General features: G+C 47.8%; 5 protein-coding genes across 5 annotated transcripts in view; all 5 read left to right on the forward strand.

Annotated features, from left to right (window-relative positions):
- The first annotated feature begins 671 nt into the window (after positions 1–671).
- On the forward strand, positions 672–3,501 carry LOC137474039 (inositol 1,4,5-trisphosphate receptor-interacting protein-like). Its single transcript, XM_068190288.1, has 2 exons — positions 672–778; positions 1,413–3,501. Exons 1-2 carry the CDS (start codon positions 672–674, stop codon positions 3,484–3,486), a joined length of 2,181 nt encoding a protein of 726 aa, XP_068046389.1. The 3' UTR covers positions 3,487–3,501.
- Positions 3,502–9,898: 6,397 nt separating this feature from the next.
- Positions 9,899–12,257, forward strand: LOC137473787 (inositol 1,4,5-trisphosphate receptor-interacting protein-like). Its single transcript, XM_068189760.1, has one exon. It carries the CDS (start codon positions 9,993–9,995, stop codon positions 12,240–12,242), a length of 2,250 nt encoding a protein of 749 aa, XP_068045861.1. The 5' UTR covers positions 9,899–9,992; the 3' UTR covers positions 12,243–12,257.
- Positions 12,258–18,654: 6,397 nt separating this feature from the next.
- LOC137473788 (uncharacterized) lies at positions 18,655–38,536 on the forward strand. The gene is made up of 3 exons (XM_068189761.1): positions 18,655–19,351; positions 27,919–28,101; positions 36,682–38,536. The coding sequence occupies exons 1-3, from the start codon at positions 18,749–18,751 to the stop codon at positions 38,509–38,511; spliced, it is 2,616 nt and encodes an 871-aa protein (XP_068045862.1). The 5' UTR covers positions 18,655–18,748; the 3' UTR covers positions 38,512–38,536.
- A 5,932-nt stretch (positions 38,537–44,468) lies between these two features.
- LOC137474040 (uncharacterized) lies at positions 44,469–56,072 on the forward strand. Its single transcript, XM_068190289.1, has 3 exons — positions 44,469–44,575; positions 45,210–45,636; positions 54,218–56,072. Exons 1-3 carry the CDS (start codon positions 44,469–44,471, stop codon positions 56,045–56,047), a joined length of 2,364 nt encoding a protein of 787 aa, XP_068046390.1. The 3' UTR covers positions 56,048–56,072.
- Positions 56,073–62,278: 6,206 nt separating this feature from the next.
- The window catches only part of LOC137474048 (uncharacterized), an 11,330-nt gene continuing 4,015 nt past the window's right edge, over positions 62,279–69,593 (forward strand). Inside the window, exon 1 of the mRNA XM_068190304.1 lies at positions 62,279–63,172. Within this exon, the coding sequence (XP_068046405.1) occupies positions 62,474–63,172 (699 nt within the window). The 5' untranslated portion in view covers positions 62,279–62,473. The remainder of the gene's footprint in view (positions 63,173–69,593) is intronic.

Below are 69,593 nucleotides of genomic sequence, written 5' to 3' on the forward strand. Positions count from 1 at the left end.
AGCCAGACTATTGATCAGCCATCTCTGGTGTAAGAAGTCGTTTGTGTGGGCCTGAGGATTTTTACATTGCTGTGCAAACCATAAGTTGGTCGTGTGTGATCTTTTGTCAGTCAATAAACAGATCTTTGGAAGTGTTCCTAATTCAGAAGAGAAACCCTAACACATCTTCTTTTTCACAAAAGATCTGTGAGGCAGGACAGTGCTGGTGTAAAGTAAGTGTAGGCCTTAAGACTGGATGACATTACAACTTTCTGTGCATCATTCAAGAAGTGTGCATTTCTTTATTTCTCACTAAATCAGTAAATAAATGTTAGCTGATATGACATGTTGCCCCCAAAGTAATTGTCACAAATGGGTGTGCTTGAGATCACCCAAAAAAAAGAAAGAGCTGATCCCAGGTGGTGTGTCAAAGCCAAGGCCTAACAAGTATTTCTCAGACCACACTGCAGCCTGGAAAGGAGCAAGGGAGGGGAGATGCACCACCACAGTAATAAATATCAATATTGATAGCAAAAAAGTTCCGCCTTGCATAATAAATAAAAGCTTACACCTGTGTAGTGAAAACATCCATGGGTCATGCCACCCAAATTTATATTTGACAAGGGTTGTGTGCGAGGGTGCTTGTGCCTGCTTTGTCAAGGGAAGCTCTGGTGTTGCCAGGTTCCCGAGTGATGGATCTGCACTTGGTGTCTGTTGGGGCGCTGGGTGCCCAGGGCCACGATGACTTCACTGACCGGGCTGGGGACGGCGGGCGGGGCTGGCCTGTGACGCGCTCTGGGTTCTGTGACATCACAGGCGCCGTGTCACCATGGGGGCAGCTATAAAAGGCCTCAGCAAGTTCCGCTGCCCCAGTAGAGCCTGGGCAAGCGGTGAGTACACAGCAGCGAGGAGACGGGGCTGGGGGGCTGGGGGAGGGCTGGGGGAGAAGCGCGGGTACCTGGGGCTGCCCCCGCATCCAGGGCCCAGCCCCGGCGGGAACGCCTCGCTGAGGGCGCGCTGCTTGCTGGGGCAGCGGTGCAGGCCTTGCCAGCTGCCGGGGGCCCTCTCCTTCCTGCCGCCACATCCTTGCCGCTCCTGCCCCTCATTGTCTGTCTCCATTCCGGCCCCACTGAAACCCTTCTGTGTGTCCTCCTGCAGACCATGGCTTTACTTTCATTACTCTTCGTGCTCGTGCAAAGCCTGATCCAGTACCCCCGGCCAGCTGGGGATGGGCTGGATGAGGCCACGCACCGGCAAATGAAGGAGCGTCAGGAGCTGCTGGACCGTGAGATGGCTCGGCTGCTGCAGGAGCTGGAGCGGGGGCCCCTGGAGCAGCAGGACGAGGGCTGGGGAGCCGTGCTCTTTGGTGCCCTGCAGCAGTGGCCATTCTGTCTTCTTGCTGGCGTTCTGCTCCTCTTGGGCCTGTGGTTTAGCTGCAGAAGAAGGAGCTGTGCGGCCAGCAGCAGCAGCAAGGACCAGAGCTCCTGGAAGACCTTGGGAGATGGGAGAGGAAAAGAACAGGAGGAAGACAGCCCTGATTCAGAGAAAGGCAAAGAAAACACTGATGTGACTGTGGAGGCAGACGACAGCGAGACTGAAAATGACAGAGAAGGCAGTCCTGTGGCTGCAGATGTAGGAGACAACGATGATGTCATTGAAGGCCATGATAATGTGAAGTCGAAGGAAGACAGCTATGTTAACAGTGGCAATGGCCAAGTCTTAAAGAAAGATGAAGGACGGAGTGATGGGGATGTGCCAGGGGACAGTACTGCTGAAGGAAATGAAGAAGAACCTGGCAATGTTGCTGGAAATAAAGAACACCTCGATGAAGCAAATGAAGGAGAAAACAAGGATGTGCAGGTGGAGCAAGACAAGGACACTGGAAAGGAAGGAAAAGGAGATGGAAATGAAGAAAAAGGCAACAGTGCGAATGTGAAGGCGGGCAACAACGATGATGTAAATGAAGGTGAAGACAACATAGATGGACAGGAAGAATACATGCATGTGAAGGTGCAGGAAAGCAGTGATGCCAGTGAACAGAGAGGCAGAGACTGGACTGGGCAGGAAGACAGCAGTGATCATGGGAATGAAGTAGACCATAGTGGTTTTGCTGCACCTGAGAAAGAAAATAAGGACGTTATCGAAGAAGATGGCAATGATAGAATCAAGGATGAAGAACAGGGTGATTTGAATGTGGAGGGAAACAGGAATAAGGATAGGAAAGAAGAAGAACAAGGTAACGTGGCTGCCAGTGAAAAAGGTGTCAGCGATGGTGGCAAGGAAGAGAGCAGCAATGGTGGAACTGAAGACAGTGAAGACACTCAGGACGCTGGGAGTGAGCAAGGCATCCTTTTACTGGATAGCATATGGTGGCCTGTGGAGGACCAGGAGAGAGGTTGCTCAGTGATAGCTGAGCTGATGGAGAACTTCACGTGTGTCTTTGTGGACAGCGTGAGCAATAGCTTCTACCCGGTGCCTCAAGAAGCCATCGGGGTGGGCAGTGCCTTTGAGGGCTGGAGTCCCCGTGAGTGGGATGGGGTGTACCAGGTGCTGGTCCCACTGAATCCCCCGCCAGGGCACACCTTCCACCTAGAGCTTAACAGTGCAGGGCAGATGGCAGCAAGGACCTTCAGCGTCCGTGTGGAGCTGGCGTGCACGTGCGAGAGGGAGCGGCTGGGCGAGAAGCTGTTGTGCTTCCTGCACCACTCGCAGGAGGAGCTGTGGCGGGAGCAGAAGCGCAGCCTCCTCGAGACGCTCTGCACTGGCTCCTACCTGGATGTGGAGAAAACCTCCCACTGGTTCTACCAGCTGGTGAGATGCTCGTGGCTGCATGTGCCTCAGTCATACTCATGGCACTTGGTGTTTCAGCCCTGCAGCCGGTCCTGCCAATTCCAGCTGAGCAAAGGCAAGAGGAGCCTGACAGTGGAAATGCTCTTTGGGGTGCGCCAAGGGGACTCTGACATCTTTGTGGTCAGCCAGCCCACAGAGGCCCAGAAAGGCAACTCCTGCAACTTTGTGAGCAGTCAGCCCACCGAGGCCAACATCATGGCAAGCACAGCGTGGCCTGAGACATACGCTGTGGCAGAGGCAAAATTCTTCCAGCACATCGCCAGGCAGGTGCCGTGTGAGAGCTTGCACCTGAAATGCCTGCAGGTCTTCACCTGCATCCTGAGGGGCACAGGTTTTTCCAGCTCTACCTGGAAGACTGTGGTCATGCACGTGCTGACCACCGTACCGCTGTCCCGGTGGCGCAGGAGGGAATTTGCACAGCGGCTGTGGGACGTCATGGCGTACCTGCGCCGCTGCCTGCACTTGAAATGCCTGGAGCACTTTGTGCTAGGCAACGAGAGGCTTCCTGCAGAGATCAGCTTGCCATCGGCAATGCGAAGGCTTGAGCCACTCAACCTCTTTGAGCACCTGGCCCGAGATCCTGCTGCCCACATGGAGGCACTGAAAGCTTATGGTCGGCTGCGATTTCGCCTCCGGATGCTGCTCTCCAGCCACTGAGAGGAGTTCCCTGCACAGAGCCGTGCTGGGGCTGGGGGGGGGGGTCACACCCGATGGCAGCCACGTGAACTCTGCATAATTGTTGCATTTGTCATTGGCAATCCTGAAGCTGCTTTCCCTTTCCTGCAGAAGGAAGATGCTGCAGCACATGGATTCGTTGTGCAGACACACCTCTGAGTGGCCTTGCCCTTCACCTTCCAGTTACGACAGTGCTGTTGCCTAAGTCTGTGAGGCAGAAACTGGCTCCACCTGCACATCCTCACAGAAGAACAGTGAAGCTGATGGAGGTTGCTTGGAATACCTCGAAGACAGCAACCTAGCCTGTTACGGACTTAATGCAGTTCTAATGTAGCGACCTGTAGCTTTAATTAGACTTAGTACTTAGCATTCCTCCCAGATGCCCTTTAGTGTTGTCAGCGTAGAACTATTTTGCAGAGCTACCCTTAGTGTCATTCTTTGTATTTATCCCTCTGTATCTTAGAGAATGCCCTTCCTATACATCTATCTGAAATAAAGACTCTTTGCAAACAGAGACGTTGGATATTTTAAGTATGCAGTCTCTTGAGCATTCCCATAGAAATGCTTAAAGCTTTGTTGTAGTTTGGGTTGGTTTAGTTAGGGATTTTAATAAATGCTAGTTAGGTTGGTTCTCTGTACCCCTATTTTCCCCTCACAATGGTCCGTTCCAAGCTGTGTGCCACGGGAGCTCTTACATGTCAATCTTGTAACCACTCCCTGCTTCTTCACAGAAAGTTCTGTGCCAGTCACCCCACCTCTGCAGTGCTACTTGTCCCAGAACACTGTACCCACCTCTGATATGTTCCCATAGGTTGTTATGTTCTGTGTCACTCCCCTGTTGTCTGTCCCCATTGGGTGAGGGGGTTTTCCACCCCTCTCTGCCAGCCCCCTATTTAACCCAATGCTTTCTCTGTCCCGTCGCCATTTTGGCCTGCACCAGCGCCGGGAACAGTCGCTCCGACCACCACCGTGACCACGCGGGAAATAAAAGTTCTCTGCCTCGCCGGAAAAGTGTGCCTCTCTCGTCCCTTCGTTTCCTCTCAGCGTGAAGCTATCAAAGCTGCGAACCCACGCCAGAGCGCTCAGCACTAGCAGGGAGGCAAACGCCATAGCCCTGGAGCACCCGTCCACGTGGCAGCCACAGTCTCTGCAAGGGCAGCTCTAGCCGGGCGTTCCTGCTGCCAGAGGCTGTGGAGGTGAAAAGCCGCGAAGCCTGAAGTGCCTGAAATTTTGCAGCAGAGTACTCCTGAATTTTGTAGGAATATTTGGAAAAGGTTTCTTTACACAATCACTTTTATACGCTCCTAGGGAACAATTCAGTCCTAAAAGACTGAGCTACCCTTCAGTAATAGTTGCCCTTCAGTAATATCTACATATATATGTGTGAAGAAATAATAAAAGGAGAAAAGTTTCTCAGATTGCCTGAAATGCATCCTTCTTTTTATTTAACCCACCATTTCTTAAAAAATGTCCACCCAGTGCAACTACCTGAAAAAATGACATAAGTGGCTCAAACGGTGATTTTGTCCAGCAGTCACTTCCCGGTATTCTGCTTCCATAGCACTTTGAAGCAGGGCTATTAATTTTGCCTCGTGAATTCAACCGTGCAATTTTTTCATTGGTAAATTAAACCTTTTCTGATCACTTTACCCTTCCTGGCAACTGTTTACATGCAGCACACATCATCACTGATAGAAGAAAGGAACAGGTCCTGGAACAAAAATTTTCAGTGCATTCTCTCCTGAACACCCCAAAGTATTTATTGCCCTTACATTCAGCAGGGAGGAATCAAGCTGCAAGAGAATGAGCTCTTCATGTAATGCTTCTCCTTAATGTTTTATTGGCTGGAATGGAATTGCCCATTTTTCCTTGTCCCTTCCTCGTCACTCAACACAGCTTCTTAGGAGCCAAGTCACTTAATCCAGCAAACTCATACCATCCCTAACACCTCCTCCTTTCTCTTCACACGTTTGAACCTTCACCTTCATAGTACCTCATGAGAACAATATTAAAAATTTTACTACAGGTTTTGAGAGTGATGAAACAAAGTTGCCATCAGGTTTTGTTCCTAAGGACGGTTAAACCTTTCAGGTCTTTCCTTTTCATATGCTGATTTTATATTGTGGATTTACAAGCATTTTATTTTAGCTCTCCTGTTACCATCATCTATTACAATGCATAGACTCAAGGAGACCTTCACTGGCTCCACTGCAGCTCTGTAGCTGTTTGTATTTACCCTTAATGAAGTCAGTTTTCAGGATCAGAGACTTCAAAACCTGTTGGTCAAGGAAGCTCCATAGTGGTTTCCATGGAGGATCTTTCTACCATCAACTTGCTTCTCTAGAAGCAAAAGATGTATGTACAACTACAATAGAAATTCACTGCATTTCAGGAAAGCCCTGAAAGTGCAATTTGTGCTTTCCTGACTAATTAGGAGATAATAATACATTAATAATAATGTACTATCTGCTGAACAACTGATGGCTATCAGAATAGTTAAAACAATTTTTATCTTTGTTTCCAGGATTACTGAACTAAATAAAATGTTTCAGTTGTGCTGAGGAAGAGAGAAAGGGGGGAAATAGAGAATAGTAAGGTGAGTAACATTTTTCACTGACAATTTGTTTTCTGCTCACAACTTACAAGACATGAATGAAGATGAAAGGTGTTGTCATTAAGAATCAGAATGAGTGGGTTTCTTGGCAGAACCAAAGAAAAAAAATATTAATATGCTGACCGATGAAATCTATAGGTGATAGTCAAACTACAATAAAACTCATTTGGCAAAATAGTAATATAGGTGGATAGTAAAAACCATCTATGCTTTTTGATTTTTGACATCACTCTCTTCAGCCAAGACCATGCTGCTCTTCATCTTTTCAATGGTTAAGGAATCTAATTTGCAAGTAACAATGGTGACAAAGTAACCACACATTCATGAGAAACTTAAATAGGAAACTATTATTTACATTTTCCTAGAAGGAAAAATTCACAATAAATTTCACAAAAGAAAGCAAGTAAGGAGCTGGTTTTAAATTGTGTGTGATTACAATGAAAGAAAACCCTCCTTAATTGGGCTGTTATCAGTGCCTTCAACACAGTGGTGCCTGTTATCATTCTTATAAAGCAGAGTCTGGAATCCTTCCCTTTACAAACCAGTTTTTCAAGTATATGCAACTCCGCTCTAAAACGGAATGAGAGCCCACAATAGATTTAATTCATTTTCATTTGGCAAAAATACATTCCCTGATTTTTTTTTTTTTTTTTCATTTTATCTCAAGGACTGTGACTCTGGCCACAGAGATCTGGACTATAAGATGTAACAAAGGTATCTGTCTTGCCTCAGCATGCCGTGTTCATGTCCAGAGAACGGCCTGTTGTCAGAACCCTTTCTGAAGATGCAGTTAGTTGAAAATTGCAGGTGCAGGTGCTTGCAACTACTGCAACTATTTGTGCATCCTTCTGAGGGAAGCAAAGTCTGAAACGTAGGAGCGGCAGTATTTTGAAGGCAAGTGCAATATAATGAGGGTAATTGGTTTGGGAAGGTAGGGATAGCACTACCTATAATTTCACAAAGCATACTTTGAGAAAGGAAGAGCTGCATGCCTTAAGGTGCTAAATATGCTCAGCATGTTCCATTCTGAACACCTGGACATGCTTGCAAAATGCAGGGCATGTCTCCATCCAGGCTGGAAAGAAGGAGCCCACTGCTGCAGGGTGGAGTGGGTTCCTTTGTGCAAGTCAGCACAAGTCCCAAACCCCTGAGGTGGTTTTGAAGGTACACAGCTTCTAGACACAAGCTATTGCCAGGCTGTTTTTTAGTGTTGCCTGTTCCTCAGAGTGTGGACTAATCTCCACACTACATTCCCCATGTCTGTTTCTTTCATAAGACTCATGCCTTTCTGACTGCAGGTCATGGGTTAACGCAGCTGAAGGTAGCTGGCAGGTTGCTGAGCTGAGCTGAGCTGAGCTGAGCTGAGCTGAGGTGGTAGGCTAAGCGGAGCAGTAAAAGTGATTCACAGTCAGTGACCTGACCTCAGGTCCTTCAAATAATGCAGTCCACGAGGATTTTGCCAGTATTTCCACTGGGAGCTTACCATGGGTAGCTTGCTTTGTCTGTGTTTGACTGGCTGGTGCATTGGGAGGAGGGACAAGAGACTGAGAAATGTTTGACCAGGGCACGAATGGAATTACTTTTTTCTTTAGTTGGTCCTAAGCATCTCAACCTGAAGTTCTAAGGAGAGACAGCAGGAGTAGCAGAGCTCATTTAAAGCTGCCTTTTTCCCAGGATCAGTAAATTCATAGCTCTTTATCACTCTGGGTCTAATAATGTGGGTTTTCAGAATAGCTTTAGCTGTAGGTGAGTATAAACAACCTCTCTTAGAGCAGGACAGAGGTTTTCTCTTGTCTGCTTGATGCTTAAGTGACTGGAGGTCAGAAGACATTTTCCCTCCTATTCTTCATCTTGTTTACTCATGTGCCTCAGGTGAGCACTGTGATGAGACTGGAAGCTTGTCATCAGAAGAGATTTAAAAGGAGCAGGGTGATATGGGTTGCTGAAACACAGTAGCCTGTGAAATTCATGGCTCTCTCCTGTTTCTTCCTGGTGATGCCTGTGAATGACTGATCAGCGGCTGCTGTGATCCTGTCTTCCTCTGCTTCCCTCCCTGCTAGGTAACACTTGGGACGTGAAGCTGTCCAATAGTGACCTCATTTAGATGGCAGAATATAGAAGGCATTGTTTGTTACTATATAGGATGGTTCAGAAAACTGTGTTTTCTGAATGCAGGCAACTCTTGTGTCATGGGTGGAGCAGAGAAAGGCAATCATTCAGACATTCTGTGTTCCGTCAGCCCTCAGCTGATAAAGAGATCATCTAAAAAGAATTTGAGAAGCCCAAGGGAGCAAAAACCTCCCGCTGTGCTGTGATCAGCATCAGAGAAACTCTTCCCAATAAACTGCTCCATCATATGCAGCAGCAAGGATGTCCAACCAGAAAAAAAGAAAGGGAGGAGGTTTGCACCAAGGATGGCGTCCAAATGCAGACATATCCACATCCCGTACTAAAAAGAGTTTCCCTCAGAATGGTTGTCATGCTAGGGTAGCCAGTTGCAGCAAGTGTCAGGAGGGGCACATCTTTATCTGTTGTTGGGGGAGAGCACATTAGAGTGGAATGAGCCATGCTCCAGAAGTTCTGTGTTTTGAGGACTAAAAACTTGTATTTCTTGATTGCAGTGGCTGGCCCAGTCTTCAGCCAGACTATTGATCAGCCATCTCTGGTGTAAGAAGTAGTTTGTGTGGGCCTGAGGATTTTTACGTTGCTGTGCAAACCATAAGTTGGTCGTGTGTGATCTTTTGTCAGTCAATAAACAGATCTTTGGAAGTGTTCCTAATTCAGAAGAGAAACCCTAACACATCTTCTTTTTCACAAAAGATCTGTGAGGCAGGACAGTGCTGGTGTAAAGTAAGTGTAGGCCTTAAGACTGGATGACATTACAACTTTCTGTGCATCATTCAAGAAGTGTGCATTTCTTTATTTCTCACTAAATCAGTAAATAAATGTTAGCTGATATGACATGTTGCCCCCAAAGTAATTGTCACAAATGGGTGTGCTTGAGATCACCCAAAAAAAAGAAAGAGCTGATCCCAGGTGGTGTGTCAAAGCCAAGGCCTAACAAGTATTTCTCAGACCACACTGCAGCCTGGAAAGGAGCAAGGGAGGGGAGATGCACCACCACAGTAATAAATATCAATATTGATAGCAAAAAAGTTCCGCCTTGCATAATAAATAAAAGCTTACACCTGTGTAGTGAAAACATCCATGGGTCATGCCACCCAAATTTATATTTGACAAGGGTTGTGTGCGAGGGTGCTTGTGCCTGCTTTGTCAAGGGAAGCTCTGGTGTTGCCAGGTTCCCGAGTGATGGATCTGCACTTGGTGTCTGTTGGGGCGCTGGGTGCCCAGGGCCACGATGACTTCACTGACCGGGCTGGGGACGGCGGGCGGGGCTGGCCTGTGACGCGCTCTGGGTTCTGTGACATCACAGGCGCCGTGTCACCATGGGGGCAGCTATAAAAGGCCTCAGCGAGTTCCGCTGCCCCAGTAGAGCCTGGGCAAGCGGTGAGTACACAGCAGCGAGGAGACGGGGCTGGGGGGCTGGGGGAGGGCTGGGGGAGAAGCGCGGGTACCTGGGGCTGCCCCCGCATCCAGGGCCCAGCCCCGGCGGGAACGCCTCGCTGAGGGCGCGCTGCTTGCTGGGGCAGCGGTGCAGGCCTTGCCAGCTGCCGGGGGCCCTCTCCTTCCTGCCGCCACATCCTTGCCGCTCCTGCCCCTCATTGTCTGTCTCCATTCCGGCCCCACTGAAACCCTTCTGTGTGTCCTCCTGCAGACCATGGCTTTACTTTCATTACTCTTCGTGCTCGTGCAAAGCCTGATCCAGTACCCCCGGCCAGCTGGGGATGGGCTGGATGAGGCCACGCACCGGCAAATGAAGGAGCGTCAGGAGCTGCTGGACCGTGAGATGGCTCGGCTGCTGCAGGAGCTGGAGCGGGGGCCCCTGGAGCAGCAGGACGAGGGCTGGGGAGCCGTGCTCTTTGGTGCCCTGCAGCAGTGGCCATTCTGTCTTCTTGCTGGCGTTCTGCTCCTCTTGGGCCTGTGGTTTAGCTGCAGAAGAAGGAGCTGTGCGGCCAGCAGCAGCAGCAAGGACCAGAGCTCCTGGAAGACCTTGGGAGATGGGAGAGGAAAAGAACAGGAGGAAGACAGCCCTGATTCAGAGAAAGGCAAAGAAAACACTGATGTGACTGTGGAGGCAGACGACAGCGAGACTGAAAATGACAGAGAAGGCAGTCCTGTGGCTGCAGATGAAGGAGACAACGATGATGTCATTGAAGGCCATGATAATGTGAAGTCGAAGGAAGACAGCTATGTTAACAGTGGCAATGGCCAAGTCTTAAAGAAAGATGAAGGACGGAGTGATGGGGATGTGCCAGGGGACAGTACTGCTGAAGGAAATGAAGAAGAACCTGGCAATGTTGCTGGAAATAAAGAACACCTCGATGAAGCAAATGAAGGAGAAAACAAGGATGTGCAGGTGGAGCAAGACAAGGACACTGGAAAGGAAGGAAAAGGAGATGGAAATGAAGAAAAAGGCAACAGTGCGAATGTGAAGGCGGGCAACAACGATGATGTAAATGAAGGTGAAGACAACATAGATGGACAGGAAGAATACATGCATGTGAAGGTGCAGGAAAGCAGTGATGCCAGTGAACAGAGAGGCAGAGACTGGACTGGGCAGGAAGACAGCAGTGATCATGGGAATGAAGTAGACCATAGTGGTTTTGCTGCACCTGAGAAAGAAAATAAGGACGTTATCGAAGAAGATGGCAATGATAGAATCAAGGATGAAGAACAGGGTGATTTGAATGTGGAGGGAAACAGGAATAAGGATAGGAAAGAAGAAGAACAAGGTAACGTGGCTGCCAGTGAAAAAGGTGTCAGCGATGGTGGCAAGGAAGAGAGCGGCAATGGTGGAACTGAAGACAGTGAAGACACTCAGGACGCTGGGAGTGAGCAAGGCATCCTTTTACTGGATAGCATATGGTGGCCTGTGGAGGACCAGGAGAGAGGTTGCTCAGTGATAGCTGAGCTGATGGAGAACTTCACGTGTGTCTTTGTGGACAGCGTGAGCAATAGCTTCTACCCGGTGCCTCAAGAAGCCATCGGGGTGGGCAGTGCCTTTGAGGGCTGGAGTCCCCGTGAGTGGGATGGGGTGTACCAGGTGCTGGTCCCACTGAATCCCCCGCCAGGGCACACCTTCCACCTAGAGCTTAACAGTGCAGGGCAGATGGCAGCAAGGACCTTCAGCGTCCGTGTGGAGCTGGCGTGCACGTGCGAGAGGGAGCGGCTGGGCGAGAAGCTGTTGTGCTTCCTGCACCACTCGCAGGAGGAGCTGTGGCGGGAGCAGAAGCGCAGCCTCCTCGAGACGCTCTGCACTGGCTCCTACCTGGATGTGGAGAAAACCTCCCACTGGTTCTACCAGCTGGTGAGATGCTCGTGGCTGCATGTGCCTCAGTCATACTCATGGCACTTGGTGTTTCAGCCCTGCAGCCGGTCCTGCCAATTCCAGCTGAGCAAAGGCAAGAGGAGCCTGACAGTGGAAATGCTCTTTGGGGTGCGCCAAGGGGACTCTGACATCTTTGTGGTCAGCCAGCCCACAGAGGCCCAGAAAGGCAACTCCTGCAACTTTGTGAGCAGTCAGCCCACCGAGGCCAACATCATGGCAAGCACAGCGTGGCCTGAGACATACGCTGTGGCAGAGGCAAAATTCTTCCAGCACATCGCCAGGCAGGTGCCGTGTGAGAGCTTGCACCTGAAATGCCTGCAGGTCTTCACCTGCATCCTGAGGGGCACAGGTTTTTCCAGCTCTACCTGGAAGACTGTGGTCATGCACGTGCTGACCACCGTACCGCTGTCCCGGTGGCGCAGGAGGGAATTTGCACAGCGGCTGTGGGACGTCATGGCGTACCTGCGCCGCTGCCTGCACTTGAAATGCCTGGAGCACTTTGTGCTAGGCAACGAGAGGCTTCCTGCAGAGATCAGCTTGCCATCGGCAATGCGAAGGCTTGAGCCACTCAACCTCTTTGAGCACCTGGCCCGAGATCCTGCTGCCCACATGGAGGCACTGAAAGCTTATGGTCGGCTGCGATTTCGCCTCCGGATGCTGCTCTCCAGCCACTGAGAGGAGTTCCCTGCACAGAGCCGTGCTGGGGCCGGGGGGGGGGGTCACACCCGATGGCAGCCACGTGAACTCTGCATAATTGTTGCATTTGTCATTGGCAATCCTGAAGCTGCTTTCCCTTTCCTGCAGAAGGAAGATGCTGCAGCACATGGATTCGTTGTGCAGACACACCTCTGAGTGGCCTTGCCCTTCACCTTCCAGTTACGACAGTGCTGTTGCCTAAGTCTGTGAGGCAGAAACTGGCTCCACCTGCACATCCTCACAGAAGAACAGTGAAGCTGATGGAGGTTGCTTGGAATACCTCGAAGACAGCAACCTAGCCTGTTACGGACTTAATGCAGTTCTAATGTAGCGACCTGTAGCTTTAATTAGACTTAGTACTTAGCATTCCTCCCAGATGCCCTTTAGTGTTGTCAGCGTAGAACTATTTTGCAGAGCTACCCTTAGTGTCATTCTTTGTATTTATCCCTCTGTATCTTAGAGAATGCCCTTCCTATACATCTATCTGAAATAAAGACTCTTTGCAAACAGAGACGTTGGATATTTTAAGTATGCAGTCTCTTGAGCATTCCCATAGAAATGCTTAAAGCTTTGTTGTAGTTTGGGTTGGTTTAGTTAGGGATTTTAATAAATGCTAGTTAGGTTGGTTCTCTGTACCCCTATTTTCCCCTCACAATGGTCCGTTCCAAGCTGTGTGCCACGGGAGCTCTTACATGTCAATCTTGTAACCACTCCCTGCTTCTTCACAGAAAGTTCTGTGCCAGTCACCCCACCTCTGCAGTGCTACTTGTCCCAGAACACTGTACCCACCTCTGATATGTTCCCATAGGTTGTTATGTTCTGTGTCACTCCCCTGTTGTCTGTCCCCATTGGGTGAGGGGGTTTTCCACCCCTCTCTGCCAGCCCCCTATTTAACCCAATGCTTTCTCTGTCCCGTCGCCATTTTGGCCTGCACCAGCGCCGGGAACAGTCGCTCCGACCACCACCGTGACCACGCGGGAAATAAAAGTTCTCTGCCTCGCCGGAAAAGTGTGCCTCTCTCGTCCCTTCGTTTCCTCTCAGCGTGAAGCTATCAAAGCTGCGAACCCACGCCAGAGCGCTCAGCACTAGCAGGGAGGCAAACGCCATAGCCCTGGAGCACCCGTCCACGTGGCAGCCACAGTCTCTGCAAGGGCAGCTCTAGCCGGGCGTTCCTGCTGCCAGAGGCTGTGGAGGTGAAAAGCCGCGAAGCCTGAAGTGCCTGAAATTTTGCAGCAGAGTACTCCTGAATTTTGTAGGAATATTTGGAAAAGGTTTCTTTACACAATCACTTTTATACGCTCCTAGGGAACAATTCAGTCCTAAAAGACTGAGCTACCCTTCAGTAATAGTTGCCCTTCAGTAATATCTACATATATATGTGTGAAGAAATAATAAAAGGAGAAAAGTTTCTCAGATTGCCTGAAATGCATCCTTCTTTTTATTTAACCCACCATTTCTTAAAAAATGTCCACCCAGTGCAACTACCTGAAAAAATGACATAAGTGGCTCAAACGGTGATTTTGTCCAGCAGTCACTTCCCGGTATTCTGCTTCCATAGCACTTTGAAGCAGGGCTATTAATTTTGCCTCGTGAATTCAACCGTGCAATTTTTTCATTGGTAAATTAAACCTTTTCTGATCACTTTACCCTTCCTGGCAACTGTTTACATGCAGCACACATCATCACTGATAGAAGAAAGGAACAGGTCCTGGAACAAAAATTTTCAGTGCATTCTCTCCTGAACACCCCAAAGTATTTATTGCCCTTACATTCAGCAGGGAGGAATCAAGCTGCAAGAGAATGAGCTCTTCATGTAATGCTTCTCCTTAATGTTTTATTGGCTGGAATGGAATTGCCCATTTTTCCTTGTCCCTTCCTCGTCACTCAACACAGCTTCTTAGGAGCCAAGTCACTTAATCCAGCAAACTCATACCATCCCTAACACCTCCTCCTTTCTCTTCACACGTTTGAACCTTCACCTTCATAGTACCTCATGAGAACAATATTAAAAATTTTACTACAGGTTTTGAGAGTGATGAAACAAAGTTGCCATCAGGTTTTGTTCCTAAGGACGGTTAAACCTTTCAGGTCTTTCCTTTTCATATGCTGATTTTATATTGTGGATTTACAAGCATTTTATTTTAGCTCTCCTGTTACCATCATCTATTACAATGCATAGACTCAAGGAGACCTTCACTGGCTCCACTGCAGCTCTGTAGCTGTTTGTATTTACCCTTAATGAAGTCAGTTTTCAGGATCAGAGACTTCAAAACCTGTTGGTCAAGGAAGCTCCATAGTGGTTTCCATGGAGGATCTTTCTACCATCAACTTGCTTCTCTAGAAGCAAAAGATGTATGTACAACTACAATAGAAATTCACTGCATTTCAGGAAAGCCCTGAAAGTGCAATTTGTGCTTTCCTGACTAATTAGGAGATAATAATACATTAATAATAATGTACTATCTGCTGAACAACTGATGGCTATCAGAATAGTTAAAACAATTTTTATCTTTGTTTCCAGGATTACTGAACTAAATAAAATGTTTCAGTTGTGCTGAGGAAGAGAGAAAGGGGGGAAATAGAGAATAGTAAGGTGAGTAACATTTTTCACTGACAATTTGTTTTCTGCTCACAACTTACAAGACATGAATGAAGATGAAAGGTGTTGTCATTAAGAATCAGAATGAGTGGGTTTCTTGGCAGAACCAAAGAAAAAAAATATTAATATGCTGACCGATGAAATCTATAGGTGATAGTCAAACTACAATAAAACTCATTTGGCAAAATAGTAATATAGGTGGATAGTAAAAACCATCTATGCTTTTTGATTTTTGACATCACTCTCTTCAGCCAAGACCATGCTGCTCTTCATCTTTTCAATGGTTAAGGAATCTAATTTGCAAGTAACAATGGTGACAAAGTAACCACACATTCATGAGAAACTTAAATAGAAAACTATTATTTACATTTTCCTAGAAGGAAAAATTCACAATGAATTTCACAAAAGAAAGCAAGTAAGGAGCTGGTTTTAAATTGTGTGTGATTACAACGAAAGAAAACCCTCCTTAATTGGGCTGTTATCAGTGCCTTCAACACAGTGGTGCCTGTTATCATTCTTATAAAGCAGAGTCTGGAATCCTTCCCTTTACAAACCAGTTTTTCAAGTATATGCAACTCCGCTCTAAAACGGAATGAGAGCCCACAATAGATTTAATTCATTTTCATTTGGCAAAAATACATTCCCTGATTTTTTTTTTTTTTTTTCATTTTATCTCAAGGACTGTGACTCTGGCCACAGAGATCTGGACTATAAGATGTAACAAAGGTATCTGTCTTGCCTCAGCATGCCGTGTTCATGTCCAGAGAACGGCCTGTTGTCAGAACCCTTTCTGAAGATGCAGTTAGTTGAAAATTGCAGGTGCAGGTGCTTGCAACTACTGCAACTATTTGTGCATCCTTCTGAGGGAAGCAAAGTCTGAAACGTAGGAGCGGCAGTATTTTGAAGGCAAGTGCAATATAATGAGGGTAATTGGTTTGGGAAGGTAGGGATAGCACTACCTATAATTTCACAAAGCATACTTTGAGAAAGGAAGAGCTGCATGCCTTAAGGTGCTAAATATGCTCAGCATGTTCCATTCTGAACACCTGGACATGCTTGCAAAATGCAGGGCATGTCTCCATCCAGGCTGGAAAGAAGGAGCCCACTGCTGCAGGGTGGAGTGGGTTCCTTTGTGCAAGTCAGCACAAGTCCCAAACCCCTGAGGTGGTTTTGAAGGTACACAGCTTCTAGACACAAGCTATTGCCAGGCTGTTTTTTAGTGTTGCCTGTTCCTCAGAGTGTGGACTAATCTCCACACTACATTCCCCATGTCTGTTTCTTTCATAAGACTCATGCCTTTCTGACTGCAGGTCATGGGTTAACGCAGCTGAAGGTAGCTGGCAGGTTGCTGAGCTGAGCTGAGCTGAGCTGAGCTGAGCTGAGGTGGTAGGCTAAGCGGAGCAGTAAAAGTGATTCACAGTCAGTGACCTGACCTCAGGTCCTTCAAATAATGCAGTCCACGAGGATTTTGCCAGTATTTCCACTGGGAGCTTACCATGGGTAGCTTGCTTTGTCTGTGTTTGACTGGCTGGTGCATTGGGAGGAGGGACAAGAGACTGAGAAATGTTTGACCAGGGCACGAATGGAATTACTTTTTTCTTTAGTTGGTCCTAAGCATCTCAACCTGAAGTTCTAAGGAGAGACAGCAGGAGTAGCAGAGCTCATTTAAAGCTGCCTTTTTCCCAGGATCAGTAAATTCATAGCTCTTTATCACTCTGGGTCTAATAATGTGGGTTTTCAGAATAGCTTTAGCTGTAGGTGAGTATAAACAACCTCTCTTAGAGCAGGACAGAGGTTTTCTCTTGTCTGCTTGATGCTTAAGTGACTGGAGGTCAGAAGACATTTTCCCTCCTATTCTTCATCTTGTTTACTCATGTGCCTCAGGTGAGCACTGTGATGAGACTGGAAGCTTGTCATCAGAAGAGATTTAAAAGGAGCAGGGTGATATGGGTTGCTGAAACACAGTAGCCTGTGAAATTCATGGCTCTCTCCTGTTTCTTCCTGGTGATGCCTGTGAATGACTGATCAGCGGCTGCTGTGATCCTGTCTTCCTCTGCTTCCCTCCCTGCTAGGTAACACTTGGGACGTGAAGCTGTCCAATAGTGACCTCATTTAGATGGCAGAATATAGAAGGCATTGTTTGTTACTATATAGGATGGTTCAGAAAACTGTGTTTTCTGAATGCAGGCAACTCTTGTGTCATGGGTGGAGCAGAGAAAGGCAATCATTCAGACATTCTGTGTTCCGTCAGCCCTCAGCTGATAAAGAGATCATCTAAAAAGAATTTGAGAAGCCCAAGGGAGCAAAAACCTCCCGCTGTGCTGTGATCAGCATCAGAGAAACTCTTCCCAATAAACTGCTCCATCATATGCAGCAGCAAGGATGTCCAACCAGAAAAAAAGAAAGGGAGGAGGTTTGCACCAAGGATGGCGTCCAAATGCAGACATATCCACATCCCGTACTAAAAAGAGTTTCCCTCAGAATGGTTGTCATGCTAGGGTAGCCAGTTGCAGCAAGTGTCAGGAGGGGCACATCTTTATCTGTTGTTGGGGGAGAGCACATTAGAGTGGAATGAGCCATGCTCCAGAAGTTCTGTGTTTTGAGGACTAAAAACTTGTATTTCTTGATTGCAGTGGCTGGCCCAGTCTTCAGCCAGACTATTGATCAGCCATCTCTGGTGTAAGAAGTAGTTTGTGTGGGCCTGAGGATTTTTACGTTGCTGTGCAAACCATAAGTTGGTCGTGTGTGATCTTTTGTCAGTCAATAAACAGATCTTTGGAAGTGTTCCTAATTCAGAAGAGAAACCCTAACACATCTTCTTTTTCACAAAAGATCTGTGAGGCAGGACAGTGCTGGTGTAAAGTAAGTGTAGGCCTTAAGACTGGATGACATTACAACTTTCTGTGCATCATTCAAGAAGTGTGCATTTCTTTATTTCTCACTAAATCAGTAAATAAATGTTAGCTGATATGACATGTTGCCCCCAAAGTAATTGTCACAAATGGGTGTGCTTGAGATCACCCAAAAAAAAGAAAGAGCTGATCCCAGGTGGTGTGTCAAAGCCAAGGCCTAACAAGTATTTCTCAGACCACACTGCAGCCTGGAAAGGAGCAAGGGAGGGGAGATGCACCACCACAGTAATAAATATCAATATTGATAGCAAAAAAGTTCCGCCTTGCATAATAAATAAAAGCTTACACCTGTGTAGTGAAAACATCCATGGGTCATGCCACCCAAATTTATATTTGACAAGGGTTGTGTGCGAGGGTGCTTGTGCCTGCTTTGTCAAGGGAAGCTCTGGTGTTGCCAGGTTCCCGAGTGATGGATCTGCACTTGGTGTCTGTTGGGGCGCTGGGTGCCCAGGGCCACGATGACTTCACTGACCGGGCTGGGGACGGCGGGCGGGGCTGGCCTGTGACGCGCTCTGGGTTCTGTGACATCACAGGCGCCGTGTCACCATGGGGGCAGCTATAAAAGGCCTCAGCGAGTTCCGCTGCCCCAGTAGAGCCTGGGCAAGCGGTGAGTACACAGCAGCGAGGAGACGGGGCTGGGGGGCTGGGGGAGGGCTGGGGGAGAAGCGCGGGTACCTGGGGCTGCCCCCGCATCCAGGGCCCAGCCCCGGCGGGAACGCCTCGCTGAGGGCGCGCTGCTTGCTGGGGCAGCGGTGCAGGCCTTGCCAGCTGCCGGGGGCCCTCTCCTTCCTGCCGCCACATCCTTGCCACTCCTGCCCCTCATTGTCTGTCTCCATTCCGGCCCCACTGAAACCCTTCTGTGTGTCCTCCTGCAGACCATGGCTTTACTTTCATTACTCTTCGTGCTCGTGCAAAGCCTGATCCAGTACCCCCGGCCAGCTGGGGATGGGCTGGATGAGGCCACGCACCGGCAAATGAAGGAGCGTCAGGAGCTGCTGGACCGTGAGATGGCTCGGCTGCTGCAGGAGCTGGAGCGGGGGCCCCTGGAGCAGCAGGACGAGGGCTGGGGAGCCGTGCTCTTTGGTGCCCTGCAGCAGTGGCCATTCTGTCTTCTTGCTGGCGTTCTGCTCCTCTTGGGCCTGTGGTTTAGCTGCAGAAGAAGGAGCTGTGCGGCCAGCAGCAGCAGCAAGGACCAGAGCTCCTGGAAGACCTTGGGAGATGGGAGAGGAAAAGAACAGGAGGAAGACAGCCCTGATTCAGAGAAAGGCAAAGAAAACACTGATGTGACTGTGGAGGCAGACGACAGCGAGACTGAAAATGACAGAGAAGGCAGTCCTGTGGCTGCAGATGAAGGAGACAACGATGATGTCATTGAAGGCCATGATAATGTGAAGTCGAAGGAAGACAGCTATGTTAACAGTGGCAATGGCCAAGTCTTAAAGAAAGATGAAGGACGGAGTGATGGGGATGTGCCAGGGGACAGTACTGCTGAAGGAAATGAAGAAGAACCTGGCAATGTTGCTGGAAATAAAGAACACCTCGATGAAGCAAATGAAGGAGAAAACAAGGATGTGCAGGTGGAGCAAGACAAGGACACTGGAAAGGAAGGAAAAGGAGATGGAAATGAAGAAAAAGGCAACAGTGCGAATGTGAAGGCGGGCAACAACGATGATGTAAATGAAGGTGAAGACAACATAGATGGACAGGAAGAATACATGCATGTGAAGGTGCAGGAAAGCAGTGATGCCAGTGAACAGAGATGCAGAGACTGGACTGGGCAGGAAGACAGCAGTGATCATGGGAATGAAGTAGACCATAGTGGTTTTGCTGCACCTGAGAAAGAAAATAAGGACGTTATCGAAGAAGATGGCAATGATAGAATCAAGGATGAAGAACAGGGTGATTTGAATGTGGAGGGAAACAGGAATAAGGATAGGAAAGAAGAAGAACAAGGTAACGTGGCTGCCAGTGAAAAAGGTGTCAGCGATGGTGGCAAGGAAGAGAGCGGCAATGGTGGAACTGAAGACAGTGAAGACACTCAGGACGCTGGGAGTGAGCAAGGCATCCTTTTACTGGATAGCATATGGTGGCCTGTGGAGGACCAGGAGAGAGGTTGCTCAGTGATAGCTGAGCTGATGGAGAACTTCACGTGTGTCTTTGTGGACAGCGTGAGCAATAGCTTCTACCCGGTGCCTCAAGAAGCCATCGGGGTGGGCAGTGCCTTTGAGGGCTGGAGTCCCCGTGAGTGGGATGGGGTGTACCAGGTGCTGGTCCCACTGAATCCCCCGCCAGGGCACACCTTCCACCTAGAGCTTAACAGTGCAGGGCAGATGGCAGCAAGGACCTTCAGCGTCCGTGTGGAGCTGGCGTGCACGTGCGAGAGGGAGCGGCTGGGCGAGAAGCTGTTGTGCTTCCTGCACCACTCGCAGGAGGAGCTGTGGCGGGAGCAGAAGCGCAGCCTCCTCGAGACGCTCTGCACTGGCTCCTACCTGGATGTGGAGAAAACCTCCCACTGGTTCTACCAGCTGGTGAGATGCTCGTGGCTGCATGTGCCTCAGTCATACTCATGGCACTTGGTGTTTCAGCCCTGCAGCCGGTCCTGCCAATTCCAGCTGAGCAAAGGCAAGAGGAGCCTGACAGTGGAAATGCTCTTTGGGGTGCGCCAAGGGGACTCTGACATCTTTGTGGTCAGCCAGCCCACAGAGGCCCAGAAAGGCAACTCCTGCAACTTTGTGAGCAGTCAGCCCACCGAGGCCAACATCATGGCAAGCACAGCGTGGCCTGAGACATACGCTGTGGCAGAGGCAAAATTCTTCCAGCACATCGCCAGGCAGGTGCCGTGTGAGAGCTTGCACCTGAAATGCCTGCAGGTCTTCACCTGCATCCTGAGGGGCACAGGTTTTTCCAGCTCTACCTGGAAGACTGTGGTCATGCACGTGCTGACCACCGTACCGCTGTCCCGGTGGCGCAGGAGGGAATTTGCACAGCGGCTGTGGGACGTCATGGCGTACCTGCGCCGCTGCCTGCACTTGAAATGCCTGGAGCACTTTGTGCTAGGCAACGAGAGGCTTCCTGCAGAGATCAGCTTGCCATCGGCAATGCGAAGGCTTGAGCCACTCAACCTCTTTGAGCACCTGGCCCGAGATCCTGCTGCCCACATGGAGGCACTGAAAGCTTATGGTCGGCTGCGATTTCGCCTCCGGATGCTGCTCTCCAGCCACTGAGAGGAGTTCCCTGCACAGAGCCGTGCTGGGGCCGGGGGGGGGGGTCACACCCGATGGCAGCCACGTGAACTCTGCATAATTGTTGCATTTGTCATTGGCAATCCTGAAGCTGCTTTCCCTTTCCTGCAGAAGGAAGATGCTGCAGCACATGGATTCGTTGTGCAGACACACCTCTGAGTGGCCTTGCCCTTCACCTTCCAGTTACGACAGTGCTGTTGCCTAAGTCTGTGAGGCAGAAACTGGCTCCACCTGCACATCCTCACAGAAGAACAGTGAAGCTGATGGAGGTTGCTTGGAATACCTCGAAGACAGCAACCTAGCCTGTTACGGACTTAATGCAGTTCTAATGTAGCGACCTGTAGCTTTAATTAGGCTTAGTACTTAGCATTCCTCCCAGATGCCCTTTAGTGTTGTCAGCGTAGAACTATTTTGCAGAGCTACCCTTAGTGTCATTCTTTGTATTTATCCCTCTGTATCTTAGAGAATGCCCTTCCTATACATCTATCTGAAATAAAGACTCTTTGCAAACAGAGACGTTGGATATTTTAAGTATGCAGTCTCTTGAGCATTCCCATAGAAATGCTTAAAGCTTTGTTGTAGTTTGGGTTGGTTTAGTTAGGGATTTTAATAAATGCTAGTTAGGTTGGTTCTCTGTACCCCTATTTTCCCCTCACAATGGTCCGTTCCAAGCTGTGTGCCACGGGAGCTCTTACATGTCAATCTTGTAACCACTCCCTGCTTCTTCACAGAAAGTTCTGTGCCAGTCACCCCACCTCTGCAGTGCGACTTGTCCCAGAACACTGTACCCACCTCTGATATGTTCCCATAGGTTGTTATGTTCTGTGTCACTCCCCTGTTGTCTGTCCCCATTGGGTGAGGGGGTTTTCCACCCCTCTCTGCCAGCCCCCTATTTAACCCAATGCTTTCTCTGTCCCGTCGCCATTTTGGCCTGCACCAGCGCCGGGAACAGTCGCTCCGACCACCACCGTGACCACGCGGGAAATAAAAGTTCTCTGCCTCGCCGGAAAAGTGTGCCTCTCTCGTCCCTTCGTTTCCTCTCAGCGTGAAGCTATCAAAGCTGCGAACCCACGCCAGAGCGCTCAGCACTAGCAGGGAGGCAAACGCCATAGCCCTGGAGCACCCGTCCACGTGGCAGCCACAGTCTCTGCAAGGGCAGCTCTAGCCGGGCGTTCCTGCTGCCAGAGGCTGTGGAGGTGAAAAGCCGCGAAGCCTGAAGTGCCTGAAATTTTGCAGCAGAGTACTCCTGAATTTTGTAGGAATATTTGGAAAAGGTTTCTTTACACAATCACTTTTATACGCTCCTAGGGAACAATTCAGTCCTAAAAGACTGAGCTACCCTTCAGTAATAGTTGCCCTTCAGTAATATCTACATATATATGTGTGAAGAAATAATAAAAGGAGAAAAGTTTCTCAGATTGCCTGAAATGCATCCTTCTTTTTATTTAACCCACCATTTCTTAAAAAATGTCCACCCAGTGCAACTACCTGAAAAAATGACATAAGTGGCTCAAACGGTGATTTTGTCCAGCAGTCACTTCCCGGTATTCTGCTTCCATAGCACTTTAAAGCAGGGCTATTAATTTTGCCTCGTGAATTCAACCGTGCAATTTTTTCATTGGTAAATTAAACCTTTTCTGATCACTTTACCCTTCCTGGCAACTGTTTACATGCAGCACACATCATCACTGATAGAAGAAAGGAACAGGTCCTGGAACAAAAATTTTCAGTGCATTCTCTCCTGAACACCCCAAAGTATTTATTGCCCTTACATTCAGCAGGGAGGAATCAAGCTGCAAGAGAATGAGCTCTTCATGTAATGCTTCTCCTTAATGTTTTATTGGCTGGAATGGAATTGCCCATTTTTCCTTGTCCCTTCCTCGTCACTCAACACAGCTTCTTAGGAGCCGAGTCACTTAATCCAGCAAACTCATACCATCCCTAACACCTCCTCCTTTCTGTTCACACGTTTGAACCTTCACCTTCATAGTACCTCATGAGAACAATATTAAAAATTTTACTACAGGTTTTGAGAGTGATGAAACAAAGTTGCCATCAGGTTTTGTTCCTAAGGACGGTTAAACCTTTCAGGTCTTTCCTTTTCATATGCTGATTTTATATTGTGGATTTACAAGCATTTTATTTTAGCTCTCCTGTTACCATCATCTATTACAATGCATAGACTCAAGGAGACCTTCACTGGCTCCACTGCAGCTCTGTAGCTGTTTGTATTTACCCTTAATGAAGTCAGTTTTCAGGATCAGAGACTTCAAAACCTGTTGGTCAAGGAAGCTCCATAGTGGTTTCCATGGAGGATCTTTCTACCATCAACTTGCTTCTCTAGAAGCAAAAGATGTATGTACAACTACAATAGAAATTCACTGCATTTCAGGAAAGCCCTGAAAGTGCAATTTGTGCTTTCCTGACTAATTAGGAGATAATAATACATTAATAATAATGTACTATCTGCTGAACAACTGATGGCTATCAGAATAGTTAAAACAATTTTTATCTTTGTTTCCAGGATTACTGAACTAAATAAAATGTTTCAGTTGTGTTGAGGAAGAGAGAAAGGGGGGAAATAGAGAATAGTAAGGTGAGTAACATTTTTCACTGACAATTTGTTTTCTGCTCACAACTTACAAGACATGAATGAAGATGAAAGGTGTTGTCATTAAGAATCAGAATGAGTGGGTTTCTTGGCAGAACCAAAGAAAAAAAATATTAATATGCTGACCTATGAAATCTATAGGTGATAGTCAAACTACAATAAAACTCATTTGGCAAAATAGCAATATATGTGGATAGTAAAAACCATCTATGCTTTTTGATTTTTGACATCACTCTCTTCAGCCAAGACCATGCTGTTCTTCATCTTTGCAATGCTTAAGGAATCTAATTTGCAAGTAACAATGGTGACAAAGTAACCACACATTCATGAGAAACTTAAATAGAAAACTATTATTTACATTTTCCTAGAAGGAAAAATTCACAATGAATTTCACAAAAGAAAGCAAGTAAGGAGCTGGTTTTAAATTGTGTGTGATTACAACGAAAGAAAACCCTCCTTAATTGGGCTGTTATCAGTGCCTTCAACACAGTGGTGCCTGTTATCATTCTTATAAAGCAGAGTCTGGAATCCTTCCCTTTACAAACCAGTTTTTCAAGTATATGCAACTCCGCTCTAAAACGGAATGAGAGCCCACAATAGATTTAATTCATTTTCATTTGGCAAAAATACATTCCCTGATTTTTTTTTTTTTTTTCATTTTATCTCAAGGACTGTGACTCTGGCCACAGAGATCTGGACTATAAGATGTAACAAAGGTATCTGTCTTGCCTCAGCATGCCGTGTTCATGTCCAGAGAACGGCCTGTTGTCAGAACCCTTTCTGAAGATGCAGTTAGTTGAAAATTGCAGGTGCAGGTGCTTGCAACTACTGCAACTATTTGTGCATCCTTCTGAGGGAAGCAAAGTCTGAAACGTAGGAGCGGCAGTATTTTGAAGGCAAGTGCAATATAATGAGGGTAATTGGTTTGGGAAGGTAGGGATAGCACTACCTATAATTTCACAAAGCATACTTTGAGAAAGGAAGAGCTGCATGCCTTAAGGTGCTAAATATGCTCAGCATGTTCCATTCTGAACAAATGGACATGCTTGCAAAATGCAGGGCATGTCTCCATCCAGGCTGGAAAGAAGGAGCCCACTGCTGCAGGGTGGAGTGGGTTCCTTTGTGCAAGTCAGCACAAGTCCCAAACCCCTGAGGTGGTTTTGAAGGTACACAGCTTCTAGACACAAGCTATTGCCAGGCTGTTTTTTAGTGTTGCCTGTTCCTCAGAGTGTGGACTAATCTCCACACTACATTCCCCATGTCTGTTTCTTTCATAAGACTCATGCCTTTCTGACTGCAGGTCATGGGTTAACGCAGCTGAAGGTAGCTGGCAGGTTGCTGAGCTGAGCTGAGCTGAGCTGAGCTGAGGTGGTAGGCTAAGCGGAGCAGTAAAAGCGATTCACAGTCAGTGACCTGACCTCAGGTCCTTCAAATAATGCAGTCCACGAGGATTTTGCCAGTATTTCCACTGGGAGCTTACCATGGGTAGCTTGCTTTGTCTGTGTTTGACTGGCTGGTGCATTGGGAGGAGGGACAAGAGACTGAGAAATGTTTGACCAGGGCACGAATGGAATTACTTTTTTCTTTAGTTGGTCCTAAGCATCTCAACCTGAAGTTCTAAGGAGAGACAGCAGGAGTAGCAGAGCTCATTTAAAGCTGCCTTTTTCCCAGGATCAGTAAATTCATAGCTCTTTATCACTCTGGGTCTAATAATGTGGGTTTTCAGAATAGCTTTAGCTGTAGGTGAGTATAAACAACCTCTCTTAGAGTAGGACAGAGGTTTTCTCTTGTCTGCTTGATGCTTAAGTGACTGGAGGTCAGAAGACATTTTCCCTCCTATTCTTCATCTTATTTACTCATGTGCCTCAGGTGAGCACTGTGATGAGACTGGAAGCTTGTCATCAGAAGAGATTTAAAAGGAGCAGGGTGATATGGGTTGCTGAAACACAGTAGCCTGTGAAATTCATGGCTCTCTCCTGTTTCTTCCTGGTGATGCCTGTGAATGACTGATCAGCGGCTGCTGTGATCCTGTCTTCCTCTGCTTCCCTCCCTGCTAGGTAACACTTGGGACGTGAAGCTGTCCAATAGTGACCTCATTTAGATGGCAGAATATAGAAGGCATTGTTTGTTACTAAATAGGATGGTTCAGAAAACTGTGTTTTCTGAATGCAGGCAACTCTTGTGTCATGGGTGGAGCAGAGAAAGGCAATCATTCAGACATTCTGTGTTCCGTCAGCCCTCAGCTGATAAAGAGATCATCTAAAAAGAATTTAAGAAGCCCAAGGGAGCAAAAACCTCCCGCTGTGCTGTGATCAGCATCAGAGAAACTCTTCCCAATAAACTGCTCCACCATATGCAGCAGCAAGGATGTCCAACCAGAAAAAAAGAAAGGGAGGAGGTTTGCACCAAGGATGGCGTCCAAATGCAGACATATCTACATCCCGTACTAAAAAGAGTTTCTCTCAGAATGGTTGTCATGCTAGGGTAGCCAGTTGCAGCAAGTGTCAGGAGGGGCACATCTTTATCTGTTGTTGGGGGAGAGCACATTAGAGTGGAATGAGCCATGCTCCAGAAGTTCTGTGTTTTGAGGACTAAAAACTTGTATTTCTTGATTGCAGTGGCTGGCCCAGTCTTCAGCCAGACTATTGATCAGCCATCTCTGGTGTAAGAAGTAGTTTGTGTGGGCCTGAGGATTTTTACGTTGCTGTGCAAACCATAAGTTGGTCGTGTGTGATCTTTTGTCAGTCAATAAACAGATCTTTGGAAGTGTTCCTAATTCAGAAGAGAAACCCTAACACATCTTCTTTTTCACAAAAGATCTGTGAGGCAGGACAGTGCTGGTGTAAAGTAAGTGTAGGCCTTAAGACTGGATGACATTACAACTTTCTGTGCATCATTCAAGAAGTGTGCATTTCTTTATTTCTCACTAAATCAGTAAATAAATGTTAGCTGATATGACATGTTGCCCCCAAAGTAATTGTCACAAATGGGTGTGCTTGAGATCACCCAAAAAAAAGAAAGAGCTGATCCCAGGTGGTGTGTCAAAGCCAAGGCCTAACAAGTATTTCTCAGACCACACTGCAGCCTGGAAAGGAGCAAGGGAGGGGAGATGCACCACCACAGTAATAAATATCAATATTGATAGCAAAAAAGTTCCGCCTTGCATAATAAATAAAAGCTTACACCTGTGTAGTGAAAACATCCATGGGTCATGCCACCCAAATTTATATTTGACAAGGGTTGTGTGCGAGGGTGCTTGTGCCTGCTTTGTCAAGGGAAGCTCTGGTGTTGCCAGGTTCCCGAGTGATGGATCTGCACTTGGTGTCTGTTGGGGCGCTGGGTGCCCAGGGCCACGATGACTTCACTGACCGGGCTGGGGACGGCGGGCGGGGCTGGCCTGTGACGCGCTCTGGGTTCTGTGACATCACAGGCGCCGTGTCACCATGGGGGCAGCTATAAAAGGCCTCAGCAAGTTCCGCTGCCCCAGTAGAGCTTGGGCAAGCGGTGAGTACACAGCAGCGAGGAGACGGGGCTGGGGGGCTGGGGGAGGGCTGGGGGAGAAGCGCGGGTACCTGGGGCTGCCCCCGCATCCAGGGCCCAGCCCCGGCGGGAACGCCTCGCTGAGGGCGCGCTGCTTGCTGGGGCAGCGGTGCAGGCCTTGCCAGCTGCCGGGGGCCCTCTCCTTCCTGCTGCCACATCCTTGCCGCTCCTGCCCCTCATTGTCTGTCTCCATTCCGGCCCCACTGAAACCCTTCTGTGTGTCCTCCTGCAGACCATGGCTTTACTTTCATTACTCTTCGTGCTCGTGCAAAGCCTGATCCAGTACCCCCGGCCAGCTGGGGATGGGCTGGATGAGGCCACGCACCGGCAAATGAAGGAGCGTCAGGAGCTGCTGGACCGTGAGATGGCTCGGCTGCTGCAGGAGCTGGAGCGGGGGCCCCTGGAGCAGCAGGACGAGGGCTGGGGAGCCGTGCTCTTTGGTGCCCTGCAGCAGTGGCCATTCTGTCTTCTTGCTGGCGTTCTGCTCCTCTTGGGCCTGTGGTTTAGCTGCAGAAGAAGGAGCTGTGCGGCCAGCAGCAGCAGCAAGGACCAGAGCTCCTGGAAGACCTTGGGAGATGGGAGAGGAAAAGAACAGGAGGAAGACAGCCCTGATTCAGAGAAAGGCAAAGAAAACACTGATGTGACTGTGGAGGCAGACGACAGCGAGACTGAAAATGACAGAGAAGGCAGTCCTGTGGCTGCAGATGAAGGAGACAACGATGATGTCATTGAAGGCCATGATAATGTGAAGTTGAAGGAAGACAGCTATGTTAACAGTGGCAATGGCCAAGTCTTAAAGAAAGATGAAGGACGGAGTGATGGGGATGTGCCAGGGGACAGTACTGCTGAAGGAAATGAAGAAGAACCTGGCAATGTTGCTGGAAATAAAGAACACCTCGATGAAGCAAATGAAGGAGAAAACAAGGATGTGCAGGTGGAGCAAGACAAGGACACTGGAAAGGAAGGAAAAGGAGATGGAAATGAAGAAAAAGGCAACAGTGCGAATGTGAAGGCGGGCAACAACGATGATGTAAATGAAGGTGAAGACAACATAGATGGACAGGAAGAATACATGCATGTGAAGGTGCAGGAAAGCAGTGATGCCAGTGAACAGAGAGGCAGAGACTGGACTGGGCAGGAAGACAGCAGTGATCATGGGAATGAAGTAGACCATAGTGGTTTTGCTGCACCTGAGAAAGAAAATAAGGACGTTATCGAAGAAGATGGCAATGATAGAATCAAGGATGAAGAACAGGGTGATTTGAATGTGGAGGGAAACAGGAATAAGGATAGGAAAGAAGAAGAACAAGGTAACGTGGCTGCCAGTGAAAAAGGTGTCAGCGATGGTGGCAAGGAAGAGAGCGGCAATGGTGGAACTGAAGACAGTGAAGACACTCAGGACGCTGGGAGTGAGCAAGGCATCCTTTTACTGGATAGCATATGGTGGCCTGTGGAGGACCAGGAGAGAGGTTGCTCAGTGATAGCTGAGCTGATGGAGAACTTCACGTGTGTCTTTGTGGACAGCGTGAGCAATAGCTTCTACCCGGTGCCTCAAGAAGCCATCGGGGTGGGCAGTGCCTTTGAGGGCTGGAGTCCCCGTGAGTGGGATGGGGTGTACCAGGTGCTGGTCCCACTGAATCCCCCGCCAGGGCACACCTTCCACCTAGAGCTTAACAGTGCAGGGCAGATGGCAGCAAGGACCTTCAGCGTCCGTGTGGAGCTGGCGTGCACGTGCGAGAGGGAGCGGCTGGGCGAGAAGCTGTTGTGCTTCCTGCACCACTCGCAGGAGGAGCTGTGGCGGGAGCAGAAGCGCAGCCTCCTCGAGACGCTCTGCACTGGCTCCTACCTGGATGTGGAGAAAACCTCCCACTGGTTCTACCAGCTGGTGAGATGCTCGTGGCTGCATGTGCCTCAGTCATACTCATGGCACTTGGTGTTTCAGCCCTGCAGCCGGTCCTGCCAATTCCAGCTGAGCAAAGGCAAGAGGAGCCTGACAGTGGAAATGCTCTTTGGGGTGCGCCAAGGGGACTCTGACATCTTTGTGGTCAGCCAGCCCACAGAGGCCCAGAAAGGCAACTCCTGCAACTTTGTGAGCAGTCAGCCCACCGAGGCCAACATCATGGCAAGCACAGCGTGGCCTGAGACATACGCTGTGGCAGAGGCAAAATTCTTCCAGCACATCGCCAGGCAGGTGCCGTGTGAGAGCTTGCACCTGAAATGCCTGCAGGTCTTCACCTGCATCCTGAGGGGCACAGGTTTTTCCAGCTCTACCTGGAAGACTGTGGTCATGCACGTGCTGACCACCGTACCGCTGTCCCGGTGGCGCAGGAGGGAATTTGCACAGCGGCTGTGGGACGTCATGGCGTACCTGCGCCGCTGCCTGCACTTGAAATGCCTGGAGCACTTTGTGCTAGGCAACGAGAGGCTTCCTGCAGAGATCAGCTTGCCATCGGCAATGCGAAGGCTTGAGCCACTCAACCTCTTTGAGCACCTGGCCCGAGATCCTGCTGCCCACATGGAGGCACTGAAAGCTTATGGTCGGCTGCGATTTCGCCTCCGGATGCTGCTCTCCAGCCACTGAGAGGAGTTCCCTGCACAGAGCTGTGCTGGGGCGGGGGGGGGGGTCACACCCGATGGCAGCCACGTGAACTCTGCATAATTGTTGCATTTGTCATTGGCAATCCTGAAGCTGCTTTCCCTTTCCTGCAGAAGGAAGATGCTGCAGCACATGGATTCGTTGTGCAGACACACCTCTGAGTGGCCTTGCCCTTCACCTTCCAGTTACGACAGTGCTGTTGCCTAAGTCTGTGAGGCAGAAACTGGCTCCACCTGCACATCCTCACAGAAGAACAGTGAAGCTGATGGAGGTTGCTTGGAATACCTCGAAGACAGCAACCTAGCCTGTTACGGACTTAATGCAGTTCTAATGTAGCGACCTGTAGCTTTAATTAGACTTAGTACTTAGCATTCCTCCCAGATGCCCTTTAGTGTTGTCAGCGTAGAACTATTTTGCAGAGCTACCCTTAGTGTCATTCTTTGTATTTATCCCTCTGTATCTTAGAGAATGCCCTTCCTATACATCTATCTGAAATAAAGACTCTTTGCAAACAGAGACGTTGGATATTTTAAGTATGCAGTCTCTTGAGCATTCCCATAGAAATGCTTAAAGCTTTGTTGTAGTTTGGGTTGGTTTAGTTAGGGATTTTAATAAATGCTAGTTAGGTTGGTTCTCTGTACCCCTATTTTCCCCTCACAGTGGTCCGTTCCAAGCTGTGTGCCACGGGAGCTCTTACATGTCAATCTTGTAACCACTCCCTGCTTCTTCACAGAAAGTTCTGTGCCAGTCACCCCACCTCTGCAGTGCGACTTGTCCCAGAACACTGTACCCACCTCTGATATGTTCCCATAGGTTGTTATGTTCTGTGTCACTCCCCTGTTGTCTGTCCCCATTGGGTGAGGGGGTTTTCCACCCCTCTCTGCCAGCCCCCTATTTAACCCAATGCTTTCTCTGTCCCGTCGCCATTTTGGCCTGCACCAGCACCGGGAACAGTCGCTCCGACCACCACCGTGACCACGCGGGAAATAAAAGTTCTCTGCCTCGCCGGAAAAGTGTGCCTCTCTCGTCCCTTCGTTTCCTCTCAGCGTGAAGCTATCAAAGCTGCGAACCCACGCCAGAGCGCTCAGCACTAGCAGGGAGGCAAACGCCATAGCCCTGGAGCACCCGTCCACGTGGCAGCCACAGTCTCTGCAAGGGCAGCTCTAGCCGGGCGTTCCTGCTGCCAGAGGCTGTGGAGGTGAAAAGCCGCGAAGCCTGAAGTGAAAATGCCCTGAAGTGCCTGAAATTTTGCAGCAGAGTACTCCTGAATTTTGTAGGAATATTTGGAAAAGGTTTCTTTACACAATCACTTTTATACGCTCCTAGGGAACAATTCAGTCCTAAAAGATTGAGCTACCCTTCAGTAATAGTTGCCCTTCAGTAATATCTACATATATATGTGTGAAGAAATAATAAAAGGAGAAAAGTTTCTCAAATTGCCTGAAATGCATCCTTCTTTTTATTTAACCCACCATTTCTTAAAAAATGTCCACCCAGTGCAACTACCTGAAAAAATGACATAAGTGGCTCAAACGGTGATTTTGTCCAGCAGTCACTTCCCGGTATTCTGCTTCCATAGCACTTTAAAGCAGGGCTATTAATTTTGCCTCGTGAATTCAACCGTGCAATTTTTTCATTGGTAAATTAAACCTTTTCTGATCACTTTACCCTTCCTGGCAACTGTTTACATGCAGCACACATCATCACTGATAGAAGAAAGGAACAGGTCCTGGAACAAAAATTTTCAGTGCATTCTCTCCTGAACACCCCAAAGTATTTATTGCCCTTACATTCAGCAGGGAGGAATCAAGCTGCAAGACAATGAGCTCTTCATGTAATGCTTCTCCTTAATGTTTTATTGGCTGGAATGGAATTGCCCATTTTTCCTTGTCCCTTCCTCGTCACTCAACACAGCTTCTTAGGAGCCAAGTCACTTAATCCAGCAAACTCATACCATCCCTAACACCTCCTCCTTTCTCTTCACACGTTTGAACCTTCACCTTCATAGTACCTCATGAGAACAATATTAAAAATTTTACTACAGGTTTTGAGAGTGATGAAACAAAGTTGCCATCAGGTTTTGTTCCTAAGGACGGTTAAACCTTTCAGGTCTTTCCTTTTCATATGCTGATTTTATATTGTGGATTTACAAGCATTTTATTTTAGCTCTCCTGTTACCATCATCTATTACAATGCATAGACTCAAGGAGACCTTCACTGGCTCCACTGCAGCTCTGTAGCTGTTTGTATTTACCCTTAATGAAGTCAGTTTTCAGGATCAGAGACTTCAAAACCTGTTGGTCAAGGAAGCTCCATAGTGGTTTCCATGGAGGATCTTTCTACCATCAACTTGCTTCTCTAGAAGCAAAAGATGTATGTACAACTACAATAGAAATTCACTGCATTTCAGGAAAGCCCTGAAAGTGCAATTTGTGCTTTCCTGACTAATTAGGAGATAATAATACATTAATAATAATGTACTATCTGCTGAACAACTGATGGCTATCAGAATAGTTAAAACAATTTTTATCTTTGTTTCCAGGATTACTGAACTAAATAAAATGTTTCAGTTGTGCTGAGGAAGAGAGAAAGGGGGGAAATAGAGAATAGTAAGGTGAGTAACATTTTTCACTGACAATTTGTTTTCTGCTCACAACTTACAAGACATGAATGAAGATGAAAGGTGTTGTCATTAAGAATCAGAATGAGTGGGTTTCTTGGCAGAACCAAAGAAAAAAAATATTAATATGCTGACCTATGAAATCTATAGGTGATAGTCAAACTACAATAAAACTCATTTGGCAAAATAGCAATATATGTGGATAGTAAAAACCATCTATGCTTTTTGATTTTTGACATCACTCTCTTCAGCCAAGACCATGCTGTTCTTCATCTTTGCAATGCTTAAGGAATCTAATTTGCAAGTAACAATGGTGACAAAGTAACCACACATTCATGAGAAACTTAAATAGAAAACTATTATTTACATTTTCCTAGAAGGAAAAATTCACAATGAATTTCACAAAAGAAAGCAAGTAAGGAGCTGGTTTTAAATTGTGTGTGATTACAACGAAAGAAAACCCTCCTTAATTGGGCTGTTATCAGTGCCTTCAACACAGTGGTGCCTGTTATCATTCTTATAAAGCAGAGTCTGGAATCCTTCCCTTTACAAACCAGTTTTTCAAGTATATGCAACTCCGCTCTAAAACGGAATGAGAGCCCACAATAGATTTAATTCATTTTCATTTGGCAAAAATACATTCCCTGATTTTTTTTTTTTTTCATTTTATCTCAAGGACTGTGACTCTGGCCACAGAGATCTGGACTATAAGATGTAACAAAGGTATCTGTCTTGCCTCAGCATGCCGTGTTCATGTCCAGAGAACGGCCTGTTGTCAGAACCCTTTCTGAAGATGCAGTTAGTTGAAAATTGCAGGTGCAGGTGCTTGCAACTACTGCAACTATTTGTGCATCCTTCTGAGGGAAGCAAAGTCTGAAACGTAGGAGCGGCAGTATTTTGAAGGCAAGTGCAATATAATGAGGGTAATTGGTTTGGGAAGGTAGGGATAGCACTACCTATAATTTCACAAAGCATACTTTGAGAAAGGAAGAGCTGCATGCCTTAAGGTGCTAAATATGCTCAGCATGTTCCATTCTGAACACCTGGACATGCTTGCAAAATGCAGGGCATGTCTCCATCCAGGCTGGAAAGAAGGAGCCCACTGCTGCAGGGTGGAGTGGGTTCCTTTGTGCAAGTCAGCACAAGTCCCAAACCCCTGAGGTGGTTTTGAAGGTACACAGCTTCTAGACACAAGCTATTGCCAGGCTGTTTTTTAGTGTTGCCTGTTCCTCAGAGTGTGGACTAATCTCCACACTACATTCCCCATGTCTGTTTCTTTCATAAGACTCATGCCTTTCTGACTGCAGGTCATGGGTTAACGCAGCTGAAGGTAGCTGGCAGGTTGCTGAGCTGAGCTGAGCTGAGCTGAGCTGAGGTGGTAGGCTAAGCGGAGCAGTAAAAGCGATTCACAGTCAGTGACCTGACCTCAGGTCCTTCAAATAATGCAGTCCACGAGGATTTTGCCAGTATTTCCACTGGGAGCTTACCATGGGTAGCTTGCTTTGTCTGTGTTTGACTGGCTGGTGCATTGGGAGGAGGGACAAGAGACTGAGAAATGTTTGACCAGGGCACGAATGGAATTACTTTTTTCTTTAGTTGGTCCTAAGCATCTCAACCTGAAGTTCTAAGGAGAGACAGCAGGAGTAGCAGAGCTCATTTAAAGCTGCCTTTTTCCCAGGATCAGTAAATTCATAGCTCTTTATCACTCTGGGTCTAATAATGTGGGTTTTCAGAATAGCTTTAGCTGTAGGTGCGTATAAACAACCTCTCTTAGAGTAGGACAGAGGTTTTCTCTTGTCTGCTTGATGCTTAAGTGACTGGAGGTCAGAAGACATTTTCCCTCCTATTCTTCATCTTGTTTACTCATGTGCCTCAGGTGAGCACTGTGATGAGACTGGAAGCTTGTCATCAGAAGAGATTTAAAAGGAGCAGGGTGATATGGGTTGCTGAAACACAGTAGCCTGTGAAATTCATGGCTCTCTCCTGTTTCTTCCTGGTGATGCCTGTGAATGACTGATCAGCGGCTGCTGTGATCCTGTCTTCCTCTGCTTCCCTCCCTGCTAGGTAACACTTGGGACGTGAAGCTGTCCAATAGTGACCTCATTTAGATGGCAGAATATAGAAGGCATTGTTTGTTACTAAATAGGATGGTTCAGAAAACTGTGTTTTCTGAATGCAGGCAACTCTTGTGTCATGGGTGGAGCAGAGAAAGGCAATCATTCAGACATTCTGTGTTCCGTCAGCCCTCAGCTGATAAAGAGATCATCTAAAAAGAATTTAAGAAGCCCAAGGGAGCAAAAACCTCCCGCTGTGCTGTGATCAGCATCAGAGAAACTCTTCCCAATAAACTGCTCCACCATATGCAGCAGCAAGGATGTCCAACCAGAAAAAAAGAAAGGGAGGAGGTTTGCACCAAGGATGGCGTCCAAATGCAGACATATCTACATCCCGTACTAAAAAGAGTTTCTCTCAGAATGGTTGTCATGCTAGGGTAGCCAGTTGCAGCAAGTGTCAGGAGGGGCACATCTTTATCTGTTGTTGGGGGAGAGCACATTAGAGTGGAATGAGCCATGCTCCAGAAGTTCTGTGTTTTGAGGACTAAAAACTTGTATTTCTTGATTGCAGTGGCTGGCCCAGTCTTCAGCCAGACTATTGATCAGCCATCTCTGGTGTAAGAAGTAGTTTGTGTGGGCCTGAGGATTTTTACGTTGCTGTGCAAACCATAAGTTGGTCGTGTGTGATCTTTTGTCAGTCAATAAACAGATCTTTGGAAGTGTTCCTAATTCAGAAGAGAAACCCTAACACATCTTCTTTTTCACAAAAGATCTGTGAGGCAGGACAGTGCTGGTGTAAAGTAAGTGTAGGCCTTAAGACTGGATGACATTACAACTTTCTGTGCATCATTCAAGAAGTGTGCATTTCTTTATTTCTCACTAAATCAGTAAATAAATGTTAGCTGATATGACATGTTGCCCCCAAAGTAATTGTCACAAATGGGTGTGCTTGAGATCACCCAAAAAAAAGAAAGAGCTGATCCCAGGTGGTGTGTCAAAGCCAAGGCCTAACAAGTATTTCTCAGACCACACTGCAGCCTGGAAAGGAGCAAGGGAGGGGAGATGCACCACCACAGTAATAAATATCAATATTGATAGCAAAAAAGTTCCGCCTTGCATAATAAATAAAAGCTTACACCTGTGTAGTGAAAACATCCATGGGTCATGCCACCCAAATTTATATTTGACAAGGGTTGTGTGCGAGGGTGCTTGTGCCTGCTTTGTCAAGGGAAGCTCTGGTGTTGCCAGGTTCCCGAGTGATGGATCTGCACTTGGTGTCTGTTGGGGCGCTGGGTGCCCAGGGCCACGATGACTTCACTGACCGGGCTGGGGACGGCGGGCGGGGCTGGCCTGTGACGCGCTCTGGGTTCTGTGACATCACAGGCGCCGTGTCACCATGGGGGCAGCTATAAAAGGCCTCAGCAAGTTCCGCTGCCCCAGTAGAGCTTGGGCAAGCGGTGAGTACACAGCAGCGAGGAGACGGGGCTGGGGGGCTGGGGGAGGGCTGGGGGAGAAGCGCGGGTACCTGGGGCTGCCCCTGCATCCAGGGCCCAGCCCCGGCGGGAACGCCTCGCTGAGGGCGCGCTGCTTGCTGGGGCAGCGGTGCAGGCCTTGCCAGCTGCCGGGGGCCCTCTCCTTCCTGCTGCCACATCCTTGCCGCTCCTGCCCCTCATTGTCTGTCTCCATTCCGGCCCCACTGAAACCCTTCTGTGTGTCCTCCTGCAGACCATGGCTTTACTTTCATTACTCTTCGTGCTCGTGCAAAGCCTGATCCAGTACCCCCGGCCAGCTGGGGATGGGCTGGATGAGGCCACGCACCGGCAAATGAAGGAGCGTCAGGAGCTGCTGGACCGTGAGATGGCTCGGCTGCTGCAGGAGCTGGAGCGGGGGCCCCTGGAGCAGCAGGACAAGGGCTGGGGAGCCGTGCTCTTTGGTGCCCTGCAGCAGTGGCCATTCTGTCTTCTTGCTGGCGTTCTGCTCCTCTTGGGCCTGTGGTTTAGCTGCAGAAGAAGGAGCTGTGCGGCCAGCAGCAGCAGCAAGGACCAGAGCTCCTGGAAGACCTTGGGAGATGGGAGAGGAAAAGAACAGGAGGAAGACAGCCCTGATTCAGAGAAAGGCAAAGAAAACACTGATGTGACTGTGGAGGCAGACGACAGCGAGACTGAAAATGACAGAGAAGGCAGTCCTGTGGCTGCAGATGAAGGAGACAACGATGATGTCATTGAAGGCCATGATAATGTGAAGTTGAAGGAAGACAGCTATGTTAACAGTGGCAATGGCCAAGTCTTAAAGAAAGATGAAGGACGGAGTGATGGGGATGTGCCAGGGGACAGTACTGCTGAAGGAAATGAAGAAGAACCTGGCAATGTTGCTGGAAATAAAGAACACCTCGATGAAGCAAATGAAGGAGAAAACAAGGATGTGCAGGTGGAGCAAGACAAGGACACTGGAAAGGAAGGAAAAGGAGATGGAAATGAAGAAAAAGGCAACAGTGCGAATGTGAAGGCGGGCAACAACGATGATGTAAATGAAGGTGAAGACAACATAGATGGACAGGAAGAATACATGCATGTGAAGGTGCAGGAAAGCAGTGATGCCAGTGAACAGAGAGGCAGAGACTGGACTGGGCAGGAAGACAGCAGTGATCATGGGAATGAAGTAGACCATAGTGGTTTTGCTGCACCTGAGAAAGAAAATAAGGACGTTATCGAAGAAGATGGCAATGATAGAATCAAGGATGAAGAACAGGGTGATTTGAATGTGGAGGGAAACAGGAATAAGGATAGGAAAGAAGAAGAACAAGGTAACGTGGCTGCCAGTGAAAAAGGTGTCAGCGATGGTGGCAAGGAAGAGAGCGGCAATGGTGGAACTGAAGACAGTGAAGACACTCAGGACGCTGGGAGTGAGCAAGGCATCCTTTTACTGGATAGCATATGGTGGCCTGTGGAGGACCAGGAGAGAGGTTGCTCAGTGATAGCTGAGCTGATGGAGAACTTCACGTGTGTCTTTGTGGACAGCGTGAGCAATAGCTTCTACCCGGTGCCTCAAGAAGCCATCGGGGTGGGCAGTGCCTTTGAGGGCTGGAGTCCCCGTGAGTGGGATGGGGTGTACCAGGTGCTGGTCCCACTGAATCCCCCGCCAGGGCACACCTTCCACCTAGAGCTTAACAGTGCAGGGCAGATGGCAGCAAGGACCTTCAGCGTCCGTGTGGAGCTGGCGTGCACGTGCGAGAGGGAGCGGCTGGGCGAGAAGCTGTTGTGCTTCCTGCACCACTCGCAGGAGGAGCTGTGGCGGGAGCAGAAGCGCAGCCTCCTCGAGACGCTCTGCACTGGCTCCTACCTGGATGTGGAGAAAACCTCCCACTGGTTCTACCAGCTGGTGAGATGCTCGTGGCTGCATGTGCCTCAGTCATACTCATGGCACTTGGTGTTTCAGCCCTGCAGCCGGTCCTGCCAATTCCAGCTGAGCAAAGGCAAGAGGAGCCTGACAGTGGAAATGCTCTTTGGGGTGCGCCAAGGGGACTCTGACATCTTTGTGGTCAGCCAGCCCACAGAGGCCCAGAAAGGCAACTCCTGCAACTTTGTGAGCAGTCAGCCCACCGAGGCCAACATCATGGCAAGCACAGCGTGGCCTGAGACATACGCTGTGGCAGAGGCAAAATTCTTCCAGCACATCGCCAGGCAGGTGCCGTGTGAGAGCTTGCACCTGAAATGCCTGCAGGTCTTCACCTGCATCCTGAGGGGCACAGGTTTTTCCAGCTCTACCTGGAAGACTGTGGTCATGCACGTGCTGACCACCGTACCGCTGTCCCGGTGGCGCAGGAGGGAATTTGCACAGCGGCTGTGGGACGTCATGGCGTACCTGCGCCGCTGCCTGCACTTGAAATGCCTGGAGCACTTTGTGCTAGGCAACGAGAGGCTTCCTGCAGAGATCAGCTTGCCATCGGCAATGCGAAGGCTTGAGCCACTCAACCTCTTTGAGCACCTGGCCCGAGATCCTGCTGCCCACATGGAGGCACTGAAAGCTTATGGTCGGCTGCGATTTCGCCTCCGGATGCTGCTCTCCAGCCACTGAGAGGAGTTCCCTGCACAGAGCTGTGCTGGGGCGGGGGGGGGTGGGTCACACCCGATGGCAGCCACGTGAACTCTGCATAATTGTTGCATTTGTCATTGGCAATCCTGAAGCTGCTTTCCCTTTCCTGCAGAAGGAAGATGCTGCAGCACATGGATTCGTTGTGCAGACACACCTCTGAGTGGCCTTGCCCTTCACCTTCCAGTTACGACAGTGCTGTTGCCTAAGTCTGTGAGGCAGAAACTGGCTCCACCTGCACATCCTCACAGAAGAACAGTGAAGCTGATGGAGGTTGCTTGGAATACCTCGAAGACAGCAACCTAGCCTGTTACGGACTTAATGCAGTTCTAATGTAGCGACCTGTAGCTTTAATTAGGCTTAGTACTTAGCATTCCTCCCAGATGCCCTTTAGTGTTGTCAGCGTAGAACTATTTTGCAGAGCTACCCTTAGTGTCATTCTTTGTATTTATCCCTCTGTATCTTAGAGAATGCCCTTCCTATACATCTATCTGAAATAAAGACTCTTTGCAAACAGAGACGTTGGATATTTTAAGTATGCAGTCTCTTGAGCATTCCCATAGAAATGCTTAAAGCTTTGTTGTAGTTTGGGTTGGTTTAGTTAGGGATTTTAATAAATGCTAGTTAGGTTGGTTCTCTGTACCCCTATTTTCCCCTCACAGTGGTCCGTTCCAAGCTGTGTGCCACGGGAGCTCTTACATGTCAATCTTGTAACCACTCCCTGCTTCTTCACAGAAAGTTCTGTGCCAGTCACCCCACCTCTGCAGTGCGACTTGTCCCAGAACACTGTACCCACCTCTGATATGTTCCCATAGGTTGTTATGTTCTGTGTCACTCCCCTGTTGTCTGTCCCCATTGGGTGAGGGGGTTTTCCACCCCTCTCTGCCAGCCCCCTATTTAACCCAATGCTTTCTCTGTCCCGTCGCCATTTTGGCCTGCACCAGCACCGGGAACAGTCGCTCCGACCACCACCGTGACCACGCGGGAAATAAAAGTTCTCTGCCTCGCCGGAAAAGTGTGCCTCTCTCGTCCCTTCGTTTCCTCTCAGCGTGAAGCTATCAAAGCTGCGAACCCACGCCAGAGCGCTCAGCACTAGCAGGGAGGCAAACGCCATAGCCCTGGAGCACCCGTCCACGTGGCAGCCACAGTCTCTGCAAGGGCAGCTCTAGCCGGGCGTTCCTGCTGCCAGAGGCTGTGGAGGTGAAAAGCCGCGAAGCCTGAAGTGAAAATGCCCTGAAGTGCCTGAAATTTTGCAGCAGAGTACTCCTGAATTTTGTAGGAATATTTGGAAAAGGTTTCTTTACACAATCACTTTTATACGCTCCTAGGGAACAATTCAGTCCTAAAAGATTGAGCTACCCTTCAGTAATAGTTGCCCTTCAGTAATATCTACATATATATGTGTGAAGAAATAATAAAAGGAGAAAAGTTTCTCAAATTGCCTGAAATGCATCCTTCTTTTTATTTAACCCACCATTTCTTAAAAAATGTCCACCCAGTGCAACTACCTGAAAAAATGACATAAGTGGCTCAAACGGTGATTTTGTCCAGCAGTCACTTCCCGGTATTCTGCTTCCATAGCACTTTAAAGCAGGGCTATTAATTTTGCCTCGTGAATTCAACCGTGCAATTTTTTCATTGGTAAATTAAACCTTTTCTGATCACTTTACCCTTCCTGGCAACTGTTTACATGCAGCACACATCATCACTGATAGAAGAAAGGAACAGGTCCTGGAACAAAAATTTTCAGTGCATTCTCTCCTGAACACCCCAAAGTATTTATTGCCCTTACATTCAGCAGGGAGGAATCAAGCTGCAAGACAATGAGCTCTTCATGTAATGCTTCTCCTTAATGTTTTATTGGCTGGAATGGAATTGCCCATTTTTCCTTGTCCCTTCCTCGTCACTCAACACAGCTTCTTAGGAGCCGAGTCACTTAATCCAGCAAACTCATACCATCCCTAACACCTCCTCCTTTCTCTTCACACGTTTGAACCTTCACCTTCATAGTACCTCATGAGAACAATATTAAAAATTTTACTACAGGTTTTGAGAGTGATGAAACAAAGTTGCCATCAGGTTTTGTTCCTAAGGACGGTTAAACCTTTCAGGTCTTTCCTTTTCATATGCTGATTTTATATTGTGGATTTACAAGCATTTTATTTTAGCTCTCCTGTTACCATCATCTATTACAATGCATAGACTCAAGGAGACCTTCACTGGCTCCACTGCAGCTCTGTAGCTGTTTGTATTTACCCTTAATGAAGTCAGTTTTCAGGATCAGAGACTTCAAAACCTGTTGGTCAAGGAAGCTCCATAGTGGTTTCCATGGAGGATCTTTCTACCATCAACTTGCTTCTCTAGAAGCAAAAGATGTATGTACAACTACAATAGAAATTCACTGCATTTCAGGAAAGCCCTGAAAGTGCAATTTGTGCTTTCCTGACTAATTAGGAGATAATAATACATTAATAATAATGTACTATCTGCTGAACAACTGATGGCTATCAGAATAGTTAAAACAATTTTTATCTTTGTTTCCAGGATTACTGAACTAAATAAAATGTTTCAGTTGTGCTGAGGAAGAGAGAAAGGGGGGAAATAGAGAATAGTAAGGTGAGTAACATTTTTCACTGACAATTTGTTTTCTGCTCACAACTTACAAGACATGAATGAAGATGAAAGGTGTTGTCATTAAGAATCAGAATGAGTGGGTTTCTTGGCAGAACCAAAGAAAAAAAATATTAATATGCTGACCTATGAAATCTATAGGTGATAGTCAAACTACAATAAAACTCATTTGGCAAAATAGCAATATATGTGGATAGTAAAAACCATCTATGCTTTTTGATTTTTGACATCACTCTCTTCAGCCAAGACCATGCTGTTCTTCATCTTTGCAATGCTTAAGGAATCTAATTTGCAAGTAACAATGGTGACAAAGTAACCACACATTCATGAGAAACTTAAATAGAAAACTATTATTTACATTTTCCTAGAAGGAAAAATTCACAATGAATTTCACAAAAGAAAGCAAGTAAGGAGCTGGTTTTAAATTGTGTGTGATTACAACGAAAGAAAACCCTCCTTAATTGGGCTGTTATCAGTGCCTTCAACACAGTGGTGCCTGTTATCATTCTTATAAAGCAGAGTCTGGAATCCTTCCCTTTACAAACCAGTTTTTCAAGTATATGCAACTCCGCTCTAAAACGGAATGAGAGCCCACAATAGATTTAATTCATTTTCATTTGGCAAAAATACATTCCCTGATTTTTTTTTTTTTTTTCATTTTATCTCAAGGACTGTGACTCTGGCCACAGAGATCTGGACTATAAGATGTAACAAAGGTATCTGTCTTGCCTCAGCATGCCGTGTTCATGTCCAGAGAACGGCCTGTTGTCAGAACCCTTTCTGAAGATGCAGTTAGTTGAAAATTGCAGGTGCAGGTGCTTGCAACTACTGCAACTATTTGTGCATCCTTCTGAGGGAAGCAAAGTCTGAAACGTAGGAGCGGCAGTATTTTGAAGGCAAGTGCAATATAATGAGGGTAATTGGTTTGGGAAGGTAGGGATAGCACTACCTATAATTTCACAAAGCATACTTTGAGAAAGGAAGAGCTGCATGCCTTAAGGTGCTAAATATGCTCAGCATGTTCCATTCTGAACACCTGGACATGCTTGCAAAATGCAGGGCATGTCTCCATCCAGGCTGGAAAGAAGGAGCCCACTGCTGCAGGGTGGAGTGGGTTCCTTTGTGCAAGTCAGCACAAGTCCCAAACCCCTGAGGTGGTTTTGAAGGTACACAGCTTCTAGACACAAGCTATTGCCAGGCTGTTTTTTAGTGTTGCCTGTTCCTCAGAGTGTGGACTAATCTCCACACTACATTCCCCATGTCTGTTTCTTTCATAAGACTCATGCCTTTCTGACTGCAGGTCATGGGTTAACGCAGCTGAAGGTAGCTGGCAGGTTGCTGAGCTGAGCTGAGCTGAGCTGAGCTGAGCTGAGGTGGTAGGCTAAGCGGAGCAGTAAAAGTGATTCACAGTCAGTGACCTGACCTCAGGTCCTTCAAATAATGCAGTCCACGAGGATTTTGCCAGTATTTCCACTGGGAGCTTACCATGGGTAGCTTGCTTTGTCTGTGTTTGACTGGCTGGTGCATTGGGAGGAGGGACAAGAGACTGAGAAATGTTTGACCAGGGCACGAATGGAATTACTTTTTTCTTTAGTTGGTCCTAAGCATCTCAACCTGAAGTTCTAAGGAGAGACAGCAGGAGTAGCAGAGCTCATTTAAAGCTGCCTTTTTCCCAGGATCAGTAAATTCATAGCTCTTTATCACTCTGGGTCTAATAATGTGGGTTTTCAGAATAGCTTTAGCTGTAGGTGCGTATAAACAACCTCTCTTAGAGTAGGACAGAGGTTTTCTCTTGTCTGCTTGATGCTTAAGTGACTGGAGGTCAGAAGACATTTTCCCTCCTATTCTTCATCTTGTTTACTCATGTGCCTCAGGTGAGCACTGTGATGAGACTGGAAGCTTGTCATCAGAAGAGATTTAAAAGGAGCAGGGTGATATGGGTTGCTGAAACACAGTAGCCTGTGAAATTCATGGCTCTCTCCTGTTTCTTCCTGGTGATGCCTGTGAATGACTGATCAGCGGCTGCTGTGATCCTGTCTTCCTCTGCTTCCCTCCCTGCTAGGTAACACTTGGGACGTGAAGCTGTCCAATAGTGACCTCATTTAGATGGCAGAATATAGAAGGCATTGTTTGTTACTAAATAGGATGGTTCAGAAAACTGTGTTTTCTGAATGCAGGCAACTCTTGTGTCATGGGTGGAGCAGAGAAAGGCAATCATTCAGACATTCTGTGTTCCGTCAGCCCTCAGCTGATAAAGAGATCATCTAAAAAGAATTTAAGAAGCCCAAGGGAGCAAAAACCTCCCGCTGTGCTGTGATCAGCATCAGAGAAACTCTTCCCAATAAACTGCTCCACCATATGCAGCAGCAAGGATGTCCAACCAGAAAAAAAGAAAGGGAGGAGGTTTGCACCAAGGATGGCGTCCAAATGCAGACATATCTACATCCCGTACTAAAAAGAGTTTCTCTCAGAATGGTTGTCATGCTAGGGTAGCCAGTTGCAGCAAGTGTCAGGAGGGGCACATCTTTATCTGTTGTTGGGGGAGAGCACATTAGAGTGGAATGAGCCATGCTCCAGAAGTTCTGTGTTTTGAGGACTAAAAACTTGTATTTCTTGATTGCAGTGGCTGGCCCAGTCTTCAGCCAGACTATTGATCAGCCATCTCTGGTGTAAGAAGTAGTTTGTGTGGGCCTGAGGATTTTTACGTTGCTGTGCAAACCATAAGTTGGTCGTGTGTGATCTTTTGTCAGTCAATAAACAGATCTTTGGAAGTGTTCCTAATTCAGAAGAGAAACCCTAACACATCTTCTTTTTCACAAAAGATCTGTGAGGCAGGACAGTGCTGGTGTAAAGTAAGTGTAGGCCTTAAGACTGGATGACATTACAACTTTCTGTGCATCATTCAAGAAGTGTGCATTTCTTTATTTCTCACTAAATCAGTAAATAAATGTTAGCTGATATGACATGTTGCCCCCAAAGTAATTGTCACAAATGGGTGTGCTTGAGATCACCCAAAAAAAAGAAAGAGCTGATCCCAGGTGGTGTGTCAAAGCCAAGGCCTAACAAGTATTTCTCAGACCACACTGCAGCCTGGAAAGGAGCAAGGGAGGGGAGATGCACCACCACAGTAATAAATATCAATATTGATAGCAAAAAAGTTCCGCCTTGCATAATAAATAAAAGCTTACACCTGTGTAGTGAAAACATCCATGGGTCATGCCACCCAAATTTATATTTGACAAGGGTTGTGTGCGAGGGTGCTTGTGCCTGCTTTGTCAAGGGAAGCTCTGGTGTTGCCAGGTTCCCGAGTGATGGATCTGCACTTGGTGTCTGTTGGGGCGCTGGGTGCCCAGGGCCACGATGACTTCACTGACCGGGCTGGGGACGGCGGGCGGGGCTGGCCTGTGACGCGCTCTGGGTTCTGTGACATCACAGGCGCCGTGTCACCATGGGGGCAGCTATAAAAGGCCTCAGCAAGTTCCGCTGCCCCAGTAGAGCTTGGGCAAGCGGTGAGTACACAGCAGCGAGGAGACGGGGCTGGGGGGCTGGGGGAGGGCTGGGGGAGAAGCGCGGGTACCTGGGGCTGCCCCCGCATCCAGGGCCCAGCCCCGGCGGGAACGCCTCGCTGAGGGCGCGCTGCTTGCTGGGGCAGCGGTGCAGGCCTTGCCAGCTGCCGGGGGCCCTCTCCTTCCTGCTGCCACATCCTTGCCGCTCCTGCCCCTCATTGTCTGTCTCCATTCCGGCCCCACTGAAACCCTTCTGTGTGTCCTCCTGCAGACCATGGCTTTACTTTCATTACTCTTCGTGCTCGTGCAAAGCCTGATCCAGTACCCCCGGCCAGCTGGGGATGGGCTGGATGAGGCCACGCACCGGCAAATGAAGGAGCGTCAGGAGCTGCTGGACCGTGAGATGGCTCGGCTGCTGCAGGAGCTGGAGCGGGGGCCCCTGGAGCAGCAGGACAAGGGCTGGGGAGCCGTGCTCTTTGGTGCCCTGCAGCAGTGGCCATTCTGTCTTCTTGCTGGCGTTCTGCTCCTCTTGGGCCTGTGGTTTAGCTGCAGAAGAAGGAGCTGTGCGGCCAGCAGCAGCAGCAAGGACCAGAGCTCCTGGAAGACCTTGGGAGATGGGAGAGGAAAAGAACAGGAGGAAGACAGCCCTGATTCAGAGAAAGGCAAAGAAAACACTGATGTGACTGTGGAGGCAGACGACAGCGAGACTGAAAATGACAGAGAAGGCAGTCCTGTGGCTGCAGATGAAGGAGACAACGATGATGTCATTGAAGGCCATGATAATGTGAAGTTGAAGGAAGACAGCTATGTTAACAGTGGCAATGGCCAAGTCTTAAAGAAAGATGAAGGACGGAGTGACGGGGATGTGCCAGGGGACAGTACTGCTGAAGGAAATGAAGAAGAACCTGGCAATGTTGCTGGAAATAAAGAACACCTCGATGAAGCAAATGAAGGAGAAAACAAGGATGTGCAGGTGGAGCAAGACAAGGACACTGGAAAGGAAGGAAAAGGAGATGGAAATGAAGAAAAAGGCAACAGTGCGAATGTGAAGGCGGGCAACAACGATGATGTAAATGAAGGTGAAGACAACATAGATGGACAGGAAGAATACATGCATGTGAAGGTGCAGGAAAGCAGTGATGCCAGTGAACAGAGAGGCAGAGACTGGACTGGGCAGGAAGACAGCAGTGATCATGGGAATGAAGTAGACCATAGTGGTTTTGCTGCACCTGAGAAAGAAAATAAGGACGTTATCGAAGAAGATGGCAATGATAGAATCAAGGATGAAGAACAGGGTGATTTGAATGTGGAGGGAAACAGGAATAAGGATAGGAAAGAAGAAGAACAAGGTAACGTGGCTGCCAGTGAAAAAGGTGTCAGCGATGGTGGCAAGGAAGAGAGCGGCAATGGTGGAACTGAAGACAGTGAAGACACTCAGGACGCTGGGAGTGAGCAAGGCATCCTTTTACTGGATAGCATATGGTGGCCTGTGGAGGACCAGGAGAGAGGTTGCTCAGTGATAGCTGAGCTGATGGAGAACTTCACGTGTGTCTTTGTGGACAGCGTGAGCAATAGCTTCTACCCGGTGCCTCAAGAAGCCATCGGGGTGGGCAGTGCCTTTGAGGGCTGGAGTCCCCGTGAGTGGGATGGGGTGTACCAGGTGCTGGTCCCACTGAATCCCCCGCCAGGGCACACCTTCCACCTAGAGCTTAACAGTGCAGGGCAGATGGCAGCAAGGACCTTCAGCGTCCGTGTGGAGCTGGCGTGCACGTGCGAGAGGGAGCGGCTGGGCGAGAAGCTGTTGTGCTTCCTGCACCACTCGCAGGAGGAGCTGTGGCGGGAGCAGAAGCGCAGCCTCCTCGAGACGCTCTGCACTGGCTCCTACCTGGATGTGGAGAAAACCTCCCACTGGTTCTACCAGCTGGTGAGATGCTCGTGGCTGCATGTGCCTCAGTCATACTCATGGCACTTGGTGTTTCAGCCCTGCAGCCGGTCCTGCCAATTCCAGCTGAGCAAAGGCAAGAGGAGCCTGACAGTGGAAATGCTCTTTGGGGTGCGCCAAGGGGACTCTGACATCTTTGTGGTCAGCCAGCCCACAGAGGCCCAGAAAGGCAACTCCTGCAACTTTGTGAGCAGTCAGCCCACCGAGGCCAACATCATGGCAAGCACAGCGTGGCCTGAGACATACGCTGTGGCAGAGGCAAAATTCTTCCAGCACATCGCCAGGCAGGTGCCGTGTGAGAGCTTGCACCTGAAATGCCTGCAGGTCTTCACCTGCATCCTGAGGGGCACAGGTTTTTCCAGCTCTACCTGGAAGACTGTGGTCATGCACGTGCTGACCACCGTACCGCTGTCCCGGTGGCGCAGGAGGGAATTTGCACAGCGGCTGTGGGACGTCATGGCGTACCTGCGCCGCTGCCTGCACTTGAAATGCCTGGAGCACTTTGTGCTAGGCAACGAGAGGCTTCCTGCAGAGATCAGCTTGCCATCGGCAATGCGAAGGCTTGAGCCACTCAACCTCTTTGAGCACCTGGCCCGAGATCCTGCTGCCCACATGGAGGCACTGAAAGCTTATGGTCGGCTGCGATTTCGCCTCCGGATGCTGCTCTCCAGCCACTGAGAGGAGTTCCCTGCACAGAGCTGTGCTGGGGAGGGGGGGGGGGGTCACACCCGATGGCAGCCACGTGAACTCTGCATAATTGTTGCATTTGTCATTGGCAATCCTGAAGCTGCTTTCCCTTTCCTGCAGAAGGAAGATGCTGCAGCACATGGATTCGTTGTGCAGACACACCTCTGAGTGGCCTTGCCCTTCACCTTCCAGTTACGACAGTGCTGTTGCCTAAGTCTGTGAGGCAGAAACTGGCTCCACCTGCACATCCTCACAGAAGAACAGTGAAGCTGATGGAGGTTGCTTGGAATACCTCGAAGACAGCAACCTAGCCTGTTACGGACTTAATGCAGTTCTAATGTAGCGACCTGTAGCTTTAATTAGACTTAGTACTTAGCATTCCTCCCAGATGCCCTTTAGTGTTGTCAGCGTAGAACTATTTTGCAGAGCTACCCTTAGTGTCATTCTTTGTATTTATCCCTCTGTATCTTAGAGAATGCCCTTCCTATACATCTATCTGAAATAAAGACTCTTTGCAAACAGAGACGTTGGATATTTTAAGTATGCAGTCTCTTGAGCATTCCCATAGAAATGCTTAAAGCTTTGTTGTAGTTTGGGTTGGTTTAGTTAGGGATTTTAATAAATGCTAGTTAGGTTGGTTCTCTGTACCCCTATTTTCCCCTCACAGTGGTCCGTTCCAAGCTGTGTGCCACGGGAGCTCTTACATGTCAATCTTGTAACCACTCCCTGCTTCTTCACAGAAAGTTCTGTGCCAGTCACCCCACCTCTGCAGTGCGACTTGTCCCAGAACACTGTACCCACCTCTGATATGTTCCCATAGGTTGTTATGTTCTGTGTCACTCCCCTGTTGTCTGTCCCCATTGGGTGAGGGGGTTTTCCACCCCTCTCTGCCAGCCCCCTATTTAACCCAATGCTTTCTCTGTCCCGTCGCCATTTTGGCCTGCACCAGCACCGGGAACAGTCGCTCCGACCACCACCGTGACCACGCGGGAAATAAAAGTTCTCTGCCTCGCCGGAAAAGTGTGCCTCTCTCGTCCCTTCGTTTCCTCTCAGCGTGAAGCTATCAAAGCTGCGAACCCACGCCAGAGCGCTCAGCACTAGCAGGGAGGCAAACGCCATAGCCCTGGAGCACCCGTCCACGTGGCAGCCACAGTCTCTGCAAGGGCAGCTCTAGCCGGGCGTTCCTGCTGCCAGAGGCTGTGGAGGTGAAAAGCCGCGAAGCCTGAAGTGAAAATGCCCTGAAGTGCCTGAAATTTTGCAGCAGAGTACTCCTGAATTTTGTAGGAATATTTGGAAAAGGTTTCTTTACACAATCACTTTTATACGCTCCTAGGGAACAATTCAGTCCTAAAAGATTGAGCTACCCTTCAGTAATAGTTGCCCTTCAGTAATATCTACATATATATGTGTGAAGAAATAATAAAAGGAGAAAAGTTTCTCAAATTGCCTGAAATGCATCCTTCTTTTTATTTAACCCACCATTTCTTAAAAAATGTCCACCCAGTGCAACTACCTGAAAAAATGACATAAGTGGCTCAAACGGTGATTTTGTCCAGCAGTCACTTCCCGGTATTCTGCTTCCATAGCACTTTAAAGCAGGGCTATTAATTTTGCCTCGTGAATTCAACCGTGCAATTTTTTCATTGGTAAATTAAACCTTTTCTGATCACTTTACCCTTCCTGGCAACTGTTTACATGCAGCACACATCATCACTGATAGAAGAAAGGAACAGGTCCTGGAACAAAAATTTTCAGTGCATTCTCTCCTGAACACCCCAAAGTATTTATTGCCCTTACATTCAGCAGGGAGGAATCAAGCTGCAAGACAATGAGCTCTTCATGTAATGCTTCTCCTTAATGTTTTATTGGCTGGAATGGAATTGCCCATTTTTCCTTGTCCCTTCCTCGTCACTCAACACAGCTTCTTAGGAGCCAAGTCACTTAATCCAGCAAACTCATACCATCCCTAACACCTCCTCCTTTCTCTTCACACGTTTGAACCTTCACCTTCATAGTACCTCATGAGAACAATATTAAAAATTTTACTACAGGTTTTGAGAGTGATGAAACAAAGTTGCCATCAGGTTTTGTTCCTAAGGACGGTTAAACCTTTCAGGTCTTTCCTTTTCATATGCTGATTTTATATTGTGGATTTACAAGCATTTTATTTTAGCTCTCCTGTTACCATCATCTATTACAATGCATAGACTCAAGGAGACCTTCACTGGCTCCACTGCAGCTCTGTAGCTGTTTGTATTTACCCTTAATGAAGTCAGTTTTCAGGATCAGAGACTTCAAAACCTGTTGGTCAAGGAAGCTCCATAGTGGTTTCCATGGAGGATCTTTCTACCATCAACTTGCTTCTCTAGAAGCAAAAGATGTATGTACAACTACAATAGAAATTCACTGCATTTCAGGAAAGCCCTGAAAGTGCAATTTGTGCTTTCCTGACTAATTAGGAGATAATAATACATTAATAATAATGTACTATCTGCTGAACAACTGATGGCTATCAGAATAGTTAAAACAATTTTTATCTTTGTTTCCAGGATTACTGAACTAAATAAAATGTTTCAGTTGTGCTGAGGAAGAGAGAAAGGGGGGAAATAGAGAATAGTAAGGTGAGTAACATTTTTCACTGACAATTTGTTTTCTGCTCACAACTTACAAGACATGAATGAAGATGAAAGGTGTTGTCATTAAGAATCAGAATGAGTGTGTTTCTTGGCAGAACCAAAGAAAAAAAATATTAATATGCTGACCTATGAAATCTATAGGTGATAGTCAAACTACAATAAAACTCATTTGGCAAAATAGCAATATATGTGGATAGTAAAAACCATCTATGCTTTTTGATTTTTGACATCACTCTCTTCAGCCAAGACCATGCTGTTCTTCATCTTTGCAATGCTTAAGGAATCTAATTTGCAAGTAACAATGGTGACAAAGTAACCACACATTCATGAGAAACTTAAATAGAAAACTATTATTTACATTTTCCTAGAAGGAAAAATTCACAATGAATTTCACAAAAGAAAGCAAGTAAGGAGCTGGTTTTAAATTGTGTGTGATTACAACGAAAGAAAACCCTCCTTAATTGGGCTGTTATCAGTGCCTTCAACACAGTGGTGCCTGTTATCATTCTTATAAAGCAGAGTCTGGAATCCTTCCCTTTACAAACCAGTTTTTCAAGTATATGCAACTCCGCTCTAAAACGGAATGAGAGCCCACAATAGATTTAATTCATTTTCATTTGGCAAAAATACATTCCCTGATTTTTTTTTTTTTTCATTTTATCTCAAGGACTGTGACTCTGGCCACAGAGATCTGGACTATAAGATGTAACAAAGGTATCTGTCTTGCCTCAGCATGCCGTGTTCATGTCCAGAGAACGGCCTGTTGTCAGAACCCTTTCTGAAGATGCAGTTAGTTGAAAATTGCAGGTGCAGGTGCTTGCAACTACTGCAACTATTTGTGCATCCTTCTGAGGGAAGCAAAGTCTGAAACGTAGGAGCGGCAGTATTTTGAAGGCAAGTGCAATATAATGAGGGTAATTGGTTTGGGAAGGTAGGGATAGCACTACCTATAATTTCACAAAGCATACTTTGAGAAAGGAAGAGCTGCATGCCTTAAGGTGCTAAATATGCTCAGCATGTTCCATTCTGAACACCTGGACATGCTTGCAAAATGCAGGGCATGTCTCCATCCAGGCTGGAAAGAAGGAGCCCACTGCTGCAGGGTGGAGTGGGTTCCTTTGTGCAAGTCAGCACAAGTCCCAAACCCCTGAGGTGGTTTTGAAGGTACACAGCTTCTAGACACAAGCTATTGCCAGGCTGTTTTTTAGTGTTGCCTGTTCCTCAGAGTGTGGACTAATCTCCACACTACATTCCCCATGTCTGTTTCTTTCATAAGACTCATGCCTTTCTGACTGCAGGTCATGGGTTAACGCAGCTGAAGGTAGCTGGCAGGTTGCTGAGCTGAGCTGAGCTGAGCTGAGCTGAGGTGGTAGGCTAAGCGGAGCAGTAAAAGCGATTCACAGTCAGTGACCTGACCTCAGGTCCTTCAAATAATGCAGTCCACGAGGATTTTGCCAGTATTTCCACTGGGAGCTTACCATGGGTAGCTTGCTTTGTCTGTGTTTGACTGGCTGGTGCATTGGGAGGAGGGACAAGAGACTGAGAAATGTTTGACCAGGGCACGAATGGAATTACTTTTTTCTTTAGTTGGTCCTAAGCATCTCAACCTGAAGTTCTAAGGAGAGACAGCAGGAGTAGCAGAGCTCATTTAAAGCTGCCTTTTTCCCAGGATCAGTAAATTCATAGCTCTTTATCACTCTGGGTCTAATAATGTGGGTTTTCAGAATAGCTTTAGCTGTAGGTGCGTATAAACAACCTCTCTTAGAGTAGGACAGAGGTTTTCTCTTGTCTGCTTGATGCTTAAGTGACTGGAGGTCAGAAGACATTTTCCCTCCTATTCTTCATCTTGTTTACTCATGTGCCTCAGGTGAGCACTGTGATGAGACTGGAAGCTTGTCATCAGAAGAGATTTAAAAGGAGCAGGGTGATATGGGTTGCTGAAACACAGTAGCCTGTGAAATTCATGGCTCTCTCCTGTTTCTTCCTGGTGATGCCTGTGAATGACTGATCAGCGGCTGCTGTGATCCTGTCTTCCTCTGCTTCCCTCCCTGCTAGGTAACACTTGGGACGTGAAGCTGTCCAATAGTGACCTCATTTAGATGGCAGAATATAGAAGGCATTGTTTGTTACTAAATAGGATGGTTCAGAAAACTGTGTTTTCTGAATGCAGGCAACTCTTGTGTCATGGGTGGAGCAGAGAAAGGCAATCATTCAGACATTCTGTGTTCCGTCAGCCCTCAGCTGATAAAGAGATCATCTAAAAAGAATTTAAGAAGCCCAAGGGAGCAAAAACCTCCCGCTGTGCTGTGATCAGCATCAGAGAAACTCTTCCCAATAAACTGCTCCACCATATGCAGCAGCAAGGATGTCCAACCAGAAAAAAAGAAAGGGAGGAGGTTTGCACCAAGGATGGCGTCCAAATGCAGACATATCTACATCCCGTACTAAAAAGAGTTTCTCTCAGAATGGTTGTCATGCTAGGGTAGCCAGTTGCAGCAAGTGTCAGGAGGGGCACATCTTTATCTGTTGTTGGGGGAGAGCACATTAGAGTGGAATGAGCCATGCTCCAGAAGTTCTGTGTTTTGAGGACTAAAAACTTGTATTTCTTGATTGCAGTGGCTGGCCCAGTCTTCAGCCAGACTATTGATCAGCCATCTCTGGTGTAAGAAGTAGTTTGTGTGGGCCTGAGGATTTTTACGTTGCTGTGCAAACCATAAGTTGGTCGTGTGTGATCTTTTGTCAGTCAATAAACAGATCTTTGGAAGTGTTCCTAATTCAGAAGAGAAACCCTAACACATCTTCTTTTTCACAAAAGATCTGTGAGGCAGGACAGTGCTGGTGTAAAGTAAGTGTAGGCCTTAAGACTGGATGACATTACAACTTTCTGTGCATCATTCAAGAAGTGTGCATTTCTTTATTTCTCACTAAATCAGTAAATAAATGTTAGCTGATATGACATGTTGCCCCCAAAGTAATTGTCACAAATGGGTGTGCTTGAGATCACCCAAAAAAAAGAAAGAGCTGATCCCAGGTGGTGTGTCAAAGCCAAGGCCTAACAAGTATTTCTCAGACCACACTGCAGCCTGGAAAGGAGCAAGGGAGGGGAGATGCACCACCACAGTAATAAATATCAATATTGATAGCAAAAAAGTTCCGCCTTGCATAATAAATAAAAGCTTACACCTGTGTAGTGAAAACATCCATGGGTCATGCCACCCAAATTTATATTTGACAAGGGTTGTGTGCGAGGGTGCTTGTGCCTGCTTTGTCAAGGGAAGCTCTGGTGTTGCCAGGTTCCCGAGTGATGGATCTGCACTTGGTGTCTGTTGGGGCGCTGGGTGCCCAGGGCCACGATGACTTCACTGACCGGGCTGGGGACGGCGGGCGGGGCTGGCCTGTGACGCGCTCTGGGTTCTGTGACATCACAGGCGCCGTGTCACCATGGGGGCAGCTATAAAAGGCCTCAGCAAGTTCCGCTGCCCCAGTAGAGCTTGGGCAAGCGGTGAGTACACAGCAGCGAGGAGACGGGGCTGGGGGGCTGGGGGAGGGCTGGGGGAGAAGCGCGGGTACCTGGGGCTGCCCCCGCATCCAGGGCCCAGCCCCGGCGGGAACGCCTCGCTGAGGGCGCGCTGCTTGCTGGGGCAGCGGTGCAGGCCTTGCCAGCTGCCGGGGGCCCTCTCCTTCCTGCTGCCACATCCTTGCCGCTCCTGCCCCTCATTGTCTGTCTCCATTCCGGCCCCACTGAAACCCTTCTGTGTGTCCTCCTGCAGACCATGGCTTTACTTTCATTACTCTTCGTGCTCGTGCAAAGCCTGATCCAGTACCCCCGGCCAGCTGGGGATGGGCTGGATGAGGCCACGCACCGGCAAATGAAGGAGCGTCAGGAGCTGCTGGACCGTGAGATGGCTCGGCTGCTGCAGGAGCTGGAGCGGGGGCCCCTGGAGCAGCAGGACGAGGGCTGGGGAGCCGTGCTCTTTGGTGCCCTGCAGCAGTGGCCATTCTGTCTTCTTGCTGGCGTTCTGCTCCTCTTGGGCCTGTGGTTTAGCTGCAGAAGAAGGAGCTGTGCGGCCAGCAGCAGCAGCAAGGACCAGAGCTCCTGGAAGACCTTGGGAGATGGGAGAGGAAAAGAACAGGAGGAAGACAGCCCTGATTCAGAGAAAGGCAAAGAAAACACTGATGTGACTGTGGAGGCAGACGACAGCGAGACTGAAAATGACAGAGAAGGCAGTCCTGTGGCTGCAGATGAAGGAGACAACGATGATGTCATTGAAGGCCATGATAATGTGAAGTTGAAGGAAGACAGCTATGTTAACAGTGGCAATGGCCAAGTCTTAAAGAAAGATGAAGGACGGAGTGATGGGGATGTGCCAGGGGACAGTACTGCTGAAGGAAATGAAGAAGAACCTGGCAATGTTGCTGGAAATAAAGAACACCTCGATGAAGCAAATGAAGGAGAAAACAAGGATGTGCAGGTGGAGCAAGACAAGGACACTGGAAAGGAAGGAAAAGGAGATGGAAATGAAGAAAAAGGCAACAGTGCGAATGTGAAGGCGGGCAACAACGATGATGTAAATGAAGGTGAAGACAACATAGATGGACAGGAAGAATACATGCATGTGAAGGTGCAGGAAAGCAGTGATGCCAGTGAACAGAGAGGCAGAGACTGGACTGGGCAGGAAGACAGCAGTGATCATGGGAATGAAGTAGACCATAGTGGTTTTGCTGCACCTGAGAAAGAAAATAAGGACGTTATCGAAGAAGATGGCAATGATAGAATCAAGGATGAAGAACAGGGTGATTTGAATGTGGAGGGAAACAGGAATAAGGATAGGAAAGAAGAAGAACAAGGTAACGTGGCTGCCAGTGAAAAAGGTGTCAGCGATGGTGGCAAGGAAGAGAGCGGCAATGGTGGAACTGAAGACAGTGAAGACACTCAGGACGCTGGGAGTGAGCAAGGCATCCTTTTACTGGATAGCATATGGTGGCCTGTGGAGGACCAGGAGAGAGGTTGCTCAGTGATAGCTGAGCTGATGGAGAACTTCACGTGTGTCTTTGTGGACAGCGTGAGCAATAGCTTCTACCCGGTGCCTCAAGAAGCCATCGGGGTGGGCAGTGCCTTTGAGGGCTGGAGTCCCCGTGAGTGGGATGGGGTGTACCAGGTGCTGGTCCCACTGAATCCCCCGCCAGGGCACACCTTCCACCTAGAGCTTAACAGTGCAGGGCAGATGGCAGCAAGGACCTTCAGCGTCCGTGTGGAGCTGGCGTGCACGTGCGAGAGGGAGCGGCTGGGCGAGAAGCTGTTGTGCTTCCTGCACCACTCGCAGGAGGAGCTGTGGCGGGAGCAGAAGCGCAGCCTCCTCGAGACGCTCTGCACTGGCTCCTACCTGGATGTGGAGAAAACCTCCCACTGGTTCTACCAGCTGGTGAGATGCTCGTGGCTGCATGTGCCTCAGTCATACTCATGGCACTTGGTGTTTCAGCCCTGCAGCCGGTCCTGCCAATTCCAGCTGAGCAAAGGCAAGAGGAGCCTGACAGTGGAAATGCTCTTTGGGGTGCGCCAAGGGGACTCTGACATCTTTGTGGTCAGCCAGCCCACAGAGGCCCAGAAAGGCAACTCCTGCAACTTTGTGAGCAGTCAGCCCACCGAGGCCAACATCATGGCAAGCACAGCGTGGCCTGAGACATACGCTGTGGCAGAGGCAAAATTCTTCCAGCACATCGCCAGGCAGGTGCCGTGTGAGAGCTTGCACCTGAAATGCCTGCAGGTCTTCACCTGCATCCTGAGGGGCACAGGTTTTTCCAGCTCTACCTGGAAGACTGTGGTCATGCACGTGCTGACCACCGTACCGCTGTCCCGGTGGCGCAGGAGGGAATTTGCACAGCGGCTGTGGGACGTCATGGCGTACCTGCGCCGCTGCCTGCACTTGAAATGCCTGGAGCACTTTGTGCTAGGCAACGAGAGGCTTCCTGCAGAGATCAGCTTGCCATCGGCAATGCGAAGGCTTGAGCCACTCAACCTCTTTGAGCACCTGGCCCGAGATCCTGCTGCCCACATGGAGGCACTGAAAGCTTATGGTCGGCTGCGATTTCGCCTCCGGATGCTGCTCTCCAGCCACTGAGAGGAGTTCCCTGCACAGAGCTGTGCTGGGGCGGGGGGGGGTGGGTCACACCCGATGGCAGCCACGTGAACTCTGCATAATTGTTGCATTTGTCATTGGCAATCCTGAAGCTGCTTTCCCTTTCCTGCAGAAGGAAGATGCTGCAGCACATGGATTCGTTGTGCAGACACACCTCTGAGTGGCCTTGCCCTTCACCTTCCAGTTACGACAGTGCTGTTGCCTAAGTCTGTGAGGCAGAAACTGGCTCCACCTGCACATCCTCACAGAAGAACAGTGAAGCTGATGGAGGTTGCTTGGAATACCTCGAAGACAGCAACCTAGCCTGTTACGGACTTAATGCAGTTCTAATGTAGCGACCTGTAGCTTTAATTAGGCTTAGTACTTAGCATTCCTCCCAGATGCCCTTTAGTGTTGTCAGCGTAGAACTATTTTGCAGAGCTACCCTTAGTGTCATTCTTTGTATTTATCCCTCTGTATCTTAGAGAATGCCCTTCCTATACATCTATCTGAAATAAAGACTCTTTGCAAACAGAGACGTTGGATATTTTAAGTATGCAGTCTCTTGAGCATTCCCATAGAAATGCTTAAAGCTTTGTTGTAGTTTGGGTTGGTTTAGTTAGGGATTTTAATAAATGCTAGTTAGGTTGGTTCTCTGTACCCCTATTTTCCCCTCACAGTGGTCCGTTCCAAGCTGTGTGCCACGGGAGCTCTTACATGTCAATCTTGTAACCACTCCCTGCTTCTTCACAGAAAGTTCTGTGCCAGTCACCCCACCTCTGCAGTGCGACTTGTCCCAGAACACTGTACCCACCTCTGATATGTTCCCATAGGTTGTTATGTTCTGTGTCACTCCCCTGTTGTCTGTCCCCATTGGGTGAGGGGGTTTTCCACCCCTCTCTGCCAGCCCCCTATTTAACCCAATGCTTTCTCTGTCCCGTCGCCATTTTGGCCTGCACCAGCACCGGGAACAGTCGCTCCGACCACCACCGTGACCACGCGGGAAATAAAAGTTCTCTGCCTCGCCGGAAAAGTGTGCCTCTCTCGTCCCTTCGTTTCCTCTCAGCGTGAAGCTATCAAAGCTGCGAACCCACGCCAGAGCGCTCAGCACTAGCAGGGAGGCAAACGCCATAGCCCTGGAGCACCCGTCCACGTGGCAGCCACAGTCTCTGCAAGGGCAGCTCTAGCCGGGCGTTCCTGCTGCCAGAGGCTGTGGAGGTGAAAAGCCGCGAAGCCTGAAGTGAAAATGCCCTGAAGTGCCTGAAATTTTGCAGCAGAGTACTCCTGAATTTTGTAGGAATATTTGGAAAAGGTTTCTTTACACAATCACTTTTATACGCTCCTAGGGAACAATTCAGTCCTAAAAGATTGAGCTACCCTTCAGTAATAGTTGCCCTTCAGTAATATCTACATATATATGTGTGAAGAAATAATAAAAGGAGAAAAGTTTCTCAAATTGCCTGAAATGCATCCTTCTTTTTATTTAACCCACCATTTCTTAAAAAATGTCCACCCAGTGCAACTACCTGAAAAAATGACATAAGTGGCTCAAACGGTGATTTTGTCCAGCAGTCACTTCCCGGTATTCTGCTTCCATAGCACTTTAAAGCAGGGCTATTAATTTTGCCTCGTGAATTCAACCGTGCAATTTTTTCATTGGTAAATTAAACCTTTTCTGATCACTTTACCCTTCCTGGCAACTGTTTACATGCAGCACACATCATCACTGATAGAAGAAAGGAACAGGTCCTGGAACAAAAATTTTCAGTGCATTCTCTCCTGAACACCCCAAAGTATTTATTGCCCTTACATTCAGCAGGGAGGAATCAAGCTGCAAGACAATGAGCTCTTCATGTAATGCTTCTCCTTAATGTTTTATTGGCTGGAATGGAATTGCCCATTTTTCCTTGTCCCTTCCTCGTCACTCAACACAGCTTCTTAGGAGCCGAGTCACTTAATCCAGCAAACTCATACCATCCCTAACACCTCCTCCTTTCTCTTCACACGTTTGAACCTTCACCTTCATAGTACCTCATGAGAACAATATTAAAAATTTTACTACAGGTTTTGAGAGTGATGAAACAAAGTTGCCATCAGGTTTTGTTCCTAAGGACGGTTAAACCTTTCAGGTCTTTCCTTTTCATATGCTGATTTTATATTGTGGATTTACAAGCATTTTATTTTAGCTCTCCTGTTACCATCATCTATTACAATGCATAGACTCAAGGAGACCTTCACTGGCTCCACTGCAGCTCTGTAGCTGTTTGTATTTACCCTTAATGAAGTCAGTTTTCAGGATCAGAGACTTCAAAACCTGTTGGTCAAGGAAGCTCCATAGTGGTTTCCATGGAGGATCTTTCTACCATCAACTTGCTTCTCTAGAAGCAAAAGATGTATGTACAACTACAATAGAAATTCACTGCATTTCAGGAAAGCCCTGAAAGTGCAATTTGTGCTTTCCTGACTAATTAGGAGATAATAATACATTAATAATAATGTACTATCTGCTGAACAACTGATGGCTATCAGAATAGTTAAAACAATTTTTATCTTTGTTTCCAGGATTACTGAACTAAATAAAATGTTTCAGTTGTGCTGAGGAAGAGAGAAAGGGGGGAAATAGAGAATAGTAAGGTGAGTAACATTTTTCACTGACAATTTGTTTTCTGCTCACAACTTACAAGACATGAATGAAGATGAAAGGTGTTGTCATTAAGAATCAGAATGAGTGGGTTTCTTGGCAGAACCAAAGAAAAAAAATATTAATATGCTGACCTATGAAATCTATAGGTGATAGTCAAACTACAATAAAACTCATTTGGCAAAATAGCAATATATGTGGATAGTAAAAACCATCTATGCTTTTTGATTTTTGACATCACTCTCTTCAGCCAAGACCATGCTGTTCTTCATCTTTGCAATGCTTAAGGAATCTAATTTGCAAGTAACAATGGTGACAAAGTAACCACACATTCATGAGAAACTTAAATAGAAAACTATTATTTACATTTTCCTAGAAGGAAAAATTCACAATGAATTTCACAAAAGAAAGCAAGTAAGGAGCTGGTTTTAAATTGTGTGTGATTACAACGAAAGAAAACCCTCCTTAATTGGGCTGTTATCAGTGCCTTCAACACAGTGGTGCCTGTTATCATTCTTATAAAGCAGAGTCTGGAATCCTTCCCTTTACAAACCAGTTTTTCAAGTATATGCAACTCCGCTCTAAAACGGAATGAGAGCCCACAATAGATTTAATTCATTTTCATTTGGCAAAAATACATTCCCTGATTTTTTTTTTTTTTTTCATTTTATCTCAAGGACTGTGACTCTGGCCACAGAGATCTGGACTATAAGATGTAACAAAGGTATCTGTCTTGCCTCAGCATGCCGTGTTCATGTCCAGAGAACGGCCTGTTGTCAGAACCCTTTCTGAAGATGCAGTTAGTTGAAAATTGCAGGTGCAGGTGCTTGCAACTACTGCAACTATTTGTGCATCCTTCTGAGGGAAGCAAAGTCTGAAACGTAGGAGCGGCAGTATTTTGAAGGCAAGTGCAATATAATGAGGGTAATTGGTTTGGGAAGGTAGGGATAGCACTACCTATAATTTCACAAAGCATACTTTGAGAAAGGAAGAGCTGCATGCCTTAAGGTGCTAAATATGCTCAGCATGTTCCATTCTGAACACCTGGACATGCTTGCAAAATGCAGGGCATGTCTCCATCCAGGCTGGAAAGAAGGAGCCCACTGCTGCAGGGTGGAGTGGGTTCCTTTGTGCAAGTCAGCACAAGTCCCAAACCCCTGAGGTGGTTTTGAAGGTACACAGCTTCTAGACACAAGCTATTGCCAGGCTGTTTTTTAGTGTTGCCTGTTCCTCAGAGTGTGGACTAATCTCCACACTACATTCCCCATGTCTGTTTCTTTCATAAGACTCATGCCTTTCTGACTGCAGGTCATGGGTTAACGCAGCTGAAGGTAGCTGGCAGGTTGCTGAGCTGAGCTGAGCTGAGCTGAGCTGAGCTGAGGTGGTAGGCTAAGCGGAGCAGTAAAAGTGATTCACAGTCAGTGACCTGACCTCAGGTCCTTCAAATAATGCAGTCCACGAGGATTTTGCCAGTATTTCCACTGGGAGCTTACCATGGGTAGCTTGCTTTGTCTGTGTTTGACTGGCTGGTGCATTGGGAGGAGGGACAAGAGACTGAGAAATGTTTGACCAGGGCACGAATGGAATTACTTTTTTCTTTAGTTGGTCCTAAGCATCTCAACCTGAAGTTCTAAGGAGAGACAGCAGGAGTAGCAGAGCTCATTTAAAGCTGCCTTTTTCCCAGGATCAGTAAATTCATAGCTCTTTATCACTCTGGGTCTAATAATGTGGGTTTTCAGAATAGCTTTAGCTGTAGGTGCGTATAAACAACCTCTCTTAGAGTAGGACAGAGGTTTTCTCTTGTCTGCTTGATGCTTAAGTGACTGGAGGTCAGAAGACATTTTCCCTCCTATTCTTCATCTTGTTTACTCATGTGCCTCAGGTGAGCACTGTGATGAGACTGGAAGCTTGTCATCAGAAGAGATTTAAAAGGAGCAGGGTGATATGGGTTGCTGAAACACAGTAGCCTGTGAAATTCATGGCTCTCTCCTGTTTCTTCCTGGTGATGCCTGTGAATGACTGATCAGCGGCTGCTGTGATCCTGTCTTCCTCTGCTTCCCTCCCTGCTAGGTAACACTTGGGACGTGAAGCTGTCCAATAGTGACCTCATTTAGATGGCAGAATATAGAAGGCATTGTTTGTTACTAAATAGGATGGTTCAGAAAACTGTGTTTTCTGAATGCAGGCAACTCTTGTGTCATGGGTGGAGCAGAGAAAGGCAATCATTCAGACATTCTGTGTTCCGTCAGCCCTCAGCTGATAAAGAGATCATCTAAAAAGAATTTAAGAAGCCCAAGGGAGCAAAAACCTCCCGCTGTGCTGTGATCAGCATCAGAGAAACTCTTCCCAATAAACTGCTCCACCATATGCAGCAGCAAGGATGTCCAACCAGAAAAAAAGAAAGGGAGGAGGTTTGCACCAAGGATGGCGTCCAAATGCAGACATATCTACATCCCGTACTAAAAAGAGTTTCTCTCAGAATGGTTGTCATGCTAGGGTAGCCAGTTGCAGCAAGTGTCAGGAGGGGCACATCTTTATCTGTTGTTGGGGGAGAGCACATTAGAGTGGAATGAGCCATGCTCCAGAAGTTCTGTGTTTTGAGGACTAAAAACTTGTATTTCTTGATTGCAGTGGCTGGCCCAGTCTTCAGCCAGACTATTGATCAGCCATCTCTGGTGTAAGAAGTAGTTTGTGTGGGCCTGAGGATTTTTACGTTGCTGTGCAAACCATAAGTTGGTCGTGTGTGATCTTTTGTCAGTCAATAAACAGATCTTTGGAAGTGTTCCTAATTCAGAAGAGAAACCCTAACACATCTTCTTTTTCACAAAAGATCTGTGAGGCAGGACAGTGCTGGTGTAAAGTAAGTGTAGGCCTTAAGACTGGATGACATTACAACTTTCTGTGCATCATTCAAGAAGTGTGCATTTCTTTATTTCTCACTAAATCAGTAAATAAATGTTAGCTGATATGACATGTTGCCCCCAAAGTAATTGTCACAAATGGGTGTGCTTGAGATCACCCAAAAAAAAGAAAGAGCTGATCCCAGGTGGTGTGTCAAAGCCAAGGCCTAACAAGTATTTCTCAGACCACACTGCAGCCTGGAAAGGAGCAAGGGAGGGGAGATGCACCACCACAGTAATAAATATCAATATTGATAGCAAAAAAGTTCCGCCTTGCATAATAAATAAAAGCTTACACCTGTGTAGTGAAAACATCCATGGGTCATGCCACCCAAATTTATATTTGACAAGGGTTGTGTGCGAGGGTGCTTGTGCCTGCTTTGTCAAGGGAAGCTCTGGTGTTGCCAGGTTCCCGAGTGATGGATCTGCACTTGGTGTCTGTTGGGGCGCTGGGTGCCCAGGGCCACGATGACTTCACTGACCGGGCTGGGGACGGCGGGCGGGGCTGGCCTGTGACGCGCTCTGGGTTCTGTGACATCACAGGCGCCGTGTCACCATGGGGGCAGCTATAAAAGGCCTCAGCAAGTTCCGCTGCCCCAGTAGAGCTTGGGCAAGCGGTGAGTACACAGCAGCGAGGAGACGGGGCTGGGGGGCTGGGGGAGGGCTGGGGGAGAAGCGCGGGTACCTGGGGCTGCCCCCGCATCCAGGGCCCAGCCCCGGCGGGAACGCCTCGCTGAGGGCGCGCTGCTTGCTGGGGCAGCGGTGCAGGCCTTGCCAGCTGCCGGGGGCCCTCTCCTTCCTGCTGCCACATCCTTGCCGCTCCTGCCCCTCATTGTCTGTCTCCATTCCGGCCCCACTGAAACCCTTCTGTGTGTCCTCCTGCAGACCATGGCTTTACTTTCATTACTCTTCGTGCTCGTGCAAAGCCTGATCCAGTACCCCCGGCCAGCTGGGGATGGGCTGGATGAGGCCACGCACCGGCAAATGAAGGAGCGTCAGGAGCTGCTGGACCGTGAGATGGCTCGGCTGCTGCAGGAGCTGGAGCGGGGGCCCCTGGAGCAGCAGGACGAGGGCTGGGGAGCCGTGCTCTTTGGTGCCCTGCAGCAGTGGCCATTCTGTCTTCTTGCTGGCGTTCTGCTCCTCTTGGGCCTGTGGTTTAGCTGCAGAAGAAGGAGCTGTGCGGCCAGCAGCAGCAGCAAGGACCAGAGCTCCTGGAAGACCTTGGGAGATGGGAGAGGAAAAGAACAGGAGGAAGACAGCCCTGATTCAGAGAAAGGCAAAGAAAACACTGATGTGACTGTGGAGGCAGACGACAGCGAGACTGAAAATGACAGAGAAGGCAGTCCTGTGGCTGCAGATGAAGGAGACAACGATGATGTCATTGAAGGCCATGATAATGTGAAGTTGAAGGAAGACAGCTATGTTAACAGTGGCAATGGCCAAGTCTTAAAGAAAGATGAAGGACGGAGTGACGGGGATGTGCCAGGGGACAGTACTGCTGAAGGAAATGAAGAAGAACCTGGCAATGTTGCTGGAAATAAAGAACACCTCGATGAAGCAAATGAAGGAGAAAACAAGGATGTGCAGGTGGAGCAAGACAAGGACACTGGAAAGGAAGGAAAAGGAGATGGAAATGAAGAAAAAGGCAACAGTGCGAATGTGAAGGCGGGCAACAACGATGATGTAAATGAAGGTGAAGACAACATAGATGGACAGGAAGAATACATGCATGTGAAGGTGCAGGAAAGCAGTGATGCCAGTGAACAGAGAGGCAGAGACTGGACTGGGCAGGAAGACAGCAGTGATCATGGGAATGAAGTAGACCATAGTGGTTTTGCTGCACCTGAGAAAGAAAATAAGGACGTTATCGAAGAAGATGGCAATGATAGAATCAAGGATGAAGAACAGGGTGATTTGAATGTGGAGGGAAACAGGAATAAGGATAGGAAAGAAGAAGAACAAGGTAACGTGGCTGCCAGTGAAAAAGGTGTCAGCGATGGTGGCAAGGAAGAGAGCGGCAATGGTGGAACTGAAGACAGTGAAGACACTCAGGACGCTGGGAGTGAGCAAGGCATCCTTTTACTGGATAGCATATGGTGGCCTGTGGAGGACCAGGAGAGAGGTTGCTCAGTGATAGCTGAGCTGATGGAGAACTTCACGTGTGTCTTTGTGGACAGCGTGAGCAATAGCTTCTACCCGGTGCCTCAAGAAGCCATCGGGGTGGGCAGTGCCTTTGAGGGCTGGAGTCCCCGTGAGTGGGATGGGGTGTACCAGGTGCTGGTCCCACTGAATCCCCCGCCAGGGCACACCTTCCACCTAGAGCTTAACAGTGCAGGGCAGATGGCAGCAAGGACCTTCAGCGTCCGTGTGGAGCTGGCGTGCACGTGCGAGAGGGAGCGGCTGGGCGAGAAGCTGTTGTGCTTCCTGCACCACTCGCAGGAGGAGCTGTGGCGGGAGCAGAAGCGCAGCCTCCTCGAGACGCTCTGCACTGGCTCCTACCTGGATGTGGAGAAAACCTCCCACTGGTTCTACCAGCTGGTGAGATGCTCGTGGCTGCATGTGCCTCAGTCATACTCATGGCACTTGGTGTTTCAGCCCTGCAGCCGGTCCTGCCAATTCCAGCTGAGCAAAGGCAAGAGGAGCCTGACAGTGGAAATGCTCTTTGGGGTGCGCCAAGGGGACTCTGACATCTTTGTGGTCAGCCAGCCCACAGAGGCCCAGAAAGGCAACTCCTGCAACTTTGTGAGCAGTCAGCCCACCGAGGCCAACATCATGGCAAGCACAGCGTGGCCTGAGACATACGCTGTGGCAGAGGCAAAATTCTTCCAGCACATCGCCAGGCAGGTGCCGTGTGAGAGCTTGCACCTGAAATGCCTGCAGGTCTTCACCTGCATCCTGAGGGGCACAGGTTTTTCCAGCTCTACCTGGAAGACTGTGGTCATGCACGTGCTGACCACCGTACCGCTGTCCCGGTGGCGCAGGAGGGAATTTGCACAGCGGCTGTGGGACGTCATGGCGTACCTGCGCCGCTGCCTGCACTTGAAATGCCTGGAGCACTTTGTGCTAGGCAACGAGAGGCTTCCTGCAGAGATCAGCTTGCCATCGGCAATGCGAAGGCTTGAGCCACTCAACCTCTTTGAGCACCTGGCCCGAGATCCTGCTGCCCACATGGAGGCACTGAAAGCTTATGGTCGGCTGCGATTTCGCCTCCGGATGCTGCTCTCCAGCCACTGAGAGGAGTTCCCTGCACAGAGCTGTGCTGGGGAGGGGGGGGGGGGTCACACCCGATGGCAGCCACGTGAACTCTGCATAATTGTTGCATTTGTCATTGGCAATCCTGAAGCTGCTTTCCCTTTCCTGCAGAAGGAAGATGCTGCAGCACATGGATTCGTTGTGCAGACACACCTCTGAGTGGCCTTGCCCTTCACCTTCCAGTTACGACAGTGCTGTTGCCTAAGTCTGTGAGGCAGAAACTGGCTCCACCTGCACATCCTCACAGAAGAACAGTGAAGCTGATGGAGGTTGCTTGGAATACCTCGAAGACAGCAACCTAGCCTGTTACGGACTTAATGCAGTTCTAATGTAGCGACCTGTAGCTTTAATTAGACTTAGTACTTAGCATTCCTCCCAGATGCCCTTTAGTGTTGTCAGCGTAGAACTATTTTGCAGAGCTACCCTTAGTGTCATTCTTTGTATTTATCCCTCTGTATCTTAGAGAATGCCCTTCCTATACATCTATCTGAAATAAAGACTCTTTGCAAACAGAGACGTTGGATATTTTAAGTATGCAGTCTCTTGAGCATTCCCATAGAAATGCTTAAAGCTTTGTTGTAGTTTGGGTTGGTTTAGTTAGGGATTTTAATAAATGCTAGTTAGGTTGGTTCTCTGTACCCCTATTTTCCCCTCACAGTGGTCCGTTCCAAGCTGTGTGCCACGGGAGCTCTTACATGTCAATCTTGTAACCACTCCCTGCTTCTTCACAGAAAGTTCTGTGCCAGTCACCCCACCTCTGCAGTGCGACTTGTCCCAGAACACTGTACCCACCTCTGATATGTTCCCATAGGTTGTTATGTTCTGTGTCACTCCCCTGTTGTCTGTCCCCATTGGGTGAGGGGGTTTTCCACCCCTCTCTGCCAGCCCCCTATTTAACCCAATGCTTTCTCTGTCCCGTCGCCATTTTGGCCTGCACCAGCACCGGGAACAGTCGCTCCGACCACCACCGTGACCACGCGGGAAATAAAAGTTCTCTGCCTCGCCGGAAAAGTGTGCCTCTCTCGTCCCTTCGTTTCCTCTCAGCGTGAAGCTATCAAAGCTGCGAACCCACGCCAGAGCGCTCAGCACTAGCAGGGAGGCAAACGCCATAGCCCTGGAGCACCCGTCCACGTGGCAGCCACAGTCTCTGCAAGGGCAGCTCTAGCCGGGCGTTCCTGCTGCCAGAGGCTGTGGAGGTGAAAAGCCGCGAAGCCTGAAGTGAAAATGCCCTGAAGTGCCTGAAATTTTGCAGCAGAGTACTCCTGAATTTTGTAGGAATATTTGGAAAAGGTTTCTTTACACAATCACTTTTATACGCTCCTAGGGAACAATTCAGTCCTAAAAGATTGAGCTACCCTTCAGTAATAGTTGCCCTTCAGTAATATCTACATATATATGTGTGAAGAAATAATAAAAGGAGAAAAGTTTCTCAAATTGCCTGAAATGCATCCTTCTTTTTATTTAACCCACCATTTCTTAAAAAATGTCCACCCAGTGCAACTACCTGAAAAAATGACATAAGTGGCTCAAACGGTGATTTTGTCCAGCAGTCACTTCCCGGTATTCTGCTTCCATAGCACTTTAAAGCAGGGCTATTAATTTTGCCTCGTGAATTCAACCGTGCAATTTTTTCATTGGTAAATTAAACCTTTTCTGATCACTTTACCCTTCCTGGCAACTGTTTACATGCAGCACACATCATCACTGATAGAAGAAAGGAACAGGTCCTGGAACAAAAATTTTCAGTGCATTCTCTCCTGAACACCCCAAAGTATTTATTGCCCTTACATTCAGCAGGGAGGAATCAAGCTGCAAGACAATGAGCTCTTCATGTAATGCTTCTCCTTAATGTTTTATTGGCTGGAATGGAATTGCCCATTTTTCCTTGTCCCTTCCTCGTCACTCAACACAGCTTCTTAGGAGCCAAGTCACTTAATCCAGCAAACTCATACCATCCCTAACACCTCCTCCTTTCTCTTCACACGTTTGAACCTTCACCTTCATAGTACCTCATGAGAACAATATTAAAAATTTTACTACAGGTTTTGAGAGTGATGAAACAAAGTTGCCATCAGGTTTTGTTCCTAAGGACGGTTAAACCTTTCAGGTCTTTCCTTTTCATATGCTGATTTTATATTGTGGATTTACAAGCATTTTATTTTAGCTCTCCTGTTACCATCATCTATTACAATGCATAGACTCAAGGAGACCTTCACTGGCTCCACTGCAGCTCTGTAGCTGTTTGTATTTACCCTTAATGAAGTCAGTTTTCAGGATCAGAGACTTCAAAACCTGTTGGTCAAGGAAGCTCCATAGTGGTTTCCATGGAGGATCTTTCTACCATCAACTTGCTTCTCTAGAAGCAAAAGATGTATGTACAACTACAATAGAAATTCACTGCATTTCAGGAAAGCCCTGAAAGTGCAATTTGTGCTTTCCTGACTAATTAGGAGATAATAATACATTAATAATAATGTACTATCTGCTGAACAACTGATGGCTATCAGAATAGTTAAAACAATTTTTATCTTTGTTTCCAGGATTACTGAACTAAATAAAATGTTTCAGTTGTGCTGAGGAAGAGAGAAAGGGGGGAAATAGAGAATAGTAAGGTGAGTAACATTTTTCACTGACAATTTGTTTTCTGCTCACAACTTACAAGACATGAATGAAGATGAAAGGTGTTGTCATTAAGAATCAGAATGAGTGGGTTTCTTGGCAGAACCAAAGAAAAAAAATATTAATATGCTGACCTATGAAATCTATAGGTGATAGTCAAACTACAATAAAACTCATTTGGCAAAATAGCAATATATGTGGATAGTAAAAACCATCTATGCTTTTTGATTTTTGACATCACTCTCTTCAGCCAAGACCATGCTGTTCTTCATCTTTGCAATGCTTAAGGAATCTAATTTGCAAGTAACAATGGTGACAAAGTAACCACACATTCATGAGAAACTTAAATAGAAAACTATTATTTACATTTTCCTAGAAGGAAAAATTCACAATGAATTTCACAAAAGAAAGCAAGTAAGGAGCTGGTTTTAAATTGTGTGTGATTACAACGAAAGAAAACCCTCCTTAATTGGGCTGTTATCAGTGCCTTCAACACAGTGGTGCCTGTTATCATTCTTATAAAGCAGAGTCTGGAATCCTTCCCTTTACAAACCAGTTTTTCAAGTATATGCAACTCCGCTCTAAAACGGAATGAGAGCCCACAATAGATTTAATTCATTTTCATTTGGCAAAAATACATTCCCTGATTTTTTTTTTTTTTCATTTTATCTCAAGGACTGTGACTCTGGCCACAGAGATCTGGACTATAAGATGTAACAAAGGTATCTGTCTTGCCTCAGCATGCCGTGTTCATGTCCAGAGAACGGCCTGTTGTCAGAACCCTTTCTGAAGATGCAGTTAGTTGAAAATTGCAGGTGCAGGTGCTTGCAACTACTGCAACTATTTGTGCATCCTTCTGAGGGAAGCAAAGTCTGAAACGTAGGAGCGGCAGTATTTTGAAGGCAAGTGCAATATAATGAGGGTAATTGGTTTGGGAAGGTAGGGATAGCACTACCTATAATTTCACAAAGCATACTTTGAGAAAGGAAGAGCTGCATGCCTTAAGGTGCTAAATATGCTCAGCATGTTCCATTCTGAACACCTGGACATGCTTGCAAAATGCAGGGCATGTCTCCATCCAGGCTGGAAAGAAGGAGCCCACTGCTGCAGGGTGGAGTGGGTTCCTTTGTGCAAGTCAGCACAAGTCCCAAACCCCTGAGGTGGTTTTGAAGGTACACAGCTTCTAGACACAAGCTATTGCCAGGCTGTTTTTTAGTGTTGCCTGTTCCTCAGAGTGTGGACTAATCTCCACACTACATTCCCCATGTCTGTTTCTTTCATAAGACTCATGCCTTTCTGACTGCAGGTCATGGGTTAACGCAGCTGAAGGTAGCTGGCAGGTTGCTGAGCTGAGCTGAGCTGAGCTGAGCTGAGGTGGTAGGCTAAGCGGAGCAGTAAAAGCGATTCACAGTCAGTGACCTGACCTCAGGTCCTTCAAATAATGCAGTCCACGAGGATTTTGCCAGTATTTCCACTGGGAGCTTACCATGGGTAGCTTGCTTTGTCTGTGTTTGACTGGCTGGTGCATTGGGAGGAGGGACAAGAGACTGAGAAATGTTTGACCAGGGCACGAATGGAATTACTTTTTTCTTTAGTTGGTCCTAAGCATCTCAACCTGAAGTTCTAAGGAGAGACAGCAGGAGTAGCAGAGCTCATTTAAAGCTGCCTTTTTCCCAGGATCAGTAAATTCATAGCTCTTTATCACTCTGGGTCTAATAATGTGGGTTTTCAGAATAGCTTTAGCTGTAGGTGCGTATAAACAACCTCTCTTAGAGTAGGACAGAGGTTTTCTCTTGTCTGCTTGATGCTTAAGTGACTGGAGGTCAGAAGACATTTTCCCTCCTATTCTTCATCTTGTTTACTCATGTGCCTCAGGTGAGCACTGTGATGAGACTGGAAGCTTGTCATCAGAAGAGATTTAAAAGGAGCAGGGTGATATGGGTTGCTGAAACACAGTAGCCTGTGAAATTCATGGCTCTCTCCTGTTTCTTCCTGGTGATGCCTGTGAATGACTGATCAGCGGCTGCTGTGATCCTGTCTTCCTCTGCTTCCCTCCCTGCTAGGTAACACTTGGGACGTGAAGCTGTCCAATAGTGACCTCATTTAGATGGCAGAATATAGAAGGCATTGTTTGTTA

This window comes from Anomalospiza imberbis, chromosome 5 (assembly GCF_031753505.1).
Source record: "Anomalospiza imberbis isolate Cuckoo-Finch-1a 21T00152 chromosome 5, ASM3175350v1, whole genome shotgun sequence".
NCBI lineage: Eukaryota > Metazoa > Chordata > Aves > Passeriformes > Viduidae > Anomalospiza > Anomalospiza imberbis.

Bases quoted from the DNA above. Each gene is read 5' to 3' on its own strand.
- LOC137474040 (XM_068190289.1), top strand. From the start codon at position 44,469: ATGGATCTGCACTTGGTGTCTGTTGGGGCGCTGGGTGCCCAGGGCCAC. The intron at 44,576-45,209 runs GTTCTGTGACAT...CCTGTGGTTTAG, and splicing joins TGGCCTGTGACGCGCTCTGG to CTGCAGAAGAAGGAGCTGTG. The intron at 45,637-54,217 runs GTGGAGCAAGAC...GATAATGTGAAG, and splicing joins GAGAAAACAAGGATGTGCAG to TTGAAGGAAGACAGCTATGT.
- LOC137473787 (XM_068189760.1), top strand. From the start codon at position 9,993: ATGAAGGAGCGTCAGGAGCTGCTGGACCGTGAGATGGCTCGGCTGCTG.
- LOC137473788 (XM_068189761.1), top strand. From the start codon at position 18,749: ATGAAGGAGCGTCAGGAGCTGCTGGACCGTGAGATGGCTCGGCTGCTG. The intron at 19,352-27,918 runs GTGGAGCAAGAC...GATAATGTGAAG, and splicing joins GAGAAAACAAGGATGTGCAG to TTGAAGGAAGACAGCTATGT. The intron at 28,102-36,681 runs GTGGAGCAAGAC...GATAATGTGAAG, and splicing joins GAGAAAACAAGGATGTGCAG to TTGAAGGAAGACAGCTATGT.
- LOC137474039 (XM_068190288.1), top strand. From the start codon at position 672: ATGGATCTGCACTTGGTGTCTGTTGGGGCGCTGGGTGCCCAGGGCCAC. The intron at 779-1,412 runs GTTCTGTGACAT...CCTGTGGTTTAG, and splicing joins TGGCCTGTGACGCGCTCTGG to CTGCAGAAGAAGGAGCTGTG.